At 47.8% G+C, this 72,089-nt stretch overlaps 1 protein-coding gene and 1 pseudogene across 2 annotated transcripts; one reads left to right on the plus strand and one right to left on the minus strand.

The window, feature by feature from the left end:
* Window positions 1-25,060: 25,060 nt before the first annotated feature.
* LOC119176661 (dnaJ homolog subfamily B member 1 pseudogene) lies at window positions 25,061-58,467 on the minus strand (annotated as a pseudogene).
* A 2,841-nt stretch (window positions 58,468-61,308) lies between these two features.
* LOC119161097 (uncharacterized) lies at window positions 61,309-65,622 on the plus strand. Of its 2 annotated transcripts, XM_037413433.2 has the most exons (3): window positions 61,310-62,788; window positions 63,854-64,069; window positions 64,997-65,622. In XM_037413433.2, the coding sequence occupies exons 1-3, from the start codon at window positions 61,468-61,470 to the stop codon at window positions 65,437-65,439; spliced, it is 1,980 nt and encodes a 659-aa protein (XP_037269330.2). In that variant the 5' UTR covers window positions 61,310-61,467; the 3' UTR covers window positions 65,440-65,622. The 2 variants fall into 2 exon arrangements, with proteins under 2 accessions (XP_075733186.1, XP_037269330.2); XM_075877071.1 differs by having other exon boundaries at window positions 61,309-62,788; window positions 63,854-65,622.
* The last annotated feature ends 6,467 nt before the right edge of the window (window positions 65,623-72,089 follow it).

Genomic DNA, 72,089 nt, shown 5'->3' on the forward strand with positions numbered 1-72,089 from the left:
GATATGGGTGTGATAATGAAATCTAGTTTCAATTTTGGTTGGAACGTGAGATGGCAGAGGTATAAGCAGGTTTATTGCTGGTGGTGTTACCGGGTGTCATGAAGCTTTTGCTTTCTCAAAAAATAATGTTTACAAAGGGCATTCATGGTGAAGTGTCAGAAACATGGGGTAAGAAGTGTTTTTCCTAAAGCACTCTTTCTACAGCTGGATCTTTAGCCTGAAGACACGACATTTCAGCATTAAATTTCAACCTCGCAGTGGCCTCTCAAAAACCACGAGGGATTCGGTAACAAGCTGTGCTGTCTGAAAGCTGATTCTTCAGGGTAAGCGAACATTTGCCTAATATTCTTGGGAATTGTCCAGGAGCATGTCGGTTTAATTAACACCAATATGAGATGCCCAAGGTTTCAGCGCAGTAGGAGCGGAAATGTTTGAAAAATCAACAGTGAACATTCGCACACGTCCGAAGTCGCGGCTACCAAACTGAAGACCCTGGGTCCCATATTGGCCCACCGCCACTCATATTCACGTTAACTGGTGACTTCCAAGTACTACAAGTTTCTTAAAGGGACTGTCTACCGTCCCTCGCTGCTTTCATGTTTTGTGTCGCAATAAAAATCGTATCATCTTAAGTACCCAACCTTGTAGCATGTTTCTCTGGAAAGTGCGTAGAGATTTTTTTAAAACAAAATTTTTATATCTGTGCTTGGTCTCCATCCATCGGCGGGATAAATGCCTACAACACTGGTTGGTGGAGGCGATGATGATTTCACTGCCGGTGAAAGTCGAAAAATAAAACTATACGCGCGCCTTTTTCAGACTCCATCAAGTTTTGTTTGATACTAAAATAAATGTGGTCAGTTAAAGTTGGCAGACACTTTTTGTTGTTGTTCTTATGGGCGGCGGCGGACGCATTGCTCGCGTTTATCCGCTGTTTCCAGGCAGGCGCGGAGGCAAGCGACCACATCAGCGGCAGCGCCACCGGTCGCCTCTTAAAATCCGCGAGATGAAAAGCAAAAATTACTCTCTGGTGCCGCATAAAGCTGCCTCAAGTGCGTCAAATAGAATTTCAAGTTATAGATGTTCATTTTCAAGCAAAATGAGTCTACCTGCGGGGGTTTCTTGTCTTGCCAATATACTGAACCACATTGCTGTTGAGTGACGCTAGTGGTCAGTCTTCGTCGACTTTTAACGTCAAATTAAAAATATCATTCTTTTTTTTTTTGTGAAAAAAAGCATGCTCGTTGCCGCCGATGGGGTGAACGATTTTCCCATTTTCGCCAGAATCAGGAGGAAAAAAAACATTTTTCGAGCAGTAGACAGTCTCTTTAACTTGAAAAAACAAACGCTTGAAGAGATATAATTCTGGCGACGTTTTCTTATGTCAAAAAACTTGTGATAGCTGTTTTGATGACCTAGATAATGTTACTTCTATAATGAGGTAGAAAAGATTAAAGAACAATGTAGTAAAAGCTAGATCTGTTCGTGGACGGGTTACTTAGAATAACTGTGTGCGCTCAACAGTCAGGAACTTTCCAGCATGTATATCTTAACATAGCGAAATTTAGTTAGAATGTTCGCACCACACTCTGCAGATTCGGACGTGTACTTCCTTCTATTGCGTGCTTATGTCACTACTGTTCACACGTTTATCGAACAATATTTTAAATTGGGTACATTTCATCTAGCGTTGTGCATAAAAGAAAAAAAATCGTAGCAGGTGCGGCGTTTCCTAATCCATCTCCTTCTGCGCTTAGGAGATTACAGCACATGTTTTCGATCTCTCAAACCGATCTAGTTACCCAACTCCAATCTCCCTGGCTTTCGAATTGAAATTTCTCCCCAAATACCTGTCATCTGCTCGCAAGAAGATATGCCAACTAGTCGAGGTAATTAACACATTCGTATACATGCATGGGCTGGCCACTGGGCGAAGACAGTAAATATTTGTGCGTTTGGCACTGGCTATAGCCGATTGCGCGAAGCTTTTCCGTGAACTCGTCTAGATTTTTTAGTTTTGTATTTTTGGCACTTATGTTCTCAAAAGCGAAAAGGTATACAAATTCGTCCGCTTAAGCGCAACCTCGAAAAGTGCTGTTAGTCAACTGCAAAGCTTTGCTTCCGAAGTGTCCTTTATAGCTTCCCGCGACAGTTCTCGGGTGACATGTCTGCCTTCTTATTGTATATATACCCTGTGATGGTCGCTACACACTTGCAATGCGACGCAATCTTCCTCGTCGAGCACCATCTGCGCGAGGCCCGAATGAGGCCGCTTCCGGTTTGTGACATTGCGCAGACCTTAATGAGACTTTTTAATCCCTCTGGTAAAATTTCGAGGGTGCCTGTGGACATGTGTGTCGTCATATATATGTGTGATCTCTATCACACCATTTCTAAATCGAACACATAAGAGGGGTGATCTGGGTTCTTAAGCAAACTTTAACATCTGAAGTTTTTCATTCAATGTAAGCATACATCTCTATTTATTTATTTAGCTCAAGTACCACCACACAAAAAGCATTGGCTTTCACCTCTTGAAATCAAAGTAGCTTGAGAATATTTTTTTTTATTTCTTAATTTCCAATCCGGCGCCGCGTTTCATCGTTCCTAGCGTCACGTGGCATTCCTCCTGCCACTGTATCAAGTCGACGCGTGCGTTTGTCTAATCTCTGCCATCGGCCTCAAGGCCACCTCAAGTGGCGATCCGCGGTAGTCTAGATCGATCCGAGGAGCTCCATCTTTGGGCTGCTGGGCCTTGCTTCTCCGCGTGTTTTGGTCGAAGTACTGATAGCAGACTAAAAAGAGGAACCCATATCTGTGCCTTTTCGGATAATCGCTCAGCGCATCGCCAAGACGCCTTCCGAGATGTCCTCGTCGCACGTTTTGTGGCCATGCTCTCAGTACACACGATACGCACTCGGCTTCGGGTCATCCAAATCGAATGCTATGATGGCGCGTGGTGGACGTTGATGGCAGACGTGCCGGCACTTCACGATCGCCAGGCAAACGTTTAAAAATAATTAGCAGGTACATTAAAGTATTGAACTCATTTTAATAAAAAAATGTCCCTTTATAATGAAAAGTCAGAATGCCAGTAACAAAACCTAAGCTAAAGTTTAGGACCCGACAAGCTCCTTACCCATCACCTACAACTATTCGCCAGTCTTGGCAGACTGGGTTCATGAACCTTTGTAATATATACACACGTGTTTCGTTACAACGCATGACTGTATTACACGTTGTCGAACAACCAGCTTTCCTCCAACAGGGGTCACATTCACATAGTGGCGAATTGCGAAAGGTGCGCAAACATTCATACCTTGCTTCTCGCTCAGGCTGACTGTGGCATGAATACGACGCGAGCAATTCAGAACTCCGTAAGCAGAGCGAGTGTCCAAGTAACTACGGCACCTATACAGTTTACGCCTTCAGGACAAAAAATTTGGATCAGCCACTGACTTGTATGGCGCATGTGTAAGGTTGCACGTGCACAGCAGCTTCTAGATAGCAGGTGAGCACGTGATGTGCCTTGGGGGAAAATGTGCCTCGCGGTAAGCAAACCGCCCTGTCCCACTTTTGCGACCAAAAAGCATCCCGCCAGGACGGTGACGGTATGACGTGTATTATATATGGCGGGGTGCCTTCTCAATATACGTCAGTGCGGGCACACATGCTTTGAACCGTTGGTCGCTTGGTTCGTCCAAAGTAACGTTGCACCAAGGTTTCACCTAAATGTAGAAAAAACTGGAAAACTCTGTTCACTGGCAAGTGAACTATCAAAACGGCAAATTGAAATAGCAGCAACTTCTTCTAAATAATAGTTTTGTTTTCTTATATGAAATACTTTCATAAACATAGTTGTAGCAGTTCATGCATCTGTCCAATTGTATCAAGCGGCAGCGATGCTGTTCTTCCTTCCAACCGCTTTTTCGTAACGTTAGGCGGGCCAAACTATAGTTATTGCGCCCCTACCTATTATACCGTTGTCGTCAGTAAAATAGTCGTTGATCTCGGTAAAATGACGTAAATGGGAAAATTATACCAGATAGAACTGCACGCCCCACGAAGAATCCCTCTATTTCTCAAAGTGTGAAATCGTACGAGCAACACTCAAAAGATTCTAGCTTAGCACACTCGTAATTCTAACAGGCACTACACAATCAAAACATTTCAATGCAGGATGGACGTATTCGCCGCATCTAATAACACCTGAAAAGGGCACTCAAAAAAAAGGGGGAAAAGATTGCCGTGGTTGAATGCGGTTAAACCAGATTTGTCGAGTGATAGATTGGTTCTGATTGGTTTGGACAAGGGCCCCGCCGCGGTGGTCTAGTGGCTAAGGTACTCGGCTGCTGACCCGCAGTTCGCGGGTTCAAGTTCCGGCTGCGGTGGTTGCATTTCCGATGGAGGCGGAAATGTTGTAGGCCCGTGCGCTCAGATTTGGGTGCACGTCAAAGAACCCCGAGTGGTCGAAATTTCCGGAGTCCTCCACTACGGCGTCTCTCATAATGGTAAGGTGGTCTTGGGACGTTAAACCCGACATATCAATCAATCAAATCAATTGGTTTGGATGAGGCGCTTGTTTTGCGACGAGGAATCGAGAAGCTTCGATTACTCTCCGCGATAAAGGAGCAAGCACAGCAACGCAACATACAGACACTGGTCGGCGGCGTCGATGCTCTCGGCGCGAACGCGGGGTTAGCGTGGTGAACTTGGATGGATGTATGCGGCTGTGCCCTTTAGATCGGGTGGTGGCTCACGCCACCTAGCCATAAAGTTGAGCACTATCACTGTGTGTTTAAGGATTGAATTTCACTCGCGCCTCGATTGTAGCCACCAATCAGTTAGCCTCCTCCTGGTTATTTTTACTCGCTTAAGGTCTATTTTCCCTTCACTGTCCCTAAACCCCAATGTTTTGAAACATTCGGCGCCATCATCTTGGACTATAGAGTGGAGCCCTTTACAGAACATTATCAAATGTTCAGCCATTTCTTCCTCCTCTCCACACGCACTACATACCATGTCTGTGCCTTCTTATTTTGCCCGGTACGTCTTGGTCCGCAATACTCCCGTTCTAGCATCGAAGAGCAGAAAACTACCCCGAGAATGATCGTAGATCTTTATACATTTGCATTGTGGTTGAGCCTTCTACAAGGTCAAGAGCAGCAAAAGACAGGGGGAGGGCTCTTCGGGCGACGAATGTTGGAGATGGTGTGAAGAAGACCATGCCGTCGGATATGGCGCTGCATGAAAGCGGTACGAACGCAAAAGAGGATGGAGGGATGTAGGCGTCGTCATAAACGACAAGTTTAGCGGCAGACTGGGTGTTGACGGACGCTCGGTCATCCAGTGAGCAATATTCAACCTCAGCCTGAGCACAGTCGATTACGGCGTTATGACGCGACAAAAAGTCCCATCCAAAGATGATAGTATGGGAGCACGATGAAAAAACTATGAACTGTAGCGTATACAGAACGTCCTGAATTGTTACGCGGGCTGTACATACTGCGGTCGGTTGAACAGGTTAAGCACTGGCTGTGTGAAGCGATAATCCGGAGAAAGGCGTCGTAACCTTACGGATTGAGCGGCAAAATTCAGCATCGATAACAGAAACAGCTGCACCGGTATCTACAAGAGTGACAGTAAGGATATTTTCGACGAACACATCAATAACATTGGCAGGTGACGAATGAGGACTTGGGCAAACCGATACTTGCGCAGTTCTTGCCTCAGGAACTGCGTCGTCTAGTTTTCCTCCTCGTTAGCGCGGGCCGTCGACGCATAAGAGAAGGCGAGCGGCAGCGTGGAGAGGGCGAGCGAAGACGTCCCGACCGAGGGCGTTGGTCGTCCTGGCAACGGGCTGACATTGGAGTGGAGGAACCGTATTGCACGTTGGAGTCAAGCGAAAAGAAGGGCTCAGAGCGGTTTTCATCGGTGATATGCGTCCGGCGGCGGTAATACCTTGCGACGTGTCCGGGGTATCGACATGGGTAACATATCGGGCGATTGTCGAGGGTGCGCCGCGGGTTGGCGGGGTTAGTGGTGGTCCAGTGAACTGGAGCTGGGGGATAGCTCGCGCGAGGCTGGAACGGAGGCGCAGGCGCTTTGCGAGTTGACATGGCTGCAGCCGCGGCGTAGGCGAGAAGAGCAGCCACAAGATTATGCTCGCGGGCAGCTGGTAGGGCATTGGCGACCTCTCTTTGAATGACGCCATGGAGGGACGACGGTAAAGTTGTGGTAGGTTCTGGTGTGAAGGGCACCAAGGAAAGCTGTCGTGCGACTTTTTCGCGGACAAATGCTTTTATTTCGGCTATTAGTGACGCTTGGTCATGACCCTCGGTCACACTAGACGGTGATGTCAAATCGTGCACTGGAGGACGTCTTGTCATAGCTCGCTGCTTCCGCAATTCATCGTAACTTTGGCGCAGGCTAATTATGGCGTTAACCATGGTCAGGCTTTTCGCCAAGAGCATTTGAAAAGCGTCGTCGTCAATCCCTTTGAGGATGTGCTTACATTTTTCAGCTTCCGTCATTGCGGCGTTCACGTGTCTGCACAAATAAACCACGCCTTCTATGTAACTAGTGAAGGTTTCAACCCTTTCTTGTGCGCGTGTGCGTAAACGCTGCTCGGCACGAAGTTTTCGGATGCAGGTCAATCGAAGACTGCCACAATCGACGTTTTGAATTGCGGTCACGTTCGGACGTCTGTCTCGTGGTTTCTAAGCCAAAGGCTGGCTACACCCGCGGGGTAGAACGACACGCGTGTCAACTGGTCCGCGTCCGTCAATCTGTTCACAGCGTTGACCCATTCGAAAGTCGAGAGTCAATCTTCAACGTCGCTGTCGTCTGTTCCGCTGAAGATTGGAGGCTCCCGCTGAGGAACACTGCCTGGACAGGTGGCCGGGGGGATGGAAGCGTTTGCAGATCGGCGTCCGGCATAGCAGAAAGTAGCCATCGAGAACGGAGTTCCAGGATGGTAGCGGGAAGGTATAGGGGACGGTACCCAGCACGCTAGAACCTTATCTAGTGAGGGAAGTCCAGCTGTATCATTCGAGGAGCTAGAGGGTGTTAAATGGGTTTTAATAGGGCTCAGTGAGGTTAGGAGGACAGATGAGGCCTATACGGTGCTACAGAATGGGCACGTCCTTTGCTATCGGGGCTTGGCTGACAGAAGACAACTGGGAGTGGGGTTCTTAATTCACAGAAACATAGCTGGCAACATAGAGGAATACTATAGCATTCATGAAAGGGAGGTAGGTATCGTAATTAAACTGAATAAGAGATACAAGTTGAAGGTGGTACAGGCTTACGTGCCTACATCCTTCCATGATGACGCTTCAGTTGAAAGCTTCTATGAAGACGTGGAATCGGCAATGAGTAAGGTAAAAACACAGTATACAATACTGATGGGAGACTTTAATGCAAAGGTAGGGAAGAAGCAGGCTGGAGACCAGGCAGTAGGAGATTATGGCATCGGTACTAGAAACGCTGGAGGAGAGCTACTAGTAGAATTCGCAAAACGCAATAATTTACGGAATTTGAATACCTTCTACCGAAAACGAGGAAACCGCAAATGGACATGGAGGAGCCCTAATGGCGAAAAAGAAGAACGAAATAGACTTTATAATGAGTGCACACCCAGGCATCGTGCAGGATGTGGAAGTGGTTGGCAAGGTATGATGCAGTGACCATAGAATGGTACGGTCTTGAATTCGCCTAGACTTGAAAAAGGAACGACAGAAACTGATACGCAAGAAGCCAATCAATGAGCAAGCACTGAGAGGGAAAGTACAGGATTTCAGAGTCTCGCTTCAGAACAGGTACTCGGCTCTTAGTGAGGAAACCAACCTTAGCATAGATACAATGAATGATAAACTGACGAGTATCATTACGGAGTGTGCAGTGGAAGTTGTAGGCAGGGTAGTTAGACAGGACACTGGCAAGCTTTCCCAGGAAACGAAGAATCTCATTAAGAAGCGTCAAATCATGAAAGTCTCAAGTACAAGAGACAAAATAGAACTGACAGAGCTTTCGAAGTTGATTAATAGGCGTAAGGTATCCGATGTTAGAAGGTATAACATGGAGAGAATTGAACACGCTCTGAAAAACGGAGGAAGCGTCAAAGCAGTGAAGAGGAAACTTGGGATAGGCAAAAATCGGATGTACGCACTAAGGGACAAAGAAGGCAAAATAACTACCAATATGTATAGGATAGTTAAAATAGCGGAGGAGTTTTACAGAGATCTGTACAGTAGCCGGGACAACCACGACTTTAATACTAGAAGAACTAGCAGTAACCCAGATGACTCCCCACCAGTAATGATAGAAGAAGTCAGAAAAGCTTTGGAGAGCATGCAAAAAGGTAAAGCTGCTGGTGAGGATCGGGTAACATCAGATCTGCTGAAAGATGGAGGACAGATTGTGTTAGAAAAACTAGCCACCCTGTTTACGAGGTGTCTCCTGAAGGGAAGAGTACCAGAGTCTTGGAAGAACGCTAAAATCATCTTAATACACAAAAAAGGAGATGACAAGGACTTGAAGAATTACAGGCCGATTAGCTTGCTCTCTGTAGTGTACAAGCTATTTACAAAGGTAATTGCTAACAGAGTAAAGAAAACATTAGAATTCAATCAACCAAAGGAACAAGCAGGATTTCGAACAGGCTACTCAACAATCGACCATATTCATACTATCAATCAGGTAATAGAGAAATGCTCAGAATATAACCAACCACTATACATAGCTTTCATAGATTACGAGAAGGCGTTTGATTCAGTAGGAATATCAGCCGTCATGCAGACACTGCGGAATCAGGGCGTCGATGAAGTATATATAAACATCCTGAAGGAAATCTACAGGGGATCAACTGCTACCATAGTGCTTCATAAAGAAAGCAATAGAATACAAATCAAGAAGGGTGTTAGGCAGGAGGACACAATCTCCCCAATGCTATTTACCACGTGCTTACAGGAGGTTTTCAGAAGCCTAGAATTGGAACAGTTAGGGATAAGAGTTAATGGAGAGTACCTTAGTAACCTGCGCTTCGCCGATGACATTGCATTGCTAAGTAACTCAGGGGACGAATTGCAACTCATGATTACGGAGTTAGACAAGGAGAGCAGAAAGGTGGGTCTTAAAATGAATCTGCAGAAAACGAAAGTAATGTACAACAACCTCGGAAAAGAGCAGCGCTTCGAGATAGGTAATAGTGCACTTGAAGTTGTAAAATACTATGTCTACTTAGGGCAGGTAATAACCGCAGAGCGTAATCACGAGATTGAAGTAACTAGAAGAATAAGAATGGGGTGGAGCACATTTGGCAAGCACTCTCAATTTATGACAGGTAGATTGCCACTATCCCTCAAGAGAAAGGTATATAACGGCTGTATCTTGCCGGTACTTAGCTACGGAGCAGAAACCTGGAGACTTACAAAGAGGGTTCAGCTTAAATTGAGGACGATGCAGCGAGCAATGGAAAGAAAAATGGTAGGTGTAACCTTAAGAGACAAGAAGAGAGCAGAGTGGATTAGGGAACAAACGGGGGTTAAGGATATCCTAGCTGAAATCAAGAAGAAGAAATGGACATGGGCCGGGCATGTAGCGTGTAGACAGGATAACCACTGGTCGTTAAGGGTAACTAACTGGATTCCCAGAGAAGGCAAGCGGGTTAGGGGGAGACAGAAGGTTAGGTGGGCAGATGAGATTACGAAGTTTGCGGGTATAAATTGGCAGCAGCAAGCACAAGACCGGGTTAACTGGCGGAATATGGGAGAGGCCTTTGTCCTGCAGTGGACGTAGTCAGGCTGATGATGATGATGATAATGATGACCCAGTACGGCTCCACCAAATGTAAATGAGATTTATTCAGCGGAAAGGTTTTTGCTAGTAAGGCGATGCCCCAGCCGATATTCACGAGCTCGAGTCTCTACTGCACGCTCGATGCTGCTGCCTCTGCGCCGGAGTACTCCCTCTTATATATATATATATATATATATATATATATATATATATATATATATATATATATATATATATATATATATATATATATATATTCTGCCCACGGAGTTTTCCGTGTTTTGACACAAAGCTGCCCACTCGTAATAAGTTCACGTGCTACGTGACGCCACACAGGCTCATAAAAGGGTGTTCAACATTCGCCGCTATGGTTACAGATGGCGCTGACTGACACTCCCACATTTCAAATCACATATAAAACCCAATAAAGTGGCTGAGCGGATAGCCGCCGTGATATCTTAGTGGTTAGAGCATAGAACGCGTTATTCGAAGGCTGTAGGTTCAATTCCTGCTCACGGCAAGTTACTTTTTCACCCACTTTTTTTCTTCTTATTTACATTACATTGGTTCTAATATTTCCCCTATACATTCCTTGGCTATATTGTCTGTTATATCTCGATAAATTTATATATATATATATATATATATATATATATATATATATATATATATATATATATATATATATATATATATATATATATATATATATATATATATATATATATATATTAACGCAGTCGTAGCCGCCGCACAGTTTAAAATGCAGCCGAGGCATCCTCTTCCAACCCTGAGCACCGCTGGTGTGGGGAATGCGCTGCCGAGCGCGGCCGAGGAGTGATGACGGTAGAGGTAAGTCCACTAATTGTTCTTGTTTTTTTTGTTTTTGTTTTTTTTTTTGCTTCGAGGACGCACGCTTCACTTTTTCCCATCTTGTTCGGGCATGCTCGTACCTTCACGACAAGTTTAACTTTCGCGAATTTTCGCACCGGGTAAAAAAGAATCGCCAATTAAGGTAACGCATGAAGATAAGGTTGAAATAGATTATAGAGGTAGCTTTTTATTTAGGCTGAAATACGTGGCGCAAGGTTGACCAAGAGAAAAAAAGACGAGACAGAAAGAGCGCCAACCTTTTCTTAAGCAATTAACAATAAATCTAGCACGGCAAGAAGCAGAAGCGCGATCAAGTGTACGTAATCCTGAGCCTGAGTATAAGGTAAAACAGACTGCAAAGGGCCCTTCTGCTTCTGCTTCTTGCCGTGCTAGGTTTATTGGTTATTGCTTAAGAAAAGGTTGGCGCTCTTTCTGTCTCGTCTTTTTTTCTCTTGGTCAAGCTTGCGCCACGTATTTCAGCCTAATATGTACCAACTAGCCTAACATAACGTACTATTAGGCTTTTTTTATTAGTTTTATGTGAACGTTGTGATAAAGTGCTACAGAACTCTACACTTAGTCCTGAGGCGCACATAACGTGACAAAATGTCAATTTTGGTATACCCTGGCTCAGAGATTTTAATGGCCACCGCTCTCTAGTTAATGAAGAACTCGAATTATATATATAGCTTTCATTATTCTGCAATCACAATGGTTCGACCACAAAATAGCTACACAAGACTACGTGCTGTTCTGCTTCATGTCTGTGTCGTAATAGCAATTTCTAAATGGTCTTATAGACTTTGAAATGGGGTGGGGATGGGTAGCTGGCTATCGATCATACTTGTTGTAATGAGGTGTCATATCCATTGTAATTCATCCATGGTATTATCTGCTTTCTGTATTTGTTTTCGTACAAGCAGTTGTTTCTAATATACCCTCCTACTTGTATCTGCGATAGGCATTGCAGGCAGCGAATTCCCTCGGGGGTGCAGCGGAAAGCCTAACTTATGTGAAGACTTTCTAACTACGGTACTTCTAAAAGTTAAAATACACCAGTGCCGAAACACTTCTTAAGCGTGGCGGTTGTCAAGATCAACAACGCAATCAACTTCTCTATGGTTAAAGGCCTGAGTGCAGTAAGTATTTTAGAAGTGTTGAAGTCTTGGGGTGAACAATAAACAGATGAATGAGAATATTCTTTAAAGGGGCCCCGAAACACTTTTTCAAGTAACCATGGATTGAATGCACTAGAAGAGCTTATTGCCTCACGAATTCAACACCACAAAATTTTCAGAATCCGTCCACAAAGTTTTGTCGCATGCTGCAATTGCATTCTCTGTTCTCTCGTCCCGACGAAAGCACTGGAAGCTAAGCAGGGAGGGATGGTAGGGCCACAGAAAAACGTCACACATGCTTCGCGACCTTGAGCACTTCTTTTTTCTTCGAATGCACGGTTTTTTCATTGTGATTGCGTGCGCCCGCGTGAACAAGAAGTGGCCTCCCATGGCGATCTCTGTAACGAGCGAGCGCGCCATGTTCAAATCAGCCAATGGCTGTTAGATCAGTCATTGACGTGTGATTTTTGGGCATATAACGTGATTTTTCGAGAGAAGAGAAAGCAATTTTTTGCTGACTTTGATAATTTATTGTGAATTCCAGGGCGCGAACTGCGCAGTAATATTTGGTTGGCGTATTGTCGGGAGCCTCTACTACCGATCGACAGCGTTTTCTGACCATGCTCAAAAAGTGTTGCCGAGCCCCTTTAAGTGCAAACGCGTATATCTTGACGGACTTTGGGGAAGTGGTGGACGCGCGATCAATGTGTTTGTTCTTTCGATATGATTGTGGTGCCTCCTAATAACCACGGTCAATATAGAGACTATATCTCTTTGTTAAGTTTCTTCTTTTGTTTCGCCGAGTTGGTTCTGCTCCATTCACGCAGCTCTTTCGTACAGCAACCATGTCACCCCGGTTCTGAAACTTAACGCCTGGCTTGATATAACTTGCAAAACGAGGCGTACCATGGATTTCCGGCAGGGCTGCTCGCCATGTCTTGAATTTTCCACAACCTTGCCACCGTAAACGCGAAACACCCTCTGACAAACCACTTTCGCTTTCTTGACGCGAAAGGTGGGAAACTGCAATATAGCCGCAGCCAGCTATATCAGCCCTGTTGCTTCGAGGTGAGTCGGAAATAAGGTTACTGGGACTTGTCTGCAGGCGGCTGCTCACGTTTACGCGGTGATCAACAGGGTAGCTCTTTAGTTTCGTCAGAGGTCGCACCGACAGCCACGATGACGACACGCCACCAATAAGGAATGATAAAAAGTTTTGAAGGACTATTCATCCGACATGGTTATTATATAGTACGGCATGACCAATGAAAAGTTAATAAAAATATATAGAAAGTATTGAATAAGTACGACAGCAACGGTACTCACTCACTGCCATGAAGGGCCTTCACGCACTCTCAAGCTGTTGGCAACAACTTTTCGCCTTAGGGATCCTCAATAAATTGTTAAGAAACTGTTGGAAATAAAGATTTCATTGATCGATTGACTTAAGATCGCTTATCGCTGCAGACGAAAGCTTTCAATACTTTCTAGCCACTGTTGCCACCTTTAGCAGAGTTCTTGAAATACACAGTCAACATTACGCTTGTTTAGTGGCATGCAGCACTCTTCTGGAACACGGTTTCGAAGCTTGTTTTAAACAAACTGGCAATCATGACTTTGCCGTTCTAGCAATCAGCTTCCTGTTCGCGTTGGCTCTTCATGTTGGCGAAGTTTCATGCCACGTATACTTGGTTGGGACATGCATTTGCGGAAGCACGACAGGCGAGTGGCGATGCGGGCTCGTCGGATGCGGGCGGGAGTACACATAAACGATGAGGCCATTTCTCGGCTCTACATCAGAACCGCCACCCCTGGCGTGGCCTCGACGTATGCGACCATTGTGAATGGCGGCAAGTGCACCATCATGCCGAAATGAGGAAGGGAGACGAAGCAATCGCAAGAGCCACGTGGTCACTCGCCACCGGCTGCGCGGATGCGAGTCTACGGATAATTGTGCGGCACTTGCGTACAGTGGTGAGGCCTGTTCCTTCTTCATAATTTTGTTTTTCATGTCGACCAGCGACAGGTCCTCATTAATGTCTCTCCCTCGACAAAGGGCGGCCAAAAACGTGAAGACGAAATGTTGATTGGAAATTTTCACTTACGGCATTTGTTTTCCCGCTGAAGTCGTTTCTTATGGACCACCAGCGATGAGATGGCTAATTTATCTGTGGTATTCAGCGGGCTTTCTTTGAACTTTTATTTTTGATGGCCATTTGACTGCCAGTGCCATGTTTTGTTTTGGTGGAAACCGATACATAATATCGCAGTGCCCTTGAAGACGGGACAAAGTTTAATAGTTACATTTAAGGAATTAGCTTCGCAAAGCTGCACAATAGTGCACTTAGTGGCGTGCTCTATAGTGGAGCGAAGCCGCACATAGCGAAGTGCTCCATATGAATTCTGACTACCAGTAATGCACGCCTAAATGTAAGCACATGAGAGTTTCTACATTCCATCCTCATCTGTATTCGGCCACCGAAGACAGGGGTCGAACCCGTGACATCGGCCTCTGCCTCAGGGACTGCACCACCGGGGAGTTTTGCAGCATGGAGAGCGTTCGTACCGATTAGCTATTAATTGTGGCATGATTTGCACAATGAGTGCCAATTCATTAGGCCATCTGGTTCCAGAAAAAGTCAGTGTCAGTCAGTGCCATGTCTTGCATTAGTACAAAAGCAGTGCGTCAGTACTGTGCGCAATGAAATAGGTAGCAAATACTGACGAGCCAGAATAGCATTCAGCTGAGCTAGTTCGGTCATAGTTAATGCAAATTTGACAACTTCAACTGAAAATGCTAATAAATGGGGAGAGAGATAGGACGTCACTGTTGTCAGTCGCTTTGTACCGTCTGTTCAAGTATCGCTGATCGAATCAGCATTTTCTAACGTCGCACCTCCTTTCAGAAAAATAGATGATGTGCCACCACGCCTGCATTAGTCGATGTAAATATCACCCAATTTGATTACGTCTTGGCGTTATAATGTTAGTGTGGGATGAAGTTGAACGCGGGTGAGGACAGGTCAACATGCATTTCTGTCGTCAAATATCTACCACCAGACATTGAGCACTGCCTCTACTGCAATTTGCAATTATTTCTTAAAGTTAAGGTTTGTTTGTAAAGAGATTTCTTATTAATCTTTCCGCATCGTCTTTCCAATGCGGCGTCTTCGTTATGCTTGTGACGTCACCTTTTATGTCTCTACAGATTTGTTTTAGTACCTAAACAAAACAAGGCATGAAAAAAATAACATAATTATAATATAATGGATCAAAGTTGTCTAAATAACGAATGAAGGCCGTGCACGATAAACCAGCATTTGTGTAGTAACCTACCCCAGAGGTGGTGTTAAAACTTCAACGTTGCTTATGAATGACGTTTTTCATGTTTGTACACAGGTGTCACGTCGGCAAATAAGCTTATTGGCAGACAAGCAAATTTTTGCTTTACTTTTTCTTTAACCGACTCCGTACACAGCCTTACGGTTTCGCTTCCGGTATGTGGCCGAAATTTCTAGACGTCATGAAGCGCAGGGCGTTTCCCGTCGGTCAGCGACCGTAATCTGCCCGTAAATGTCACAGTTCTGCGTAGGTGCTCTGGGTGGACGGCTACGCCACTGGACCTCCATTGCAGTTTGAATGAGATCGGCCGGCCAACACGCAGACTCGAAGGTCGTGCGCCACGCCTGATTTTTCAATCGTGCCTTTTGTCTGACGGCTCCAGAGGCGTATAGTACGCGCTGTACTGCTCCATCATGTCTGTTGCTGCGGCGTCGCCCTGAACCTCAGCTCTGGCGATCTTGTTTACGTAGGAATATTAGATTTCATTGAATGTGGGCTGGTTATTTTTGCTACAGAGAGCAACACACTTAATTGCACTGAACCCGCGAACTGCGCAGCCCGGACTGCTCGGTCCTCAGGTTCGATCCGTGTCCCCGGCAAGTTATTTTTTTCGTCCACTTTTCGTTCTTCACATTTACAATATATTTACTACTAACAACATCCGCTATACTTTGGTTGGCAGTGTTGACCATTAGCTATATATCAATAATAGTGTGTCTAGCGAAGAAAAACGAGCCCGTAAGATTTACACATCTTTCCTTCTGTTGGTAATAGCGAGGTGGCTGCATTTCGAAAAACGCCGTTTTAATTTTGTTATTTTTATTGTGATCCAACTCATTGGTGAGCATTCGTTTGCCTTCACTACATCCTGGCTATCGCAACTCCAAATAAAGCATGAGATGTTCATAACATGTAAAAATACAAATGTTTAATAGGTAAAAAACTACAAATATCTATGCGTGACAATAACTAATGACCTGTATTGGAACAATCACATAGACAACGTATGTTCTTCTGCGTTCCGTAAGTTCTGTTTTCTAATACATAAACTTAGAAATTTTCCTTCTAACATAAAACTACTTAGTTATTATACGTACTTGAGACCAAAACTTGAATACTCTTGTGGTAATTGTATGGGTCCCTTTTACTAAATCCAACGTTAAGAAACTCGAAGTAGTAAAAAGAAGGCTGTTAGCTTTGCTTATTTTAAGTTCGAACTTACGGACTCGCTGAATGAACTCATAGTTGCTAACAACATTGAAACACTTTCATTACGACGAAAAAGGAACTGCCTTAACTTCCTATATCTGCTAGTTAATCACAAGCTAGCCCTTGACCTGAGTGCATGTGTATCTGCTCTGTCCACAAGGCATACACGTCACTATCACGCCCATTCTTTAACCCCATATTTTGCCAGAATTAACGCATTTAAGTTTTCTTTCTTTCCGCGTACTGTGTGAGAGTGGAACTGCCTGACTAATCTCAGCCAACTTTCTGTTCTTTTGAGCTAAAATAGGCACTGTCATTTTGTGTTCTGTTTTTTATGTAATATTTTGCCATGATAACTTTTATGTGTTCTGTTAGTACGAGTTTTCGACTCTATTTCTCGTGATATATTCTTAAGTTATCACATGTGTTTTTGTATTTATATCCTGCCTCTTGTACCTGTCCTGCTTGGACCAGTTCTTGATCTGCAGTATTCAAAAATTAAAAAATAAATAAAATACAAGCCGCAAACCGCATACGTAGGCGCGCAAAGTACGCTTACCCCCCAAAATATCTGTCTTCTGGCACTGTGCCCCCTGACTCCTCCGTCCTCCTACTATAATTGTCACTCCACCCAGTCTGTTCGTCGCTTTGTGGCTTAACTCAATATCATGTTGAAAAGTGCATTCCGAGTTGCATGTAATTTTGAATAAGGGGACAATAAGAACGATACACAGAGCGCTACTGGTCTCGGAGTATCGTTTTCATTGTGCCCGTCTTCATGCGCTTACCAACTAGCTCGGACTCAGCCTCTCATCCAGGTTTGCATGGATGGCGTGGTGCAGTGTGTGCGAGGGTGATAATAATAACAATCGTTGGGGTTTTGCGTCCCACAACCACGACATATTTGTAGGAGACGACGCAGTGGAGAGCTCCGGAAATTTCGGCCACCTGGGGTCGAAATGTAAGTACACGGGCCTTTCCCATTTCGCCTTCAGCGAAATGCGGCCGCCACGGCTGGAATTCCATCTCGCGACGTTTGGGTCAGCAGTCAGGTGCTGGGAGCCCCCGGTGGGCATGGGCAAGGGTTGCCCTACTGACGCATTAACATCCCGGCAATGACGTATTGCCTGAGGAATGATGATTTTATTGTCACCATTAAATTACGCTCCTACCACAGACTGTGTCAGTCTGTGCTTTGCGCCATGGACCGTTGTTTTCTCACAATTGATCATAATCTCGACGCCATGCCACCGTCGTGCTAATTGCCTTCACTGACGGTAATCGTCGTCACTGAAGTCATGACATCAACCACTTCGCATTCATCACATCTAGTTGATTCGCCCCGCAGGTTCAATATTCTTACTGTCATTGTTCTCAGCAATCTCCATGCATCGCTGCAACGAGGAATACATGAAAGTTCACAGAAACTTGTGCATCATCATCATCATCATCATCATCATCATCATCATCACGATTCGAGCTACGCCCACTGCAGGACAAAAGCCTCGCCCATGATCCGCCAATCAGGGCGGTCTTGTGCTTTGTGCTTCCACTTTACACCTGCAAACTTTTGAATCCCATCGGCCCACCTAACTTTCTGTCTCCCCCTCACGTGTTTGCCTTTTCTGGGAATCCCGTCAATTAACCTTAAAGGGCCACTCACCAAGCCCCATAACATAGTTAGACCGTGGAAGTTGTTGTGTGTCCGATGAGGAGTATTATCCCACAAATATTTTTCAATCGGTTTATTACGAGCCGAGAAAACTGTTTTTTTTTTTTGAAGCAGCGCGAAACGAGGAGGAGAGCTCGAAAACTTTGCCGCCGCCGCTCCCCAGCGTAGCATTCGCAAGCAAAATCTCTTCCCTACCGGCATCCGACCAAGTAGTCACGTGCGCATGACATCCTGCACAAGCCCTACCCCAAAGCAGGCGAGCGGCGGCGTTTTGTTGACCAGTGTTATTTTGTGGTCTACTGTCTGTTTCTGCGTGATGGTTTGGAAACGCTGGTTTAGACGCGGTAGAATAGATGAGCACAATGAGTGCGCGAACACGTAGGAGCGTTCCACGGCGGTCGTCTGCTCGATGCGCTGACCGCGGGCACACGAATGCATGCGAAACACCGGAACATTAGCCCCACATCTCGTTGAAATTCATGGGAAAAAAATGTAAAAAAGACGCGCACATCCCCTCATTGTGTCTTGTTATTTATCTCAAGTTTTATTAATCTATACAACCAACACATTGCATAAACTACGCATGTCTTGTAAAACAATTTTCGCCAACTCACGTGCCAATGTTGGCAACGTCACATCACAGTCGTCTACGTAGAGGACCAACGTCACTGCACTGGCGTGTACGTAGGGCCGGCCATTCGTACGTGCACATCATGCTCTCATTCTCTGTGCACGTGCCCGGGAAAGGAAGGGGCATCCGCGTTCATCTTGTAATTTGACCCTTTTCCGCGGCGCGTAGCATCGCAAGTTTTGGCAGATGTGTGAACGCTCCAACTGTGCTTGTTAGCTAAAAATTGTCAAACCTGGTGAGTGGCTCTTTAATGACCAACGGTTATGTCCTGCCTACGCGCGAGGTGCCCGGCACATGTTCCTTTCTTCTTTTGTTGATTTCAACTATGATATTTATAACTCCCGCCCACTTGTTCCTCGACCCATTCTGCCCTCTTCCTGTCTCTACACCTATCATTTTCATTTCAATCGTTCGCTGCGTCGTCCTCACTTTAAGTTGAACCCGCCAGGTAAGCCTCCAGGTTCCTGTTCCATAGGTAGGTACACCGGTAAGATGCAGCTGTTATATAGGTTTCTTTTGAGATATTGTGGTACACTGTCATTAATGATTTGAGAATGCTTGCTGAATGAGCTCCATCCCATCCTTATTGTTCTAGTTATTGCACTCTCGTGGTTCGGCTCCACGGTTACTATACCTGTCCTAAGTAGATATATCCTTTATAAGGTCCAGTGTCTCGCCACCTATCGCAAAGCGCTGTTTTCTGCCGAGAATGTTGCCGCGACATTACTTTAGTTTTATACATGTTAATTTTCAGACATACTTTTCTGCTTCCTATGTCCAGTTCAGTAATAATGAGCTCTAATTCTCCCCCTTAGTTATAATGTTATCAGTGAATCACAGGTCACTATTATACTCTTAATTATCTATTATCCTTAACACTTCCCAATCTAGGACCCTGAAAACCTCGTATAGACACGCGTTTAACAGCATTGGAGAGATTTTGTCTCCCTTCCTTACAGCGCTCTTTATTGGTATTCTGTCGCTTTCTTTATGGAGGGACACGGTATATATAGCTGTGTATCTGCTGTACATTTCTCAAAGTATGTTTATAAAGGCCTTATCAACACCCTTATTTCACAGTGCCTGTATGACTGCTGATACCTCGACTGAATAAAATGCTTTCTCGTAATCTATAAAGGCTATATGTGTTGCTTGTATTACACGCATTTTTCTGTCACCTGCTTGATAATATGATATCATAGTATTGTGGAGTAGCCTGTACGAAATCCTGCTTTAGTGAGCATGTTAATGGATGATGATGCACGACTGTTTCTAGGTGTTAGTTTTGTAAGTTTGTGTGCCGTGTTTTTCATTTTCCGCTTCGGTGGAACAGTGGATCATCCACTGACCAATTAATCTCTGCCGCGTGTGTGATATTGTCTCATTTTGATGGAGGAGAAATGGTATAGAGGCCCGTGTATACTGTCAGTGCATACGTTAAAGAACAGCAGATGGTTAAAATTTTCACTACGGCGTCTCTAGCTCTTAATCATATGTTCGTTGCGGGACGTAGATATTATTGTGTGTGTTGTTCTTTTTGCTACTAGTAGAAGTAGTGCTTACATAGGTATAGATGAAGCTACATTCATAATAAGCGATAAGATTTAAACGAGCACCCCTTGCTGTGTTCATAACTTTCTAGCCGTTACTGTAGTCTTTTTATATTTGTCATGAAAGAAATGTGATATAAACTAACCAGCTGCATTTCCTTTTGTGCACAAGTTATCCCACGCATTGCCACGTTATCGGTGACGGTCGCTTCGTTTGTTTTCTGCAATGCACACAAGATAACGGAATATGCTTAGCTTTATAGTTGTTGTATGCAAGTGATGTTGAGTCAGCACCATTCTTCAGCCTCTTTAGCGTCATCTCTTAGTACCACAGTAAAACGAGTGAGCGAGCGCTTTTTGAAAGCTCAAAGCGAAAACAACAATGTCACGCGAGAAATACCTATGAGGAAGGCTATGTGCGACAAAACTCTGTACTTTTGTCACACGCGGGTTGTTCATCTTCGTCCTACTTTAATAGAGACAAGCGAGGGGCTTACTTGCATATCGAAACAGATTGAAGACGGTTACTAACCTCCATTTCAATCAGCGAAATCAACTGTTATGTGGCTCAGCAGGTAATCAGTCGGCGCATAATACAAATCGAAACACTAGGCATTGTTTTGTAATGATTAGATCTGCTCATATATAGCAAAATTGGTCTCCAGGGTAGCGTAGGTTGTAGCGGGGGATGTTCGAGATCCTGCCCACATCTTCGTATCAGTGAGCTGTTTGTCTGTATATATCGTCACTTGCTCAGCTTATGTGCGGTATGTTTGCGTGACCTCTCAAGATTGCATAAGCGAGCCGTCACCCTAGTGTTCGAGTATGCAAAACGAGTGCCAGCCTCGTCGAGACGGAAGGAATGCTCGGGCAGGTGTTGTGTTCTTGTCCACGCCCTTCGTTCTCCTTCACCGACGACATCCTTCTTATTCTATTGCTGCCGCGATTGAAGAACGCCAAGTGGCTGCGCATTTACGGGAAGCGATGTCTAAGCTTTGGGTGAGGCGTAATGATGCCTGGACACGAGTGCTCCTTGAATTGAACGTGACAGTTAGGTGGTTTCAAGAAAAAAAACAGTGATTCGAAAATAGTTTCGTATCACACAAACTGCTGCCGTGAGACGCTATGCTCTCCCGTAAAAGTGGACGATTGCTTTGCTTGTGGGTGGGCGCTCGCGAGTCAGTGACACCGTCAGGCGTGTGTTGATTTTTGAGAGATTTGCGAGTCTGATGAAATCTTCGTAGTATGTTTCTCCCTCGCTGTGTGCGCGTGTGCGCGTGTGTGCGTGCGCGCGTGCACGCCTGTGTGTGTGTGCGTGTGTGTGTGTGCGTGTGTGCGTGCGTGTGTGCGTGTGTGTGTGCGTGTGTGCGTGTGTGTGTGCGTGTGTGCGTGTGCGTGTGTGCGTGTGCGTGTGCGTGTGTGCGTGTGCGTGTGGTGTGCGCGTGTGCACGTGTGTGCGTGCACGCCTGTGTGTGTGTGCGTGTGTGTGTGCGTGCGTGCGTGTGTGCGTGCGTGCGTGTGTGTGCGTGTGTCCGTGTGTGTGTGCGTGTGTGCGTGTGTGTGTGCGTGTGTGTGTGCGTGTGTGCGTGTGTGTAACCCCTGATTGAGATTCCTTGCGCACGTCCACACTGAGTGTCTGGCTTTCTCTATGGCCACGCCTGATGGGGCCGTCTTTCCTATTCGTATGGTTTTCAGTCACCGGTCATCAACGAGACTCTTAGTAATGAAAATGTGAACCGGTTTATAAAAAAGTTCTGCCTGAGTTTTCATGGCTATATGCATTTAATTATGAATGAATGAATGAATGAATGAATGAATGAATCGGAATTTATTTTCCGCTTCAAAGACATTCAAAGGAGCTTGGTGGATACAGACCAAAAAGCTATAGATGACGCTTGACAGGGACTGTACCATCGGGCTTGGCAAACGTGGCATACAAAGTATACAGTAAGGCGAAAACGGGAGCATGCAATTTCTCTTCACTGGAACAACATAAATGAGCTAATGAAATTGAAAAATGTACACGATAAAAAGAAAAAAAAAACAAGGCATTGGTAGAACAGATTGGAATGCACTCCACCAAAAAAAAAACAAAAAAAAGGGGGGGGGGCGAGATACATTAGAACATACTTTTACCATACAGAAGCGAATTAAGTACGTGGAAGAGTGACATGTCACTCGAAATTATTGAGCAGTAGCAGTAACTGGTATTTCAACATCTGAGTTCCGTAGTTGGTTCTAGTTCTGGGTAATCTCCATACTTCACGAGCCCTCGAAGTCCGCACATGTTCAGCATGAGTTAGCCCTGACAATTTTGTGAAAAATGTGTCGCTATTTTTCGTAGCGATCTTGTAGCGTTTAGTTAAAATTGTGCGATTGAGCTATTTTACTGGAAATAAGTTCAGAGCCTTGAAAATCGGTTCCGTGTGGGCTTTGTACTAACAATGTTTCGAATGGCTTTCTTTTGGAGTTTGTCCAGAATCTAGATGGAAGGTGCCAGATGAAAACACGTAGCGGGATATTCAGGGTGACCTGTGAAAGTGCCCCAGGCAGGCTGGCCGACGTTTCGATAGGAGGACCTGTCTCTGTCGAAGGCACCGTGTCATCCTTGGCGTGTTAGTTTTAATGGGGCCTTGGCGTGTTAGTTTTAAGGGCCCCCTTAAAACTAACATGCCAAGGATGACACGGCACCTTTGACAAATATAGGTCCTCCTTTAGAAACGTCGGCCAGCCTGTCTGAGTCATTTCCACTGCTCATCCTGATTTTGGAGTTTGTGTAATTTATGAAGATTGGTTTTGGTGGCCGTGCCTCAGTATAAATGATAATAAGTGAGACAAAAATAATGGTTTGTAAATTGATTACTTCATGTTCTGTGGCAGGACGTAACGAAATTCGGATAATACCCATACGGTTTTTTTTTAGATCTGTCCACGTCATATGTTCTTCAAAAAAAAAATCACAGCATATCCATAGAGTGAATGATGATGAGGGGGGCGAAGCATCCGTCAGTCCGTCCGCGCTTCCGTGCGTCCGTTTGTTCTTGCTTCCGTCCATCCGTGCGTCCGTCCGTCTCTCCGTGCGTCCATCCGTGCATCCGTCTGTCCATCTGTGCATCCATCCGTCCGTCCCTGCGTTCTTCCGTGCATCCGCCCGTCCGTCCTAATGTCCATCCATCCGTCCGTCTGCTTGTTTGTCTGTCCATCCATGGGTTCGTCCATGCGTCCGCCCATCTAGTGAACACTCCAATACCGCCATCTCGTATCTTTTCATCGCGATCGTATCTCTCCTTCCCCTGTGACCCATACTCGTCTACCCTTGTGGCACATACCCACTCTATCGGGTATGTGCCACCGGCGGTTACGCACAATGGCAACGGGGGACGCACAAGCCACGCCATAAGGAGCTTCACCCCTAAAATGACTCCCAGGCTTCTAGCAACGCGTGATAATTTTATAATTGACGTACCTAACTTTATACTGTGTTGTTCAGTGATTTGTTCTGAGGCCGAAATATAACACATTTCGTTTTTGCCGCGTTTAGGTTCAAAGAGCTGGCGATACAAGTGTGAATTTTACTTAGGACAATGTTTACTTTTCGTTGGAGATTTGAAGGGTCACGTCCTGTAATAAAAATACTTGCATCGTCTGCGTAGATGATAAATTTGGTATTAGCACAAATATTTACTATACCATTCACACATATATTAAAAAGTAATGGGCCCAAAATGCTATCCTGAGGTACAGCAGTCTTGATTGGTTTGAATTCAGATACAAAACCATTAGCAGTGACTTGCTGGCGGTGATGATTGAAGTCACAAATTATAAGTTTTAAAAAAGTACCTCTTAAGCCATAATGCTACAGTTTCTCGAACAAGGAATCGTGGTTAATTGAATGAAATACTTAGAGCAGTCAATGAATATGCCAAGTGGACAGGGATGATCTTCTAAAGATTGTAAGGCTCTTCTTTTGGATCAGAAGAGCCGTCTCAGCTGAACATTCCTTTCGTAAACGAAACAACTGGAGAGGCGTAATATTGTTACGTTTCGTTGAAAAACTGGACATGCGTTGATATATAAGTTTCTTGATGCATTTAGAAAAGACGGGAATAATTGAAGTTTGCCTATAATTCGAAAAGTTATTCACGTCACCACCTTTGAATATAACAGTTACCTTGGACATCTGTAGTAGTTTAGAAAATTTGCCAACACGAAACATAAGTTTAATAACATGTTCCAGAATTGACGCGCTGCTGTACGATGCATCAATATGCCGTATAAGTCCGTTTTCATTTCTTTTCATCGAACACACAGGCGAATGCCGACTGTAATTGCATTAATAAGTTAAAATGTGCAACCCATTACACCCGCTAGGGTTTTCCTGCTTGCTAAGTGTTTTATGTTGTGCGCTTAGTATAGAGTCTCTGAATCGTATGTTGAAGTGCCGTAGTGCAGTGTAAATAAATAAATAAATAAATAAATAAATAAATAAATAAATAAATAAATTTTCTACTGCATTTCATTAGGGCAACATGGATAGGGGAAGAGCTGCTATTTCCTGAAAAAAATATAGTGTGACTATATTATTTATTTTATTTCATTTACACAATACCGCGGAGTTCGCACAGGAGCACCGCACCGCGGTGGTATAGTGGCTGAAGTACTCGGTTGCTGAGCCGCAGGCGGTGGGATCGAATCCCGGCTGCGGCGGCTGCATTTGCGATGGAGGCGAAAATGCTGTAGGCCCGTGCGCTCAGATTTGGGAGCACGTTAAAGAACTGCAAGTGGAGTCCACCCACGAGATGTCAGCGTCCTGGGCGGGCTTTCACATTTTCACAAAATAACGAAGTCCTCTTCCCTGTGAAAAGTTTCAGACATGAGGAGGCAATGTGTCCCAGAGTATTTGCCGTGCACTTGCGGACAAGTGTTCATGGAACTGGACGTCAAAAGCTACGACGAAGTCTCCCCGCTTCATTGGGTCTTTCGGGTACTGCAGGCCCTGTCCCGAGAACCACTTCACCCTAGTGAGCTTGATCATGTCCTTGACGGGTTGGGATATCTTGCCCTTAGTCAGTGTTGGCACTTCTATCGTAACTCCTCACAAAGCATGCTTGAGCGTGACCCTGGCAGTGTAGCGAATGTCGGTGCCTTCCCTCTTGAACTGCGGATGGGGCTTGTCGTGGATGATGAACACGATGTCGTCTGGTATGGTGCCCCGCAGCTGGTCGCCCTCCCTCTGAAAGGTGATCTTGGTGCCGGCCTTCCAGCCCGTCATCACAATAATGGTGAGCACCTTCTCTTCGCGCTTCGGAGTGCGTCCGTCCGGCCCCATAACTTTCTGGCTGATCTTTATCTTCTTCGTACAGCCGTGGAGAACCTCCTCGGGCGTGACGTGCAGGTCGTGCTCGATGGCAGGATCTTGTCTCCCCTGAGCCTCTCCACCGCTGCCCGGTCTCGCGCCCGTGGTGAAGCTCTGGGTGGTCGAAATTCTCGGTGCCCTTCACTACGGCGTCTCTCATAATCATATGGTGGTTTTGGGATGTTAAACCCCACACACCAATCAATTGCATAGGAGCAAGAATAGTTCATAAAACATTCAAGCACGATCATGCATTTAGCTGGGCTAGTTGCCATTGAATGAATAATTTTTCCTGTGAAGTGGCACCCTCGTGGGTGCAATAAAATTCTACATTTTCCGTCCTTCATGTCGATTAAAAATCAGTTGAAGTTTGGCGGTTGTCCTGTGTCCTCTGTAGTCCCTGTGTGTGTGGGCCAACGTTTTTAGATAGAGCATCTAAAAACGTTGGTGTGGGCTAGTAATTTGGAAGAAGCATTTAAGCACGAACATAAATGGCACATGCCAATCAGTAGGAACTTTGTGAAGCTAAAGCAAGAAGTTTCAGTTGGTTGTAGTTCCCGGGAAAAATTAATATTCTCATATTTCAGTACGTGCAAAATATGCGGACTAGTGTAGGGTTCGAGGTGTCGTGCTCGTCTTGTTGTTAAATGACGAGGGATAAATAATGAACGTATACCCATTAAAAAAAAGGAAAGTTGCATTTATAAGGTGGGAGACAAGCAGCAAGCGTATACCGTTTGTTAGCATGAGTTCTGCAGGGTGAAACAAACTGCGAAAAAATTTTAAAAACTGATCGGTTTCTCCACACACGTCTTCAAGACATTTTTTTGTAATTTGTACTTATGGATACTGTAATGACCTATACAGTTGTAATAATCAAATAAGACTATTTTACTACCAAGAGTAAATGAACGAAAAAGATGACACATACGGAAAAAGTTGCAGCAGCTTTCAGTCAGACAAAATTTGAAGCACGCCGGCAGAAACTATATGTGAAAATTGTGGACGGGGACACAAGTCTCTTCTTCCTGGTGCGGTCCACGGTTTTCTAAAATCTCTTTCGCAATTCATATTTCAGGTGTACATTGATGAAGCTGTGAAAAAAAAAGAAAGTTACAGGGATAACAGGGTGCTTTTATATATTTTTCTTCGCTACCTTATAGAATGATAATCGTCGCAATTGAATGTGACTAGTCTTCCTAGACCCCGATTCAACCGTACTCCTGTCATCAAAATAATCAGAATGGATGGCGGCAGACATGAGCCGGTGGCATTGTACATGCTTTTCTTTGCCACTTTTTGAGCGATTTTGGAGTGGCGCCACTCTGTTCTTGTAAAGCGATCGGTCGGGAACTTTTTGGCTTGCTGCAGACGCTATCACAGTGAAAGATTGAGATAGTTGCGATGGATTGACACCAATCGCCGACACAACGACGTGAACTCTTAGCCCTACTTTGAGAGTTTCGCTCTTCCTTCAATTGCGCTCAACCGTCTTTGGGTCACCCAACGAGCATTCCGTACTATATTGACACGTGCGGTTCTTTTGGTTTACGAAGGAAGACGCTATCACTTTCTGTTAAGCGCAACGCAGGCCGCGTTTATCTTGTATGCCACTCTGGAACGCGTTACGACGCGTGTATAAAAAACTGACACGTGCGGTTCTTTTCGTTTGCGAAGGAAGACGCTATCACTTTCTGTTAAGCGCAACGCAGGCCGCGTTTATCTTGTATGCCACTTTGGAACGCGTTACGACGCGTGTATAAAAAGCCGGCGCAGTGCGCCACTGGGGGTCTTTTCTTTTTTTTCCGTCAGCCGACGACTGTTCACGCCGCTGTTGCTATGAGTTGTGTTTGGCCCCGTTTTGCTGGGCACAAGTTCGCCCAATAAACAGTTCGCCTGACACCGCCCTGACTCCTGCGTGCTTCCTCTCAAGTGCTGCGTGTTTCACAACCTCGTGACATCTGGTGGAGGTGCTTCTCGGTCCATGTACCGTACGCCCCCGTCCAGCCGTGAGCCAAGCCCAAGCCGGCAAGAGGACGACGCCGACCCGGTCGTTCGAGTGAGCCGAAGACAACAAGGACTACCGCCCGAATACCTGCCGCTCCCCGACAAGGACAAGAAAACAAAGGCTGCTACGAAGCCGGCATCCACGATGACGGAAGCTAGTTCTTCGGCAACCGTGGTCGTCAACCAGCCCAAAGAGCCGCCTACCTTCCGCGGATCGACCTACGAAGACCCGGAAAGCTGGCTTGACATTTACGACCGCGTCGCAGCCCTCAATAAGTGGGACCCGGACGACAAGCTGCGTCATGTGTATTTTTACCTGGAAGACGCCGCAAGGACTTGGTTCGAGAACCGCGAGTCAACGCTTCGAACCTGGGACGACTTCCGCGTTGCTTTCCTGCGCACCTTTGCAAGCGTCGTGCGAAAGGAAAGAGCCGCAGCACTGCTTGAAACTCGGATGCAGCTCCCCAACGAAAACGTAACGATCTTTACGGAGGAGATGACGCGACTTTTCCGCCATGCCGACGCCGACATGTCTGAGGACAAGAAGGTTCGCCTGCTTATGCGAGGAGTGAAGCAGGAGCTCTTCGCCGGACTGATCAGAACCCCGCCAAAGACGGTACAAGAGTTCCTCTCCGAGGCTACCACCATCGAGAAGACTCTTGAAATGCGGACCAGCCAATACGATCGGCGCATGTCGCCAGACGTCGCAGAAGTCCGAGGACTCTGCCCCGACGACCTGCGCGAGACCATACGTGCTATTGTTCGTGAAGAACTGCGCCGCATGTTGCCATCGTCTCAGCCCCAAGTCGTCTCTCTCGAAGACGTAGTCCGCGAGGAACTACAGCGCTCACTGAGCGTTCCTGAACGGCCACAGCCCCAACCGGAGGCGATGACCTACGCCGCTACTGCACGACGACCTGTCGCCGCTCCTCGCCAACACCAGGACCCAACGTCTCCGCAGTTTCGTCGCCAGCCACCGCCGCCACCCCCGACGCCTTCCCGCTCGCCAGTAATCCAGCGCTCGCCGAGGAAAACTGACGTTGGGCGCACCCCGAACCACCGCCCACTATGCTACCACTGCGGCGAAGCCGGGCACACCTACCGCTACTGCCAGTACCGTGAGATGGGACTGCGTTGCTTCGACGTGAACGCGCCGCGTCCGCGCCCAGGTGAGCGACCTCGCGACATCGCCGACTACATCGCCGGATCGCAGTGGCAACAACGACGACCATCCCGTTCGCCTTCGCCTGGCCGCTACGTCTCCCCGGATCGCCGCCAGTACACCGGCCCTAACCGGGGCCGATCCCCAAACCCTTACCCGGGAAACTAAAGGCAGCAACCGATGGAGGTGCGGTTGCTGCACGACGCAATGCCGAAGATCCTCCTCCGCCGCCGCCGCCGCTGCCGATGACGACGACCACGACGCACGAACTTTCCCGACGTAGTCGCAGTACGCCGCCTGAGCAGAGTCTTTACGACAAAGCCTCGCCGCCTACGCGACATAGCAGCGCCGGACCAAGCCGACGCAGCCGTGATCCGACGCCCCGACCTAACCGGAACGCCAGACGACGAACCACCGACCTCGACGTGATCATCGACGGCCACAGCGTCACCGCCCTAGTTGATACCGGTGCCGACTACTCTATCATCAGTGGTCTCTTCGCCGCTAAGCTCAAGAAGGTAAAGACTGCATGGGAAGGACCGGATATCCGAACAGCAGGGGGCCACCTTATAACACCGACTGGAACCTGCACGGCAAGAGTCACGATTCACAGCCAGACGTATTCTGTGAATTTTGTGGTCCTGCAGCAATGCTCGCGAGACGTCATTTTAGGCATGGATTTCCTGGACCAGCAAGGCGCAGTAATTGACCTAAGATCCAGGTCAATCACGCTGTCCACGGATAATGCAACGGCGTCAGACTGCAACGTCGCTCACAATGCCTTGAATGTGACAGAAGAGCAGGTAACCATCCCGCCACTGTCGAGCGTCATCATTTCCGTCGGCACCAAAGCGTCTACCAACTTACAAGGTGTCATCGAAGGCGACCAGCACCTGCTCCTAAACCGTCAGATGTGCGTCGCAAGAGGCATAGCCAAGCTTCATAACGGCGAAGCCAAGGTAATGGTGACGAACTTCAGCAACGAATATAGGCACTTAAATAGGGGCACGACGGTAGCACATCTAAGCGAATTTGTGGAAGCGAGCAATGCCTTCGCCCTCACTGATTCTCAGGGAGCCGCAACGTCGACAGCAGTGTCTGCGCCCGCCTTCGACGTCAATCAAAGCCTTTCCAGGCAGCAACAAAAGGAGCTCCAGGCCTTACTCCACCAATACAAGGACTGCTTCTCGTCGTCGTCGAGGCTTCGTCAGACCCCTCTCGCGAAACATCGCGTCATAACCGACGAATATGCCCGTCCGCTCCGTCAGAGCCCCTACCGAGTTTCTGCACGGGAACGCGAGGCCATCAAGCAACAAGTCGACGAAATGCTGCGTGACGACATCATTCAGCCGTCTACGACTCCGTGGGCATCACCCGTGGTGTTGGTGAAGAAGAAGGACGGAACCCTACGTTTTTGCGTCGATTATCGTCGCCTGAACAACATAACGAAAAAAGACGTGTATCCCCTCCCACGGATAGACGATGCTCTGGACAGACTCTACAACGCCAAGTATTTTTCGTCGATGGATCTCAAAACCGGCTACTGGCAAATCGAAGTAGACGAGAGAGACCGAGAGAAGACTGCCTTCATAACACCAGACGGCCTATTCGAGTTTAAGGTCATGCCCTTTGGTCTTTGCTCGGCGCCTGCGACGTTCCAACGGGTTATGGACACAGTACTCGCAGGCTTGAAGTGGCAGACTTGCCTCGTCTACTTGGACGACGTAGTCGTATTTTCTTCCAACTTCGACGAGCACCTCCGGCGCCTTGAAGCTGTTCTTCGGGTAATCAAAGCCTCGGGACTTACCCTGAAGCCAGAAAAGTGCCGCTTCGCCTACGAGGAACTATTGTTCCTTGGCCACGTTATCAGCAAGTCGGGAGTGCTCCCTGATCCACATAAAACAGCTGCGATAGCCGACTTTCCTGCACCCACCGACAAGAAAGCAGTACGCCGATTTCTTGGCCTCTGCGCTTATTACAGGCGCTTCGTGAAGAACTTTTCGCGGATCGCCGAGCCACTGACGTACCTCACGAAGGCCGACGTCGACTTCAAATGGGAAACGCCGCAAGTCGAGGCATTTCAAGAATTAAAACGACGCCTGCAAACGCCGCCAATACTGGCGCACTTCGACGAAGAAGCTGACACCGAAATTCACACGGACGCAAGCAGCACAGGGCTCGCCGCCGTGATCGTGCAGAGGACCGACGGACTTGAAAGGGTCATCAGTTACGCTAGCCGGTCACTTTCGAAGGCAGAAGCCAATTATTCCACGACAGAAAAGGAATGCCTTGCCATCATCTGGGCTACATCAAAGTTCCGCCCCTACCTGTACGGCAGGCCTTTCAAAGTCGTGAGTGACCACCACGCCTTGTGTTGGCTAGCTAACTTGAAGGATCCATCAGGGCGCCTCGCACGGTGGAGTCTCAGACTACAAGAATTTGACATCACCGTCGTCTACAAGAGCGGACGAAAGCACTCCGACGCCGACTGCTTGTCTCGCGCCCCTGTCGATCCGCCGCCCCAGGATGACCAGGACGACGACTCTTTCCTGGGACCCATAAGTACCGACGACTACGCGGAACGCCAACGAGCTGACCCGGAGCTCAAGATCCTCATAGACTACCTGCAAGGCAAGACCGCTGACGTGCCGAAAGTATTCCGCCGAGGACTGGCTTCGTTTTTCCTGCGAAACAACGTCCTCCTGAAGAAAAACTTCTCGCCGCTCCGCGCCGACCACCTCCTCGTGGTACCTTCAGCGTTACGTTCAGAGGTTCTGGAAGCATTACACGACGACCCGACAGCCGGACATCTTGGTGTTTCCCGCACACTGTCACGAATACAAGAGAAGTACTATTGGCCTCGCCTCGCTGCCGACGTCGCCCACTACGTAAAAACATGCAGAGACTGTCAGCGACGCAAGACGCCGACAACTAGGCCAGCCGGACTTCTGCAACCCGTCGAACCACCTCAACGGCCATTCCAACAAATCGGCATGGACTTACTGGGTCCGTTCCCGACGTCAACTTCTGGCAACAAATGGATTGTCGTAGCGACTGACTACCTCACCCGCTATGCCGAAACAAGGGCCTTGCCCAAGGGCACTGCCGCCGAGGTCGCCATGTTCTTCATTGAGAACATCGTCCTTCGCCACGGAGCCCCCGAGGTCCTCATCACCGACAGAGGTACGGCCTTTACGGCTGACCTAACGCAAGCGATCTTGAGGTACTGTCAGACAAGCCACCGCCGAACCACCGCGTACCACCCACAGACGAATGGCCTCACCGAGCGTCTAAATAAGACCATCGCCGACATGCTGGCCATGTACGTGGACGTCGAGCACAAGACGTGGGACGCCATACTCCCGTATGTAACCTTCGCGTACAACACGGCCGTGCAGGAAACGACGCAGTTTGCTCCATACAAGCTCGTCTACGGACGGAGCCCAACAACGACGCTTGACGCCATGCTACCGGTCGGCACCGACGAAGAAGACCTCGACGTCGCCAGCTACCTGGATCGCGCTGAAGAAGCTCGACAGCTAGCCCGCCTGCGTATCAAGAGCCAACAGACGGTCGACAGGCGCCACTACAACCTTCGACGACACCACACCGAATACCAACCAGGTGACCTTGTCTGGGTCTGGACGCCGATACGACGACGGGGATTGTCTGAGAAGCTCCTGCGACGCTACTTTGGACCCTACAAGGTAGTCCGACGTCGTGGTGAACTGGACTATGAGGTCGTGCCCGATGGCTTAACGTCATCCCAACGACGCCGTGCACGACCCGAAGTCGTACACGTGGTGCGACTTAAACCTGATTACGCGCGCTGATTAGCTGTGACGCATTGTTAATGTAATTTATTGCATGTACTCTCTCTTATGTTCTGTCTTTAGCATCGGGACGATGCTTTTTCAGAGGGGGGTAGTGACACGTGCGGTTCTTTTGGTTTACGAAGGAAGACGCTATCACTTTCTGTTAAGCGCAACGCAGGCCGCGTTTATCTTGTATGCCACTCTGGAACGCGTTACGACGCGTGTATAAAAAACTGACACGTGCGGTTCTTTTCGTTTGCGAAGGAAGACGCTATCACTTTCTGTTAAGCGCAACGCAGGCCGCGTTTATCTTGTATGCCACTTTGGAACGCGTTACGACGCGTGTATAAAAAGCCGGCGCAGTGCGCCACTGGGGGTCTTTTCTTTTTTTTTCCGTCGGCCGACGACTGTTCACGCCGCTGTTGCCATGAGTTGTGTTTGGCCCCGTTTTGCTGGGCACAAGTTCGCCCAATAAACAGTTCGCCTGACACCGCCCTGACTCCTGCGTGCTTCCTCTCAAGTGCTGCGTGTTTCACAACCTCGTGACAATATTGACACCGGTTCTCATGGTCCTTTACGACAACGCCCATGTCGAGTTTCAGTGGAAGAGCAGCGCATCATCAATGAACAAGTCGATGATATGCTCAAGCGTGGTGTCATCCAGCCGTCGCAGAGCCTCTGGTCATCCCCTGTTGTGCTTGTGTGCAAAAAAAAAGTAGGTCTATCGGATTCTGTGTCTACTATTGCCGGCTCGATAGGATAACTTAGAAGGATGTATACCCATTGCCACGCATCGATGATGCCCTCGATTGCTTGCAAGGAGCCGAATATTTCTCATCTTTAGATTTACGCTCGGGTTATATGCAAGTTCCAATGGCTGACTCTGACCAATCGAAGACTGCATTCGTCCCACCTGATGGGCTGTACGAGTTTAACGCCATGCCATTCGAACTCTGCAACGCACCAGCTACTTTTGAACGGATGATGGGCACCATCTTTCGTGGCTACAAGTGGAACACCTGCCTATGCTATATCTTGACGACATCGTCGTTTTTTCTTGTGACTTTCCGACTAACCTTTTTCGTTTTCGTGCTATTCTCTCGTGTCTCAGTCCATCTGGCCTTCAACTTAGCATCAAGAAGTGTCGTTTTGCCAGACGCGAGCTCCCTACAAAGGGCCACGTCTTCTGCAAAGAGGATGTTCTCCCGGACCCTCGAAAACTCCGCGCCGGGGTAGAATATCCGAAAAAGTTCCATAAAAAAACGCTTTGAAGTTTGTCGCGCTATAAATTATTTATCGCGATACGGCGCTTATTAACATCGCCTCCAATACTACGTCATTTGAACTCTGATGCGCATACGGAGATTCGCCAGCGATGTTGGTCTTGGAGAAGTTCTGGCTCAACGAAAACCAGAATACGAGGAATTCGTGGTCGCTTACGCGAGTCAAACCGTAAAAAAAAAACGCGTGTATAATTATTCCGTTACCCAGAAAGAGTGCCTCGCAATTACCTGGTCTTTGGTGAAGTTCCGCTCATATATTTACGGCCGTCCTTTCGAAGTCCTCACAGACCACCACGCTTTATGTTGGCTATCACCACTCAAGATCCATCGGGACGCCTCGGTTGTTGGGCTCTTCGCCTACAGGAATACGACATTTGCGTTGTATACCGATCCGGCTGCTTGCACTCGGACGCTGATGCACTATCCCGCTCACCACTGCCGGCTGACCCAACTTCCTCGTTGCCATCTCCAGCTCTAATTACACCAATTGATTTCGCAGACATGACATCAGAGCAACGCAAAGATCCGTGGATTTCCCAACTCCTCGACTTTCCGACTGCTACGCTAGCTCATTCTGTCTCAAGAACTGTCCGCCGTCAGGCCACACATTCCGCTATTCAAGACGACCTCCTCTATGGGCAGAATTATACGTGTGAGGGTCGGAAATCTGTACTGCTTTGCAAGCGACCCACAAAGTGCTGACGCCGGCGTTCTCAAAACTTGCAACCGTCTGCGTCAGCGGTACTATATACTGACGCGGAATGTACACATTTGTTTGCAAGTACGTACGTGCTTGTAGACTGCATGTCAGCGACGTAAAGCTCCACCCCAATGCCCTGCCGGTACACTTCATCGTCTGCGTTGTCCGGCACGTCCAATTGACCACGTCGGTATCGGCTTATACGGACCACTCCCCTCGTCATCTTCTGGAAATAGGTGGATAATTGTCGGCATGGACCACCTCCCGCGCTACGCGGAGACGGCAGAACCGCAAAAGAAGTAGCGTTTTTCATCTTGCGCAACTTTTTTTTTTCGCCACGGTAGTTCCCGCGAACTTTTCAGCCACATATGGCATATTTTCCTGTCTGACGCCATTCCAGCCTTGCTCGTTCAGTGCAGCATCGCTCATCGTATGACGACAGCATATCATCCACAGATGAATGGCCTCACAGAACGATTTAATCGCACTCTCTGTGATATGTTGACAATGTACAACGCTTCAGACTAGACTGATTGGGACACCGTCCTTGCATTCGTCACGTATCCGCATAACACCGCTACGCATGCGACCACAGATTTATCCCATTCCTTTCTCTTCTACGGACGCGAACCATTATGCACGGTAGACACCATCCTCCCCTACATGCCTGACATATCTAACTACACTGCAATTTTAGGGGCGTAGCTCCTTATGGCGTGGCTTGTGCGTCCCGTTGTCGTATGTAACCACCGGTGGCACATACCCGAGAGAGCGGTCATTAGAATGTCCGCTGGATGGCGGTACTTGTATATGATGAATACATGAAGAAACGATGTGAGACAGCGGTACTGGGAGTGTTCACTAGATAGACGGATGGACGAATGGACATACAGATGGACGGACGGACTGACTGACGGACGCACGGATGGACAGACAGGCCGAGGGGCGGGCGGACAGACAAACAGATGAACGAATGGACGGACGGACGCACCGGCAGTCACACGGATGGACGGACACATGGACGGACGGAACCACGGACGGACTGACGAACGCTTCGCCCCATTAATCACCATTCACTCCGTCGTTATGCTGTTATTTTTTTCTGCTGCCAGGTACGCCAAAGATTGCAGACAATTGGACCCGTTCACTGACAACCGAGGCCCAAGGACACCAGAAGGTAAGGCATGACACTGATCGACTTCTCCCTACTTTCTCACATGGTGCCCTCGTTTGTCTCTCGATTCCATCGAGTACTCCTGGTTTTTCGTCGAAATTACTGGCCAGATAGCATCCATGGGCCCTACCGCATTCTCGCCCGCACGTCACCAGTCAGTTATGAGATTCAGCCTTTGACGCTGTCTGATGACTTACATCGTCAGAGTAGAGAAATTGTCATGTGAGTCGCGTCAAGCCCTATTACGACCCCGCTATACTGACTACGTCTTAAGTCGCCAGGATGGCTACGCTCTTCACCGGGGGCCAATGTAGTGAACAATGCGAGACGATGACAAAGCAGGCAGGAAGGCAAGCCACAGCGCGTCGATGTTATACACATGGGAGCCGAGCTCTCGCTTGCTTGGATTTGAAGCCTGCCGACGTTCTTCGGCCTTGCAGTATGTTTGTACGTGAATAAATCACGTGACTATATATATATATATATATATATATATATATATATATATATATATATATATATATTGTCGCGACGTCAAGAGAGAGGTCGTACTCGAAGACGCTGAGAGAACAGCAGCGGGTCGGTCTTTTTGTTAACCGCGTGAGGGAGAGTTCCTCATCTTTCTCGTTGTTGCGTTCTGCATAAAAGCGTGCAGATGCGCGTATGCGCTGTCGCCTTCGTCTTTTTCGCGGGACGCACGTGACATTTGCCTCCCTCCAAAAATGGCATCGTCCCGATGCGCAGCCAAGGCACTCTACTTATAAAAACGCACATATGCACCGGCACGCACAGGACAAACGAGAGTTAGCTGGACAAGTAGGGTTTCATCCGGATGACATGCACGATTTCGGGTGAGCAGTTTCGGCGACTGGAACTGCAATTGCCGTCGGGAATAACTTCGTAGTTGATGTCGTTCAATCGCCGGGTGACTCGATATGGGCCAAAGTATCGTCGTAATAGCTTTTCTGAAAGTCCGCGTCTACGTATTGCGATGCAGACCCATACCTTGTCGCCTGGTTTGTAGGTTACCAATTTATGTCGTAGGTCGTACCGTTTCGCATCTTTGTGTTGCTGGTGACAAATACGCACGCGGGTTAGCTGTCGGGCTTCTTCGGCACGCTGACCAAATTCTTCGGCGTCAGCGTGAGTGTCGTCACACTCGTGCGGCAGCATAGCGTCCAACGTTGTAGTGACTTCGCGCCCGTGTATTAAACTAAACGGCGTCATTCCGGTAGTTTCCTGTCGGGCAGTATTATAGGCGAAGGTCACATAAGGCAAGATTTCGTCCCAGTTATTGTGTTCTGTGTCGACATACATGCAGAGCATGTCTGCAAGGGTCTTATTAAGCCGCTCTGTTAGTCCGTTTGTTTGTGGGTGGTACGCCGTTGTTCTCCGGTGAGCTGTACCACTGAGCCTGAGAACCGACTCCAAAAGTTCTGCCACGAACACAGTTCCTCTATCCGTGATCAGAACTGTTGGAGCACCATGCCAAAGGATGACGTTTTCTATGAAGAAATGAGCCGCTTCTGCTGCTGTGGACCTCGGCATGGCTTTAGTTTCTGCGTAGCGAGACAAGTAATCAGTGGCGACAATGATCCATCTGTTCCCTGTGGTAGAAGTTGGGAATGGGCCCAGGAAATCCATTCCGATTTGGGCGAATGGCTTTGCTGGTACTTGAACGGAATGTAATAAGCCTGCTGGCTGCCGGCCTGCCGGGTGGTGCTTTGCGTCTTTGACAGTCGGCACATGTTTGGACGTGATGTTTCACAGCAGCAGGTAGGTTAGGCCAGTAGTAACTGTTTTGCAGACGGGACAATGTTCGAGTGTAACCGAGATGACCAGAGGTGACTTCATCATGGCAGGCTTCCAGGATTTCTTTTCGCAGTGATGCAGGGACGACGAGCAAGTATGGGCTGCCGGTGGGAGAAAAGTTTTTCTTGTATAGGACGTTGTTCCTTAAACAAAAAGATGGCACTCCTCTCGCAAAAATACGCGGCACGTCTTCCCGTCGTCCTTCTAAGAAATCGATAAGCGAAAGCAGGTCAGGGTCACGGCGCTGCTCTTGTGAGATAGTGGCCGCGTTGATGACTCCCAAGAATGCGGCGTCCATAGACTCGTCATTAATAGCGGCAGGCTCAACGGGTGACCGCGAGAGACAGTCTGCGTCGGTGTGCTTCTTCCCTGATTTATAAATAATGGTCATATCAAATTCCTGAAGCCGAAGGCTCCAGCGTGCTAAACGGCTGGATGGGTCTTTCAAGTTAGTGAGCCAGCAAAGCGAGTGGTGATCACTGACGACCTTGAATGAGCGGCCGTACAGATACGGTCGAAATTTGAGAACCGCCCCAACCACGGCGAGGCACTCTTTCTCGGTAGTCGAGTAGTTCTCTTCCGTGCGAGAGAGAGCTCTGCTGGCATAGGCTATCACTTTCTCGGAGTTATCTTGCCATTGTATCAGTACGGCGCCCAGGCCTACATTGCTTGCGTCGGTGTGAAGTGCTGTTGGCGCTTCCTGGTCAAAGTACGCCAGAACCGGAGGTGTTTGGAGGCGTTGGCGTAATTCATTGAACGCTGTTTGTTCCTTTTCGCTCCAAAGAAAGGGGACATCCTCTCGTGTCAGCCACGTCAGAGGCGCCGCAATAGACGAAAAGTTGGCGATGAATCTTCGGTAATAAGCGCAGAGGCCTAAGAAGCGTCTCACTGCTCTTTTGTCGTGCGGTGCGGGAAACTTTGCGACAGCGTCGATTTTGCCCGGGTCAGGTAGAACACCTTCGTGGCTGACCACGTGGCCTAAAAAGCAAAGTTCGTTGAAACCGAAATGGCACTTCTCTGGCTTTAAAGTCAGGCCAGCCGAACTTATAGCTTGTAGAACTGCGAATAATCGACTTAGGTGTTCCTCGAATGTAGCTGAGAAGACGACAACGTCGTCTAGATAAACCAAGCATGTCTGCCACTTAAGTCCTGACAGCACAGTGTCCATTAAACGCAGAAAAGTGGCTGGCGCTGAGCATAACCCGAATGGAAGCACTTTAAATTCATAAAGACCGTCGGGCGTCACGAAAGCAGTTTTCTCACGGTCTCTCTCGTCGACCTCTATTTGCCAATAGCCACTTCGCAGGTCCATCGATGAGAAATAGCGTGCATGCCGCAGCCGATCAAGAGAGTCATCTATACGTGGCAGTGGGTAGACGTCTTTCTTCGTTACTTGGTTTAACTTGCGGTAATCTATACAGAAACGCAAGCTGCCATCTTTCTTTTTAACCAATACCACGGGGGATGCCCAGGGACTCTTGGAAGGCTGTATTACGTCATCTTGGAGCATCTTCTGAACTTGCTTTTGGATCTCCTCACGTTCTTTCGGAGCAACACGGTATGGGTTTTGACGGATCGGTCTCGTATTTTCTTCAATGATGATTCGGTGCCGGGTCAGTGGTGTTTGCTTAACTTTCGACGTGCACGAAAAACAATTTTTGAACTGGTGTATCAGCTCTAGTAGGCGCTGTTTTTCCGAGGCTGACAAGGTTGAGCAAATGTTGACAGACAAAGGTGTCGAGGCTGGGATGGTCGCCTCGTCCGGTTGCAAAGCGAAGCAATCTCTGGCTTGGTCCACGTCGTCGTAGTAGGCAATCGCGGTGCCCTTCTGGATGTGACGACGCTCGTTGCTGAAGTTGGTGATGAGGACTTCTGCCCGCCCATCAATTAGTGCCAGAATGCCTCTCGCTATTGAAACACCTCGCGTAAGCAATAGCGTGTCAATTCGCTCCGCTATCACCTCATTACGGCACGGCCGTTCACACAACACCGACACAAGGCAGCAAGATCTCGGCAGGAGCATCACATCATCGGCTACACGTAAACGTTGCAGTTGTTCTTCAGTAGTGGCGTCGACGTAAGGATGGGCGGAAAAGGTGACGATACGTTCTGGGATGTTGATGATAGCACCGTACTCTCGCAGAAATTCCATACCCAAAATCAGCTCTTTACAACAGTCCGGTAAAATGACAGAAGTGGCGACGAAGTTCGAATCATCGATTACGAGCCGAGTGGTGCATTTACCAGTTGGCGTCATTAGCTGCCCACCAGCATTTCTTATACTCGGCCCACTCCACGGCGTCTTAACCTTCTTAAGGCGGTCGGCGAGCTCTTGTCGCATAATAGAGAAGTCAGCACCAGTGTCAACCAGTGCTGTTACGTGGTGTCCGTCTATAATAACGCTGAGGTCGGCAAGTACGAATTCATTGGCAGTAGTACTCGTGGTTGTTGTCGTCTTCGTCATCACCGTCGTCAAGTCGTCTTTGTGTAGAGGCAAGGGGGTCTTTTTGGCATCTCGGCAATTGGCAACCTTGCCCCCGGAGGTCGCGGCAGTTAGTTTCCCTGGCAAGGGCTTGGGGAGCGGTTTCTGATGGCGTCCGCGTATCTTTGGCGATTCGGGGAATTCTGACCTCGTGCAGGTGAGGGAGACCGCCAGCGACGACTTGGGGAAGACGCTTGGTTGGTCGGTAGGTGATCAGCACCATGGTCACGAGGGTCTTCGGAATAAAAAGAAGCGGGCCGAGAAAAGTTTCCAAACCGGGTTTCTCGATGACGGCAGTAGCGCGAGATGTGGCCTGGTTCGCCGCAGTAGAAACAAAGGGGTCGACGGTCGGCAGTGCGCCACAAGTCGGTCCGACGTACTGGTGGTCGCCGCACAGGTTCACGCTGCCACCACGGCAAGGTAACGGGCCGCGGCTGAGAGGGTGCTTCTTCTGGGGCAGGCGGATGACAGCGGACGGCACCAGCATAGGTCAGTGGACGTGGTTCGGGTGGTGGCGCCGGTGATGGAAAGGCTTGCCGTAGTTCCTGGCGCACGATTTCTGCAACAGAAGCAACTGGGGGATCGGTAGACGGAAGGCCGAGGGCCCGCAGCTCTTCCCGCAGGATTTGTCGAATCATTTGCCGTAAAGAGTTTTCAGAAACGGCAGCGTTTTGAGCGGCGGCACCAACAGGCGTTTGGTCGGGCAGGCGGTCAAAGTGGCGGCATCGTTGCCGGAGCGCCCACTCAATGACAGTCGCCTCTTTGATGAATTCATTCACTGTTGTTGGCGGATTTCGTACAAGGCCGGCGAAAAGCGGTTCCTCAACTCCCCGCATCAGATGACGAACTTTCCTTACCTCGGGCATGTCAGGGTCAGCGCGGCGAAATAGGCGGGCCATATCCTCAGCGAACATGGCCACGCTTTCGTTCGGCTTTTGCATGCGGGCTTCGATCATCTGTTGTGCGAGATCCCGTCGGTCCGCACTCAGGAACGTCTCGAGAAGCTTTTGGCGGAAATTGTCCCAGGTTTGGAAAGTAGGCTCCCTGTTCTCGTACCATGTGCGAGCGCTATTTTCCATTGCGAAGTAGGCACGGCCAAGTTTTTCTTGCACGCTCCAACGATTCACCACAGCGGTCCGCTCGAACTGGTCGAGCCAGTCCTCGACATCTTCATACGGTTCTCCACGGAAGACTTCGGGAACACGAGGAGTCTCAAAAGTTACCTGGTAAGGGTGAGTCGTCTGGGCCGGGGCCGGGGGAAGATTCGCAGACGCTGAAGGGGCCGCCATGTTGGTAACAGGAGATGCCGTCAAGAGTTCTGGGCTTAGGCCTAATAGGCGCCGGCTGAATCGGTGTACTGGAGTCGCAACAAGACGTTGAGGCTCCGGGCTGGGTGTACGGTCCCGAACAACGCTTTCTTGCTCCAGGTTGCAGGCCCCAGCACCTCCACCAGTGTCGCGACGTCGAGAGAGGTCGTACTCGAAGACGCTGAGAAAACAGCAGCGGGTCGCTCTTTTTGTTAACCGCGTGAGAGAGAGTTCCTCATCTTTCTCGTTGTTGCGTTCTGCGTAAAAGCGTGCAGATGCGCGTATGCGCTGTCGCCTTCGTCTTTTTCGCGGGACGCACGTGACAATATAAATGATATCTAACAGACAACAATGCCAAGGAATGTACAGGGGAAGATATTATAACCAATGGAATGTAAATAAAAAGAAAAGTGGGTGAAAAATTAACCAGCCGTGAGCATGAATCGAACCTACGACCTTCGGATAACGCGTTCGATGCTCTAACCACTGGGCTATCACAGCGGCCTTCCCTCAATCCACTTTTTGGGGTTTATATGTGAATATAGAAGTAGCAGTGTCAGTCAGCGCCATCGATAAGCCAAGCGACGAGTGTGAAACACTCTTTTATGCGCATGTATGGCGTCACGTAGCACGTAAACTTATTACGAGCTGGCAGCTGACCAATAGTTCCTCGTATACAACCCAATGACACCAAGTCTGCCAGTACGAGACCCTCGTCAATGAATAAGGGAAAGAAAAGTATACCTAAGGGCTCGCTTTTCCGTGTTTTGACACAATATTAATGAGATCTAACAGACAGCAATGCCAATGAATCTACAGGGGAAGATATTAGAACCAATGGAATGTAAATAAGAAGAAAGAAAAGTGGGTGAAAAAATAACCAGCCGTGAGCAGGAATCGAACCTACGACTTTCGAATAACGCGTTGGCATTGCTGTCTGTTAGATCTGATTATTATGTGTCAAAACACGGAAAAGCGAGCCCTTAGTTATACTCTTTTTACCCTTATATATATATATATATATATATATATATATATATATATATATATATATATATATATATATATATAGGCAGGCATGGTGGCGAAAATGGCCGTAGCGTTGCAATAAGTCAAGTAGATCCTCCAAGAGAACGGTAACAACGGAAGTGTTTAATTCGACAGTTTCGGCCAGAGTCTGGCCTTCATCAGGAGTCAGACTCCTGATGAAGGCCAGACTCTGGCCGAAACTGTCGAATTAAACACTTCCGTTGTTACCGTTCTCTTGGAGGATCTACTTGACTTATATATATATATATATATATATATATATTGCTCAGCGTTCAGTGTTTTGTTTTTGTTTGTTTGTTTCTTTAGTTTTGTGTCACTCTCGCAAACATCTTTAGAGGCGAGAGGGACGTGGCAGCAACGAACTTTGAATGTCTATATTAGTATAACTCATACCCTGACGAAGGGAGGACCCCTCCCGAAACTGTTGAGAAATAAATATATTTATCCTTGTTGACAACGTTCCCGTTGTGCCATAATCCCACACCTTCACGAAGACACTAACTGGCCCATCGAAGTATTACTCAATGTATATATATATATATATATATATATATATATATATATATATATATATATATATATATATATATATATATATATATATATATATATATATATATATATATATATATATATATATATATATATATATATATATATAATCAATCTGGATCAGGGAACAAACTGGGGTTAAGGATATTAAGCTTGAAAATCCAGAACAGGAAATGGACATGGGCAGGGCATGTAGCGCGTAGGCAGGATAACCGCTGGTCATGAAGAGTAACTGACTGGACTTGCAGAGAAGGCAAATGGGTTAGGTGGAGACAGAAAGTGATTGATAGATTGATATGTGGTATTTAACGTACCAAAACCATAAAATTATTATGAGAGACGCCGTAGTGGAGGGCTCCGGAAATTCGACCACCTGTGGTTCTTTAACGTGCACCCAAATCTGAGCACACGGGCCTACAACATTTCCGCCTCCATCGGAAATGCAGCCGCCGCATACAGAAAGTGAGGTGGGCATAGGAGGTCAAGAAGTTTGCTGGTATAAAGTGGCAGCAGCAAACACAGGACCGAGTTGACTCGGTCTGCGTGTGTTTGCTTGTAGAAGCATTGCCAAAAACATTGCAGAAGCCTTTTTCCTGCAGTGGACGTAGTCCGGCTGATCATCATGATGAGGATGATGATAATGATGATGACAACGACGACAGTATATATAGGGTGGCGTGTGGGGTGTTTTTCACGAAGCGAGAAAGCATGACGTACGTGGGAACACCTTTAATCATCACAAATGTATCGGCTGGCGAGCGAGCCTTCGTCAGTGTGACATGTGACACAACTTTCTTGGCCTCTATATACATATTCTCAAATGTTTTTATTTGCATTACCGATCGGCAGTGAAGCGATATGATTGTATATACAACGAGATTGAATACAACAGGCATGAAAATTGAATGCGTAAAGTAACAACGTGCTAGGCGTCCACCTTTTACGGCCATGGCAACATCCGTATGAGTGACAGGGGTTTTAGGTATAAATAGCGCATTGTATGAGAAACGCATTGTAGCAGCCATACGTGCCGATGCAAAGAAATAAACAATGAATACACACTAAAGATAATCAGGTGAACTGAGTTTTTTAAACAAGGAACAAGAATAGTTGTGAAAAAAAACAGAAAAAATCTCGGAATTAGTTGCAATGAAACATATGCTAACTTGATTATAATGTTATATAATCTTTAGTTATGTCTGTTGACCTTAAAAAGACCAGCGGCGTTTTCATGTTGCGTATCACACGTACAAGCGTGCCACGGGCCGTGGAGCGCCCCAGCTGCAAACACCTTCGTAAAATAGCTTTATACAGGATCTTAAACTAATCCAACTACGCGCGTGTCATTCTTCCATCAGACTTTATGTGCCTTTTGCAATTTGTTTCTCGTGTGTTGTGTCACATTGAGTTTGTACCCCATTAACATTTCTAAGAGATTGGTGTGGTGAGTGTAGCTCAACACTGCAGGTGAATTCTAGAAATGCGTCGTCTTTATTGATATACACATAACTCGCTACGGAAGAGTACATCGGTGGAGCCTTGTGACAAACACACAAACAAATAAACTCGTTAAAAATCGGGGAGCAGTGATTGGTTATGAGCACGAGAACGTACAATTTGGTCTAGAAAGGGAGCCGGAGCTTGGCTTGATTGAATATGCCTCTTTGTAACGTGCGAGTGAATGCTTTCCATCCCAGCCCACTTGTGGGGGGCCACTGCGGCACGCCTGCTGCGCCTCCCCAGCGATGACGGAAGGCTCGGACAACGCGGGGAGCGGCTGCCAGCCACGCTCGTGGAAAATATCCCACCCGCAACAGCGGCGTGCACAACCGCGCAGCTCTTTGCGCGGTGATGGATACAGCGTTCTCCATTTTTTTCCCTACTGGGCCTCTTCATTGCAACCAAAATGTATCATTCTGGTTGGCCGAGCCGTCCAGCGTGCCACAATTTATTATTTCGTCCCGAATGAAAACACAGCGGCAACCCGTGTAGAGCAGCGTCCTCCCTCCAGCGGGTTTCAATCATTTTCATCGTTAGTGGATATAGCTCTTGAGTCTGTTCTGTGCCTCGGAGGTGGCGGTCTTTGGCCACGTCTTCCAAGCCTAATAAAGGCGTGTAAAGGTCTACGTCGCGATATATATATATATATATATATATATATATATATATATATATATATATATATATATATATATATATATATATATATATATATATATATATATATATATATATATATATACACACGGAAAGAAGTGTGCGCCTAAGGTCTCGTTTTTTTCGTGTTTGACACAATAATATAGAGACCTAACAGAAAATAATGCCAAGGAAAGTATTAAGAGAGTTATTAGACCCAATTGTAGTGTAAATGTGGAGAAAGATAATGGGGTGAAAAGATAACTTGCCGTGGGCAGGAACCGAACATGCGACCTTCGAATAACGCGTTCGATGCTCTCCCACTGAGCTTCCACGGCGGCTATCCCCCTAGCCACTTAATTGGGTATATATGTGAATATAAACGTGGGAGTGTCAGTCAGCGCCACCAGTAGTCATGGCGGTGAGTGTGGCACACTGTTTATGAGCCCGTTTGGCGTCACGTGGCACGTGAACTTATTACAAGCTGGCAGCTGACCAATAGTTTCTTGTATACAACTTAAAGGCACCAAGTCTGCCAGTACGAGACCCTCGTTAATCAATAGGGAAAGAAGTGTATACTGGCTCGTTTTTTTTTTTTTCATGTTTGACACAATATTAATAAGACCTAACAGACAACAATGCCAAGGGAAGTATAGGCAAAGTTATTAGGCCAATTTGTAATGTAAATGAGAAGAACGAAAAGTGGGGGAAAAGGTAATTCGCCATGGGCAGGAATTGAACATGCGACCTTCGAATAACGCCCACGGCAAGTTATCGTTTCAGCCACTTTTCTTCACAATTACATTACAACTTGGTCCAACAACTTCCCCTTCCTTGATATTGTCTGTTCATATATATATATATATATATATATATATATATATATATATATATATATATATATATATATATATATATATATATATATATATATATATATATATATATATATATATATGGGGAGAGCAAGCCAGGCGGTTAAAGAAACAGTAGAAATATATACACAAATCAATAAATTATTTATCACAATACAATACATGTAAGCTTGATTAAATACTATGCATGTGCTTTGTTAATAAGGTTCAACATAATTTTTTCATTGTGCACCTACATCTCAATTTTTTAGTCATCCGTGAGTCAAATATTTTGTTAGAATGAAAAGCGCACCTGGCTTGAAGAAGCTTTTTGAAAGTTCTTGCTAGTTTAATGGCCCCGCCGCGGTGGTCTAGTGGCTAAGGTACTCGGCTGCTGACCCGTAGGGCGCGGGTTCGAATCCCGGCTGCGGTGGCTGCATTTCCGATGGAGGCGGAAATGTTGTAGGCCCGTGTGCTCAGATTTGGGTGCACGTTAAAGAACCCCAGGTGGTCTAAATTTCCGGAGCCCTCCACTACGGCGTCTCTCATAATCATATAGTGGTTTGGGGACGTTAAACCCCACATATCAATCAATCAATTGCTCGTTTAATGGTGCGCCACTTGTACACTTGCGTTTCTTGAAGTCATTTTCCACGAGCATCGCGATACCAAGTAACGCATAGGATATAAATTAGTTTTTCACGTACCAAGTGCCCGAATGCTCCCTTATCTTTCGGGCAGGCCTCGAATTCTTCGAGCCCTCTGCGCAGCCAAATACGAGTAAACAAGAAGATTGGCATGACGTACTACTGAGCCATAAACCGGCATATGTGGGTGCCTCATTTCGTCCAGTGCCTTCAGCTTTCGTAAGGGACCCCATAACGAAAAACTTACTCGAGCATTATTTTTCTTTTTCGTTCACGAAGATATCGCAACAGTTTAGATAACGATCACGTGTGGGCCCACTTTGTAAACCAGCCAAATGTCACCGCTCTCGCGCACACACTTTTATTTCGCTTTCATGATGCATATTTATGGCCCTTGTCTCAGAGCAACAACAAAAACAACGACGGCGTCTTAAGTACTTCCCTCTCTCTTATTTGTGTACGGGCATCCGAGTGTCGTGCTCGACGAACCAAGGCCGGATCATCAGGCCGGCCGTATCTTGCCACGTTTGTGACGAAACGCACACTTCCTCGGGGCAATCCCCCTCGAAGCTAAATGGGATCGTGATTATGTCAGCCCCCAGGTGAGCGATCTACATCGTTCCCCTTCTGGAACGCTGCCTGTCACCAAGGCAGACGCTGTCGTTAGCTCCGCCACCAGGCCTTGGACTTGAACAGGGCAGCCGACTTGTGAGAACAACGGAAGGGCTATTAGTTGGCTCCTCGCGATGATCTGTTTTCGCGCAGCTGTTTGTCACGCGTGCCAGTGTCGAGGCTTCTGAGGAGAGACGATGCGGAGTGTCAGATCAAAAGTTAAAGTTGTAATCTACTGTAACGGGTAACTGTGACAAGTGCGATAACAAACGTCGTTAAACACTCACAGAAAATGTCGAGAGCACGGGCAGCAGCTTCGCTAGTAATACGTAAGCAAGAAGCCTGTGAGAGGCATGTATGTAGTACATTGTGCAAACAGAAATATGAACGTCAGCACAAAAACAGGAAGAACGAGCTAAGGAAAGACGACTGCACATTTTCATAAGCCCAGCATGGCGTATTGAATTACCTGTATTCGGTTATTCGTATTCAGACGAGAACAGTCAATTTAGAACGTATATACCACTGCAATGTTTCATTTTGCTCGCACATTGTCCATGTTCATAGCGCTGCTTACGCTTCAAAATGGGATCATCATGAAATGTTGAACAAATTGTACATATACTAAGTGAAAAGGGTCTTTTTTGTGTGTCGTTCGGTAACCTGTGTTGTGAATTCGGTGCCGCTGGCCACATAATATAATTTCGTCTGTGCCCAATAATCTGATTTTGTCTGTTAATTCATTAAATGTATTGCTATATGGCGCATAATCTTATCACATATACACAGCAAAACAAGCGGATATTGAGATCTCAATAACAGCGCGGACGTTTGAAATGTGAAATTCGACCTGCATAGATGAAAGCACAGAAGTAAGACTGTACATACCTAAGCGTAATACAACACTCTTCAGTACTTCCTTAAGCATAACAAATCTATTCAAGCTGCGAAAACGAGGTGAGAGCATGTAAAATTACTGAGCCATGTTTCAATCTGCCCTCGTTCTGTTCACGTTCTTTGCGCTGCTCCCGGGCATATGCGAAATGAAAATAAAGTTTCTATCATCGCTAAAGCTAATAATTGAATAGAATACTTTTTTATATGCAAAGCATATATTAGGCTACTTCCTTGTGATTTTGGTCACGTAACGCACCCAGAAATGCATATAGAAGCCCGACGATCTCATCTGAAAGCATGAAAACTGCATCCGTGGCATATAGGTAATATTTAATCACATACACAACATATAGAATCTGTCGTCGTTCGACGCCTCGAGCATCTGAGCGTGTGGGCAACCAAACCCTTGCCCTTCAAAGCGTATGCTTCACAGACGTGCAGGGTATACGATCTTCACCCCTCTGAAGTATGAGTAGACTGGAACCATGGACCTTCGTGACATGTATGGATTGGAACTCTGGACGCTTTGTGTACGCAGGAAATCACAACTTGAGCTGTCAACACATGAAAATTATAGAAACCTTTATGAGGGTGCATATTCTGACAGCGTATAGTATGGCAGCCTCCTATGCGTGCAGAGTTTGTAAACCCCTTATACAACTGGTCATTTAAACACGTAAGCTTGTCATCGCGATGCTTCACGTAGCGTTTAAACTTCTAGAAGATTCTCGGCTGCACATCTTTTTTTTTTTCACTGACTGTGATCGAGCCAACCAATTAATACAATTCCAACCAAAACCACTTTTTTTCGCTATAAGGCGCATAAGGCAACCGTTGTACACATTTAAATAAGTCCATCTAGAGACCCTGAATAAATAGTATAGGTGCTTGAAATGTCAAGCCGGCAGGTGCGAATAAATTAATTATGACGGCACGTGCCACCCCATGAAATTATATTATAGCATGAGAACATCTCTCGTTGGTTATTCTTATTCAATCGCAAACGACAAAGTCATGTCATAGTCATGGCATAGTTCTGATGTTATAATCTGGCCGTTTCCGGATTCTTAGCACTGAGCCCACCTAAATATCAAATGATGATGAAATTCTGATCGGCCTTCACATCTAGTAAGCAGGAAAGATTGTTTGCATGTGTGTGTTTGTGTGTCATTCGGTCATATATACTGCCTGAGTATGATCCTTGATATGTGGGGTTTAACGTCTCCAAACCACCATATGATTATGAGAGACGCCGTAGTGGAAGGCTCTGGAAATTTCGACTACCTGGGGTTCTTGAACGTGCACCCAAATCTGAGCACACGGGCCTACAACATTTCCGCCTCCATCGGAAATGCAGCCGCCGCAGCCGGGTCTTGAACCCGCGACCTGTGGGTCAGCAGCCAAGTACCTCATATATATAGCCAGTAGACCACCGCGGCGGGGCAAAGAAGACTGCTCTGATTAACAACGCTGGTGCTTGAAATGCAAAATCGGCTGACACGAATGAAAACTACGAGAAAGTCCGCTACGGTGGAGCACAGGTTATGGTGCTCAGCTGCTGACTCGAAGGTGATGGGTTCGATACCGGCCCCGGCGGTCACATTTCCGTGGAGGCCAGACGCCCATGTACTTTGCGATGTCAGTGCCCATTAAAGAACACCAGATGGCCAAAACTTCCAGAGACGCCCACTGCAGCGTCTCTCATAATCGTATCATGACTTTAGGACGTGGAAGCCTAGATATCATTATTATTAAAAACTACTAGAGAGATGTATGCACGTGCGATGCACTGTGTCTCCTATACTCATGGTGTTGTCGGAGGCGACGCAGCCGCGGCGACATGTACTCTTTTCAATACAAGATACACGTGACTTGAAAGGAAGTAAATGGAAGCGGAAAATTATGAAGACACACGGGAAACGCCGTGTTATGACAGACAGAGCCGCTGTTCCGCTGTTGAATGGGTCGACTGCGTGTTAGGCAAGATGGCAGGAAGGGACGCGCTTTGTGTGGCCGTGCGCTCAGCTTGGCCCGAGTCCTTGTCCCCACTTTAGCACGTCAGTTTGATGCCGAGCCAACCATACGACTTACGCAGACCTCCCGGGTGTGATAATAACGTCCGCATCCTGCCGCACGAAACACAATTCAGAGGTGAGGAAGTCTACCACGGGCGAATTTTGAGGCGCTGAGGATTGCGCTGTGAACATGTGCCCGGTCAGCTTGAGTGGCTACTATCTGTCCTGAATAGCCTATAATTGCGGTAAGTTGGGCAGCCTGGTGGAGATGTACGACTTGAAAATGGGTGGGGTTTAAAGAAAAAGGTGGCAGAAGGAGGTGCAGACAAGTGCTAACTATAGGATGTTAGCGCTAGTTCCATATACAAGTTATAATTTTAGTGGCGAAGCTCCTTGGTTGTGGGCCGTTCCCTCTTAGTCGTAGAAGTATGTTGTAGTAGTAGCCATTTCTAGTTAGCTTTAAGAATTGCTCACTAGATGGCGCTGCGTGTATACGTTCTTGGATATAATATCACTAGATGATGTTAGTGGTTTTTGTAAAGAAATTCACAGCATATCCATGAACTGACTGATGACAAGTGGGGCGAAGCGTCCGTCCGTCCGTCCATCACACACACACACACACACACACACACACACACACACACACACACACACACACACACACACACACACACACACACACACACACGTACGCACGCACACACACACACACACACGCACACACACACACACACATAGAGAGAGAGAGAGAGAGAGAGAGAGAGAGACAGACAGACAGACAGACAGACAGACAGACAGACAGACAGACAGACAGACAGACGCTTCGACCCACTCCTCATCCTTTATTCCGTGATAAGCTTTCAACGTTTTCTTGCCTTGATCGTACCAATGAGATACTTTATAAAAAAACGATCCATTTCTTAACATATTTGGACTGTATAACAATTTTAGCTCTAAAATAAGATACTGCTAGTTTGAGGCCTGATCCCCCACAGTCGGTCACACCAGGTGACCAACCAACCGACCCATTTAACGAATGAAAGGTGGACATTTGGCACAGATCGGCCTGGTTAACATAAAAGCTGGAGAAATGAGAAAACTCCAACCAAAACACATTTTTAATGGAGAAACCCGACCTTTCAAAGCCGGGCCGGCTTCTTCTTAAAAGGGTGAGAAGGCCCGAGATGTGCGGCGCTTGTGCGGTTGCTCGCAGTGCTTATATACAATTGCGTGCCGTGCTATTTCCATTTTTTTCTTTCACCTCCATGTTTTACGCGCTACTCATTTTAATAATAAGTTGCAATTAGTTGAAAACTACAATTCATAACAATCCGTTATTCGCTAATTCACTGTTAATGCCACGGGATGACAGAGTGACATTAAACGGTTAAGTGTGCAACAGCAACCCTGCGCTATTTACGAGTTTCAGGTGGTGGCTCGTCGTCCTGTGTAGCATGCAAGAACACGCAAGGAAATGAGCCCGCCAGACGCACGGCCGTATCGCGTTCGATCGTAATTGGTTTTGAATTTTTTAACCCTCTTCATTTGAGCAAACTATGCCCGGCTAGTTTACCGCAGCATCGCTTGACCTCTCCCTATATTGACTCGCATGCCTTCTGTGAACAGCCCTTTCGCGAAGATGCATTTAGGGCATTCAAATAAAGACGCATACGGAACGCCTTCGCAACCCGGCCCGCCAGCGCCAGCGTATGCTCTGAACGGTGACGGCATGCACCAGGGCAGGTTATGAAGGGAAGGCTTCTTCTGAGGGTGCGCCCTGCGTGATTCAGCGTCAACCCGACACAAGGTACGTATTGAAGGAAACCATTACAAAGTCATTAGCGGCAAACTTAATCAGCGATGAACCTGTTCTAGAACACGCCCAACGAAGGTGTTGCAGCGGCCTCCGAATGGGAAACGGCCGCAACGAACTCGGTAGCAGTCGCACTCTCCCCGTTCGCTCTCCTGCCTTCCACAATGAGGGTGGCGATATGGGCTTGTTGGTATGGTAGGATGATAATATATGGTAGCGCAGACAAAGGACACGGACAAGGAAAGGCACATTCAAGACAACAAAGCGCTAACTTTCAATAGCGCTGTCTTGTCTTGAATGTGCCTTCTCTTGTCCGTGTCCTTTGTCTGCGCTACCATATATTACCGTGCCTCCCACAGCCGCTGCGAAGCTCACCGCAGTGCTCCGAAGTGCAGGCTTCACTAGTCTGGCATGTGCACTGCCACTACCACGTATGTAGTTGAGAGGTCACCTTGAGAGAACTAAATACGGCAAAGAGCTCCAAGAGCATCACTGCCGAAGAATAGGGACAGCTTATAAGGGCAAGACGCCGTGCACTGGTGTGCAATATCGTAATGCAAGATGTACGAGCTGTGCGTAGACATTCACGAAGGCTTTGCGAGATTCATAACGGCCACTGCCACGTTCCGCTGAGTTGTGCGTGCACGACCACTGTGCGTTCATGTCTAACCTCTTTGACGGAAGATGCGCATTATCTCAAAGCAGCAGCAGGATTTATTGGACAACCGAAAATCTGCTCGGCATGCACAATCGTCGGTATAAAGCACATGGCAATTTCTCGCACGAAGTTTGTTTAGTGAATCTCAACAATGTACGCTTCACCAACTCTATCAAGAATTTAATCGATGATCGAACTAAACACGGATGCCTTAAATTTAGGAAAGGTCTTACGAAAATGAAAAAGAAACGCGAGTTACGAAAGCCCCCGCTTCTCCTTGCTTCAATGTAGCGTAATTGTGGCGACACATCCAGTCCAGGAGTTCTGTCCAGCTTAGTCCCCTGTTACCTGCAGAAGCAGGCCTGGTGGCAGAAGCCATAGGAATCAAAATCTTAGACCTGCATTTATGCGTGCATAAATACTTTCGCGATTCTCGAGAACGAGCTAGGTCTGAGTAGGCTGGCTACGCTGCCGACTTGTGTCCGAGTTGTGCTTGGTGCCGGGAAATATTACGCACGTGCCAAGTTGTATATCTACATATTATTTCCTGTTTTTCTAGGATCCTGTAGTCAGACAAACCACTCGCAGGACAGTAAGATGCATTTCGGGAACCTTGATAATGAAACCTCTTTTGTTTCTCTCTCTCTCTCTAAAAGCTTCCAGAAACTCATTTTTTAGCGTTAAAATGCCCGACAGGGATGCTTGTCGAAGCGAGGTGACAATCGAACGCGCTTTTTTGTAGCACACCACCACTCACACCAGCATAGGACCACCTCGACTGTTGACAAGTTACAATCCTAGAGGAATAGTATAACGGTCTTTGGGGCGTTTGGATTTACTGAGGTCCTTACATTTTAGTGGCCAGAGAGGCTTCAGTACTTTCGGGCCTTGCGCACCTTCTCAATCTTTTTCTCGCGATTTATCTTTCTTCCCCGCTGCTGTTACAATCTTCCCTTCTACCCTTACCCCTTCTCTTGATTGGCACGTGCAGCCGTAACCATTGTTGACTGAATGAGCCTGATTTGCTCAACTTTGTATAATCCTAAAAAACGTATTCAATATCATTAACGAAATTGATATGCGGCGTAAAAATAGATCGCAAAATTAGTAATTATAGATACATCAGTACATACTTGATCGTTTAGAATTATACAGGCATCTTGTTGCATCGTTTATTAAAACTCGCTTAGGAGATTCCGGATATTATAAGCAAGCTGTCTTCACTTTCTACCTCTTCCCTTATTTTTTAATCTCTTAGGCGGTGCGGGGTCACCTTAACATGTCATCATCCTTGCGTGTGGTTTGTACTGCACGTAATGAGGATTAAGTCAATCATTTCTTGACCCTATGAAAGCAAGGTCAAATTAGTGCATTTTGAAGGCCTACTGTATACCTATGTACACTGGCCTCAAAAAACTTAGGGTAACGTTGCCTGCGTTTTAAAATACACAACAATATAAATGGCAAGCTGCAAAAAGCATCACCCACCATCGCACGAGGCTTTGCTTTAATTTTAAATAAATCAGACCTTTTTATAAAAAGCGCATTTACTTGGCCACCACGTTCCTTTCAGGTAAGTGAGCAAAAAGGATAGGTCATTTGCCAAAGCTATGGCTTCCATTTGAGACTGACGAATTAATGGCGAGTCCACGCGATTACACCTTGGCTATGAAGGACGGCGGGGTCATGACGGTGGGATGTACCGGGCTTAACTTAAACCTCAACCACATCAGCGTCCTTTCATCTTCAATTCTGTGTACATAGGTAATTTAATATTGTGCATTTATAACTTCTTGCCGGTTGGGTTTTATAAACAGTGGTATATGGACTAACTGTGAGCCCGAAATCTCACGTGCAGGAAAAAATATGACGGGAACACGTAAAGTTACTTGCACCTGTAAAAAGGATTCATAGCCCATGCAGAGCTGCTCATAAATCAGGTAGCCAAATTTATAAAAGACGCCACAAGTTTTGACAAATGGCATTACTACGTCGAACGCTAGCCAACTAGAGACTCGCTAACACAGATTTTTTTTCGTCCTTTCAGAAATGGCCTGAAAGACGGCTATGCCGTTCCTGCGTGGCTCTTATCGATGGGCAACTGCGTATGCGCCACTCTTCGAACGACGCATCGAACCTCAGTCATTCGCAGTTCTTCAACTGTCACTACAACAGTGAAGTCATCGTTGTACCAGCCTCTACGACAAGTCAACCGTGCCTGTACTTGCTATACCTAGGCGAAGTAACGCTAACCTGAACATGCTGTTTGTCGTGCAAAGCTTGGAACACGAAGACGGTAAAGTAAGAACGACGAATGGCACTCGTCTGTCTTTCTCCCTTTTCCGTCTTCATGTTCCAAGCTCTGTGCCCCAAATAACATGTTCAGCCAACTTACGCACCAACTCGCGCAGGAAAAAGTTCTAGATTGCGCTTACATGTACAGCACAAAATGTAGCCTCATATTTGGCATCCGCTGTCAGCCTTCTCAAAATTTGTTTCGCGATCTTCCATCTGCATCAGCGTTTCAATGCTACCTTGGGTAATCGAAGACGTGTTGATCAGAAGCAGTCAATGTGCGCCATCAAACTTCGCCTGTGTTTTCGGTGAGCAATATTGAGAATCGGTGCATGGGATGATATTTTTATATCCATCTCACAAAACTAAAAGAGTGAATAAAGATATAAAAAAACTGACACACTCCTACGCCACATCTCGATTACTGCAAGCTGCAATAATTGCATTTTTTTAAGTGTGAATACACTTTATAAGCGACCCCAAACCATCCACCGCCGTCGGCGGCGTCCGCAGTCTTCTCTCTATCTTTAAAAGAAAGAGGACTCGGCGGGCTGCAGCGCGAAGCTCTACCGAATAAGCCACGGACGCGACGCTGATAGTCCCCCTCCCCCTTCGCTCGCTCCTCCGCTCTCCTCGCTCGCTGCAGCTGCGCGCGCGCCCCTCTCTCTCGCGCGCCCGCCTTCTCTCTCAGTCTCCCGTCGAGAGCGGGTCGTGCGATGGATGTATCGGATGACATATTCAGAGTCGTGGAACACAAAAAGAATCGCTAAACTTACCACCACCCATTCGGTGTGTCACTTCGAATAGCAGCAAGTCACTTGAGGGCAACAGCGCCGTCAGTAATCAATGTAATTTCACTCGTGGCAGATGCGCTTTGAGATTTCTGTTCCTCCCCTTTGAGTTGGTCTACTGTGCAACCAATTATATTTCCGATACATGAGCCGCCTCGGCGCTGTCATCACACACCAGATCGATGCGTGCGCCCAATTACACAGGCATGTCGTCCGATCACATATGAGTGCTTCTTACCACACGGAACGTCGTTAGATCACTGTTTATGTGCAAAAAGGATAATGTTGATTACCGCACTACCAACGTCCAACAGTACGCTCGCTATATACGCTACGATAATAGAGAGTTTTAGAATACCGTTTGCAAGCGCTGCGGGCATTGCATGCGAAGCGGGCGCCATAAGAGGTTTAGAATACCGTTTGCCCTGCTGCGAACCGCAACGCACGATCGCAACGACACCGTAGCCTCGAAACCAGCGCTTGCGGTCAACGTGCATGCGGGCCGCCATCACCGCACGCAATTTCAGATTTCTGCGTGCGGTCCGCGAACGCGAACGCCGACTGCAAGGGCTCGCGGTGCGCTATTTTAAAACTCCCCAATTGCTTGAAAGTCTTGCGAGCGGATGCGCAGAAACCCGACCATTGCGGTTGTGTGCGGTATGAAGATAAAAGAGTTGATACACTTATCACGTGTCTTCCCGTCCTTCTTGTGCCCATCTGCTTTTTCACGCCCACACAACTTTTGTTGCACGGCGTTTGGCCCCGATAGGAATGCAGACACTGTGATTTGATATAGCGCTCGCAACAGTCCGTCCAGTCACGGTAGACGACTGCCCCATCACGCTTCTATAGAAGGACGATAGAAACGGCCAAAACTGGTGTCATTTTCGCGGTGATTTCCTCGATGCTGTAGAGACAGAAGAAGCTCGGTCAATTGCGCCTCAGGCTAACCTTACCGACTCGAACAATCACTGCGGATACACACCCAGACGACCCGACAAAGGCACTGCATGCACCAAAGGGGTCATGGGCGGCTCTGCACGGGGCGGGAAGGACGGTGGTGGTGCGATGCGGCGCGGACCGAGATTGGCTTCGCGGCGAGCGGGCATATTCCTACGGCGGCATTCCCGGGCGTAACGGTTCGCGCTCCCAAATAAAACTCATCGCTCTCTCAACGTATCTGGGCCTCTCATGCATGCACTATACACGCGCGACGATTAATGTGACCAGTGCGCGCCTGCATGCAAGCGCCGACATCGAGCACTGCCTTTGTGGCAAAGCCGCCTCGGTGTGCCTGCATCAGATACGATGCGCGGCAGCGATAACGAGCGTGCATAAACTTCACGAAAGGATGAAAATTAGAGCAGATGACTGGCGCGTGCATGTGTGCATAGCGCACTGTGCTGGCGTTCACCCTCACGAAAAGCCGCCGGTAAATGCTCGGACGGTTATGGTGGGGTGAGCTACGAAAGACGAGCGCCTTAAGGGTGCGCGAATATACCGAATTTTCCGTATACAGCCCACTCGGGACGTTCGGGCTGAAAGTACAGGGACGACGCTCGCGTGAAAAGTATTACATCGTGAACGCTCGAGCCATCGTGAGGCACAACCGATCGGCATGCATGAGGAAGTGCGAGCCAATGCACACGGCGCCGCTCGTCGAACATAAAGATGCAATCTCCCGGCACGCATCGCATGAATGCGTATATCATCCTTCATGCTGGCTCAAGACGGCAGCGCGCGCACTCGCGGGCCATCAACTTCAGTGCTGTGTAGGCTCCACTAAACTGTAATCCTGTCGGCAACGTCTCCCGTCTTCTGTGCCTCCTTTCGGGGTACGGTGGCGCGGTTGACTTAGGGCATCAATCTGCCAGTCACCGAACGGTTATTGAAGCTGACACAAGATGACACCTAATAACGACTGTCATATGTACGCTGGGTATGACACCAATAACCGCGGTGGTGACGGTGAAAAACGTTTATTATGAAAATGGAGGTGTAGGGCCTCTTCAGATGTTCTGTACAGACTATATACGTGGAGTCTCTATTCCGGGACTCCATTGGTTGAAGCCGCCGCCATGGTTCTCTGCAGCGAGCCCTGCTGGACCTCAAGGTCTGAGCAGCCGAGCAGTGCTGGCTCCTAGTCCCCTCGTGTATAGGGTTTGCTTGAGGAGTAAAGGCCTGACTGCATGTAGCCGTTGTAGCACGCCAGCAGGTGTCTTTTGGACGTGGCGTCAAGCGCTCTCCCATATACAGTCAGTGAGTGCACAGCTTCGCGTAGTCCCGTGCCTTCTTTCTTCATAGAAGGAGGGCACGGCACAGCGTCAAAAAGCCACGCGCTGTCGCGTTGCAACGGATACGTAAGATCAGGCCTTGAGGGTTGTGTTGTTTTCAAGGGCACGCGCCATGTGGTAGGCGTACGTGATTTTCCCACTGTCCAGTGACTGCGGGGTTGAAGTGTGGTGGTGATGTCAGTAATGATAAATAGGGCGTATTGGAATATTAGATGCGAAGCATGTCTTCGACTCACGTGTGTAACGCCGTACGTTCGTCCGTACGAACGCGCTGCAATGCGTACCCCTCATTGCAAGTGTTGGAGTGGTGCCAAGTAGGTCACCCTCCCCCTTCGCGTTGACGTCACGCTCCCCTCGCAAGTGCGCTCTAACATCACTCTCTCCCTGAGCTCACGCTTGTTGCAGCACCCGCAGCTGCCATCTCTTTTGCCTGCTCGCAACACACTTCTCTCTTGCTTCACCCTCTCCACCGCAACGCTCGACCGCACGCCGAATGGAAACACTCCTTCGGCTCGATCATCTGCGATAAAACTTACCTGAAGCCCAAGCCGCCACCCATGTCTTTGCATTTAAAACGAACGTTTGCTCGAGTAAACGCTACACTGAGTTTCGCTTCAAACCGTTCTTCCAGCACTCACGTTGACGCGCGTTTCAACCGGGTCAACGCCGTTCATACCGCCGCTGGTTCGCATCCTTTCAGGGTTTCTTTCGGGAAGATGGTCCATAAATTTTTTTCTGTTTCGAGAGTGCAAATGGAAGGGAACAAATGACAACGTGTTTGACGGCTGAGCCGAAAATCATAGGATCGAATCTATTGATCGCCGGCGAAAAGGTGGAGGCCCGTGTATTTAAATTTAGGTGCACGTTGAAAGAACCCCACATTAATCAACTTCAACACAAAATCCACGGTTATGGCATTTCCCAGAATCGTATCGTGGTTTTTGGACATAAAACACCAACAGTTTTTATTACTAACGACAACGATCGACACTTTGCGCGAGTTGTATTATTATTTATTTTTTCGTATGTCATAACATGTGCACAGAAACTATCATCAACAGGCAGTGATGATGTTCGACGTCTTGTGACTAAATCTTAGGCTTCCCAGAGCTGAGTGGTAGAGGTCGGACGTGTTTTTGGAGAGCTCCGGAATGACAGCTACAGATAAGTGTTTTTGCATGTTTCCAGCTTGCCTCTATATGTAGCGTTATGAGAACGTAAGGCGCTAGCGTAAGGCTTGATTAGGTCTAGTACGGTGTACGGTTTTTTTTTATTAGTATTTTGTACTGTGTCTTTTTTTTTTTCTCCAGCCACCACGTGGCTGAAGCCTGCGCGTAGACCGACCACGTGCATGCGCAGGTGCTGTGAAGTGTAGCGTATTTATTTATTATTGTGGTTCTTTTTGGCTTAGACCAGTGTATTTTAGTACAGTTTTCTAACACGTGGGCATCGGTAAACTGAGCTAGCCATGGTCAAAAAGACCGTAAAGTGTTCCGAGTGCGGGGTAGGGCGGAAGGTGGAAATTAGTGCGGAGGAGAAAGCAGAAGATGACGCCAAGTGTAGACAGTGCGAGTTCGAGGAGAAAATGAAAAATATGATGGCGGTCCAGAGTGGGCTCATGGAGAAAATCGCAGCGCTGGAGAATGCATTGGCGAAGGAGCGAGAGAAAACTTCAGCCATGGAAGAAAGGCTCCGGGCAGCCGAGAAGGGCCTATCGAAGGTCGTGAAAGGGAACGAAGACGCAGGTGACGGCGGAAGCATTATGGCGACGACCCCCCGTGCGGGAGAGATGAAGGAAACAGGCATGACAAAGGCAGATACATTGGCCACAGGGCCCAGCTACCGGGAAGTAGTTTTGAGGGAGGGAGGGAGCAAACCAGCAGCCGTGACTCACGCTAGTCACCTAGTCAGCAGCCAGGTGCAGGTTTCAGAAGGAATGGCTGAACAGGTCATCATCGCCGGTGACTCAAATTTGGTCCGATGCGCAGCGGCAATCAAAGAAAGGGTGAAAGGCGACAAGAGAGTTGCGATAGGGACGTTCCCAGGACAAACGCTGGGGACAGTAATGAGTCAAGCGGGTGAACAACTCGCAGCTAAGGCTGGCAATCGTAACCTCGTTGTAATTGCGGGAGGGTTAAATGACGTCCTGAAAAAAGAATCGTCAGGACTAGCAACGGCCTTGGCGAGAGGGGTGGATGACATGCGCACCGTGTCCCCCCAGGTGCAAATTGTAGTATGCACAGTACCGTAAGTACCGGTGCGCAACGTCAACCTGCGAAGAGCGGTTGTCGACGCAAACAAGGAGATATGGCGGATTAGTCGAGAGAAGGGTTTCGAGGTAGTGGATTTAAACAGGGAAGTGCACAGGTGGGGTGGATTCCAAAGAGACAGGACTCATTTCGATAAGAGGCTTGGACACGAGGTGGGCTGGCGACTGGCAGGACGCGCAGTAGCTTTTTTGGGGGACTCACGGGCCCTTCGGAGTCCGGGGTAGCTCGTAACAGGGAAAGCAACCAGGAGGACGCTTTGACAGGTAGAATTGCGAAAAACCAGAAAAAAGGTAAAAGAAAAAAGAAAAAGGCGCGTGTTGCAATTAGTTACATAAACATGCAGGGTGGCAGAAAGAAGGCAAAATGGTTAGAGATTGAGGAGCAGTTAAACAAAGAACAGATAGGCGTGTATGCGGTTACAGAAACACACCTTAGAGACTTGGAAGAGCCACCACATATTAAAAATTATGTTTGGGAAGGGTGTAACAGGACCATATCGGAAAGGAAAGGTGGGGGTGTAGGAATGCTAATTCACCGCGGAGCCAAATGGGTTAGAGTGAAACAGACGTGTTCAGAGCACCTCTGGGTTCGGGGCACAGTAGGTGGAAAGGAAACGTGGCTAGGGGTAGCCTACTTGTGGACGGGGAATAACTGCAGAGAAAAGAATCAGGAGATAGTGGATTGCATGAGTGCGGATATTAAGGAATTTGGTAATGGGGCCGAAATCATCCTTCTAGGGGACATGAATGCCCACATACATGACCTTGACGGATATTCAGACACCAATGGGAAGTTATTACTAGATCTTTGCGAGCAACATAGTCTGGAGATAGTTAACACGGGGCCTAAATGTGACGGCCAGATCACATGGGAAGTCGGAAACAAGCAATCAAGTATTGATTATTGTCTCATGACTGAAGGAATTTACCACAAACTGACAGAAATGAGGATAGACGAGGAAGGCATTAACAGCTTGGGTAGTTGTTGCGAACTGAACTCTCCTACTTCTACGTCCCCCCCTTTCCCCCCTTCGTGTTTCTGTCGATGGCTGAAGCGATAGCCATTCCCGCCCCCCTTTTCCCCCTCTCCCTGCTTCGTAGATGAAGCTACAAAAGAAGCTTGCGCGAAACAATAAACGTTCTCTCGTTGCCCTAGTCTGCGGTTGTCTGCGTATGCTTGCCGTGGCTGCCCGGCTAGCTATGTAACAGTGGCGACGAAGTCGGTTTTCGCTACCCACGGTACCTGACGGACTACGAGTCCTGGCGTCAGACGAACGAGGACCGACCACGATGGCCTCCCTGCAGTTGCCGGATTACGACGAAACGAAAGATAAGTGGAAGCCTTACCTCGTCAGAGCAGAAGCGTATTTCGAGGCGAACAGTGTAACGGACCCGGCTAAGAAGCGAGCACTACTAGTTTCGGCGTTGTCTAGTAAGACGGTCGAGGTGCTAGCCGGCAGAGTAGCCCCGCGTGCACCAAATGAACTGACATACAAGGAAGTCGTTCAGAGCTTGAATGAGTATTATGACCCTAAGAAGCACGAGATAACGGAAAGCTACAAGTTCTTCAATCGCTCACAACTTCCAGGCGAAAGCGTTAGCGCATTTCTCGTTGCTATTCGCCGAATAGCAGACAACTGCAATTTCGGCACGTCTCTTGACCGCATGCTTCGGGATCGCATTGTCTGCGGCGTACGCTCCGTGGCACTGAGGAAAGAGATGTTGGCAAAAAAGGATTTAACGCTAGAAGAAGCCGAAGCATTGGCACTGTCTGTCGAAGCAGCTGAAAATGGTGCCGAAAGCATGACCTCAGAAGCTACGCCCTTGCTTAAGCTACGCGCGTCCGAGGCCAACACTGTTAAAACATCTCCGACTCGGCACGCGGCACAGCATTGTGATAGATGCGGAAGCAGCAAACACGACGGCAACAGCTGTCGTTGGATTAGAGCAAGGTGTTATCGCTGCGGACGTCATGGGCATCTCGCAAAGATGTGCCGCACAACCGCCAGTAAGAGCCGCGTCGCAACGCATGCAGTGGAGGGAAGAGCTTTGACTCTCGAAGAAGCCGTAACTGAAGACGACGATAAGGACGAGACACATATATGGACCTTACTTTCTGCACGAAAAAGCCGCCTCGAGCCGCCGATAAGGCGCAGTTTTTCATGGAATGGCGTACAACTTACAATGGAAGTAGATACTGGCTCGCCTGTCTGCGTAATTTCCAAAAACGTGTTTGACAAGCATCGCGAACAGTGGCCAGCGCTTAAACCTTCTCAGGTGAAGTTGTCATGCTACGTTGGACCACTCCCAGTGATGGGGGAATTGCAACTTTGTGTGCAATACAGGGCCGTCTCAGTTTACTGCCGTCTTATTGTACTGAACTGCTCGGGACCTAACCTGTGTGGCCGGGATCTGATTTCCTTGCTCCACAGAGCGGGGGTTCCAGTTTTGCAGCCGTCGGCACAAGACTTGCTACACTCAACGCCAGAACCAGCTGGGGCAGTTCACAACATTGTCGACGACTACCACGACGTCTTCTCCAAGGATCTTGGCCTGATCAAGGGGCCTCCAGCCACATTGCAGCTGAAAGAGGGAGCGGTGCCGAAATTCTGTAAGGCAAGATCCATACCTTACGCTCTAAGGGACAGGGTGACGCAAGAACTGGACAGGCTGGTAGCCATCGGTGTACTTTCACCAGTCCAACATTCCGATTGGGCCACTCCCATCGTGCCGGTACTTAAGAAAGACGGAACTGTTAGAATTTGTGGTGACTTCAAAGCCACCCTAAATCCAGCCTGTACAGTTGAGCAATACCCTCTCCCAGTGATTGAAGACATGTTTGCATCTCTAAACGGCGGGGAGTATTTTAGCATTCTTGATTTGCGAGATGCCTATAATCAAGTTCCTTTGGATGAAGCCGCAAGGAAGCTCTGCGTCATTAACACGCACAGAGGCTTGTTTTCGTATAATAGGCTTCCCTTCGGAATATCCTCTGCTCCGGCTATTTTTCAAAGAAAAATGGATGCAATACTGTCAGGTTTGCCAGGGGTTCAGGCTTACCTTGATGATGTACTGGTTTCGGAGGCTCGTGGCGATGGGAGTGAACGCCTGAAGAGTGTGTTGCAACGGTTCCGTGAACACGGAGTTAAGCTAAGGTCTGATAAGTGCAGCTTTAGACAGCCTTCTGTCACATATCTCGGCCATCGGATAGACAGAGAGGGTCTTCATCCCACAGAGAAAAATTTGGAAGCGATCGCTCAGGCACCTCGCCCACAGAACGTGGCGGAGCTGCGTTCCTTTTTAGGAATGCTGACGTTTTATGCCAAATTTCTTCCAAATATGTCCACTCTACTTTCTCCGCTCAACAAACTTTTGGAGAAGGGCACAGTATGGCAGTGGGGGCGGCAACAAGAAGCTGCCTTTGAGAAAGCAAAAGACAGCCTAATGCAAGCTCAGGTTCTTGTTCAATTTGACCCGTTGAAAGAGTTGAAGCTCGAATGTGATGCTTCCCCTTACGGTGTGGGCGCGGCGCTTTTTCACACGAGTAACGGCATGCCAAAACCCATTGGGTTCCGGTCCCGTACACTGACGGCCGCCGAGAAAAATTACTCTCAGCTGGAAAGAGAGGCCCTGGCTTTAGTGTTTGGCGTCACTAAGTTTCGTGATTACCTTTTAGGTCGCCAATTCACTCTCGTGACGGACCACCAGCCCCTCTTGAGCTTGTTGCAATCCGACCGCCCGACGCCACCCCTGGCTGCAGCACGTATCCAGCGCTGGGCACTGTACTTGGGTGGCTACCGCTACAAGCTGCAATACACGCCGGGAAAACAGTTGCTCAACGCGGACGCCCTGAGCAGGCTGCCACTGCGGTCTACGGAGGCTGATGACGTGGGTGAGCCACCGGAATATGTCCTCGCTCTGGATAATTTTGACGATGGCGTTATCACAACACGGGAGCTACAGCAGCTATCGGCCACAGACCCCGCAGTAACGGCGGTAAAGAATTGTATATTACATGGCTGGCCCAAAAGTGCAAAACAGCTGGAGGAAACGATGCGGCCGTTTTTCGACCGCAAACTAGAACTGTCCGTAGCCCATGGTCTAGTGTATTGGGGGCATCGCGTAGTGATACCGGAAAAAGCGCGGGACCGTCTTTTGAAACTGTTGCACGAGACCCACCAAGGCTCGTCAGGAATGAAAGCAGTGGCAAGGTCAAAATTTTGGTGGCCCCGACTAGACCGCGATATTGAAGCGCTTTCAGCCGGCTGCACGAACTGTGCCCAAAACATGCCAATGCCGGCAGCGGCACCACCAGTAAACTGGCCGAAAACCAATGAAAAATGGTCGCGGCTACATGTCGATTTTGCCGGACCCATAGCAGGCAAGATGATTCTAGTTGCAGTAGATGCCCATACCAAGTGGATAGAAGCCGTGCCAGTAAAGCATGCCACCACAACAAGCACAATCACCTGTCTGCGCGCCATGTTCAGTCGATTCGGCGTCCCGCGAACCATTGTTTCGGATAATGGGACACAGTTTTCTAGCCAGGATTTTGCTACGTTCGTGGCAAAGAACAACATAATGCATCTGAAAACGGCGCCCTTTCATCCACAGTCTAATGGAGCGGCAGAACGAGCAGTGCGTACAATAAAGGATGGACTTCGGAAGATGAGGGAGGGTAATTTGGAGGACAACCTTGTGCGGCTCCTGTTCAACTACAGGAGAACACCACAGAAGACGGGAAAATCTCCGTCAGAATTGCTGCTAGGGTTCCAGTTACGTTCACGATTGGATGCGTGTTTTCCCTCAACTGTTGCAGACTCGCCGCCGGCATCAGATGACTGGGTGGTCCCCATAGAAAGCAACGTGTACGTGCGGAACTACGGTGTCGGAGAAAAGTGGACACCAGGGCGTGTGCAGTCCACTGCAGGATCCCGAATGGTGACCGTCCAAACTCCTCATTCTGTAGTCAGACGCCACGTTGACCAAGTGCGCCCTCGACAAGCATCGCAGTCCCCATCGCCGGGCTCTGCATCCTTATCAGAGTCTAATATGTCCATGCTGCCGAAACGATCGCCGGGGCCCTCAACTACAAGCTCCACCGTGCTGCCTCCAGAAGCGCTCACTACCGCAAGCCCCCACGACCATCCAGTGCCAACCATGCCACAGGCCGGTCCTACACAAGCGGCGACCCCAAGCGCGGAACCAGTGCTTCGGCGTTCTACCAGACAACGCAAGCCAGTACAACGGTTCCATTTTTAAGAAGAGAGAAGTGTTGCGAACTGAACTCTCCTACTTCTACGTCCCCCCCTTTCCCCCCTTCGTGTTTCTGTCGATGGCTGAAGCGATAGCCATTCCCGCCCCCCTTTTCCCCCTCTCCCTGCTTCGTAGATGAAGCTACAAAAGAAGCTTGCGCGAAACAATAAACGTTCTCTCGTTGCCCTAGTCTGCGGTTGTCTGCGTATGCTTGCCGTGGCTGCCCGGCTAGCTATGTAACAGTAGTGATCATAAACGAATAACATTACAAATGGGATACGAAACTGAAAATATGAGCATGGAATCAAAGTCTGGCAGCTCGTATTTAAATGACAAACAAATAATAAATATAGCCGCAAGAGTCGAGGAAGAAGTAGGTGAAATACCAGGCAAGGACTGGGAGTATAGTGAGCTGTTACATCTAATGACGAAGGAGATAGGGAAAGAGAAGAAAACTGTTTGCTGGAAAGGAAAAAGGAAGCCAAAAAGTTGGTGGAACAAGGAAATCCGACAGGCGATCGAGAAGCGACGCGAAGCCTCACGGGAGCATAGAAAGGCAAAAAAGGAGAAGCGGCCGCAGGACGAAGTCAAAAAAATATGGGAAATATATTTAGAGAAAAAATCCCTTGTACAGAAATTGGTAGAGGCAAAAATTAAAGGTGAAAGTGAACGCTGGATGACAGAGATACACGAAAAAAAGGAGGCCGCGCCTAGGATTTTTTGGAGCCACATAAAGGCGCTAGGTAGGAAGTCTGTCACAACGCAACAACATATTCTAGATGAAGGAGGAAATCAATTGGAAGGATACGAAGCGCTAGGTTACATCCAAAAGGTAACAGCCGATTCGTTTCAAAAGAGCGTCCAGGGGATCTCCCCGGTGAGTAAAAGTGCGGCGGAGAAAGCTACAGAGGAGGAGCTAGTACTTGATAATTTCAACTGGAAAAAGGCCGAAGGAAAAATTCCAAAGCGCACTGCCGCGGGTTTAGATGGGATTCCCGTTAGCCTCATTAACGAACTAGGACATAACACTAAAGAAGCATTGTTAAAAGCAGTAGAAAAAAGCTTAAAGGACGGACAAATACCGGACAGTTGGCGACAAAGTAGAATGAACTTAATCTATAAAGGCAAGGGAGAAAAGGACAAGATTCGCTCGTATAGACCACTAACCATTACATCGGTACTATACAGGATGGCGATGCAAGCAGTAAAAATGAAAATAGAAACATGGGCCGAACATAACGATATTTTGGGAGAACTTCAGAACGGATTTCGAGTCGACAGGCGGTTAGACGATAACCTGTTTGTTCTCACTCAGTGTATAGAAATATCCAAAATAGAGAATAGGCCCTTGTACGTGGCTTTTCTAGACATCACTGGGGCATACGACAACGTTAATCAGTCAGTCAGTCAGTCAAGAACTTTAATATATGGTCCTGAGGAGTTTAAGCCACCAGGGTGCCCACGTGGGACATCCTAGCAGCCGCTACCGTAGGCGACGCCCGAGTCGGGGCGGGAACGTGGTGGCGTTCCGCCAGTTCTTGGGCCCTCTGGACTGCCTTAAGTTGGTTTCGGAGATTGGGGCTCCTGAGTGCCTCCTCCCAGTCGGACTCACTGGTGAGAGGTCCCTGAGGTAACGCGGGACATTGCCAGAGCATGTGCGCGAGTGAACAGTACACTTCTGTGCAATCTGGGCACTGTGAATTTATGTCTGAGTTATAATGGCTGAGTCGGCCCCGTGATGGGTACGATCTCGTTTGTAACATTCTAAAGGCTACTTCTTGCGCGCGTTCTAGTTTTGAATGGGGTAAAGGGTATCGGCTTCTGTTGTGTCGGTAGTGGGAGGTAATTTCATGGAAGGTGAGTAGTGGGTCATTAAACTGCACGTCTGGGCCCAGCTCTTCGGTGGCTGATTGATCGTCACGGCGGGTCAGTTCTCGTGCTCGATCATGAGCCATTTCGTTGAGGTTGGGTTGTTGTGGGTGAACGTCTTTGCCCATGTGGGCAGGGAACCAAGAGAGGTAGTGCGAGCCCGTATATTTCCGTGTTTGTAAAATGCGGGCTGCTTCTGGAGCGATGTTGCCGGTTTCGTAAGCCCGAATGGCGGCGCGAGAGTCTGTGAAGACATTAGTGAGTGAGGGGTCGGTCATCGCTAAAGCTATAGCAACTTGTTCGGCTATGGCGCTTGTTGATAGCCTAACCGAGGCGGCTGAGCGTAGGGCTCCGTCGCCATCTACTACCGCGAGTGCGAAAGAGGAGGAGTTACCGTATTGCGCTGCGTCGACGAATGCGGTAGAGTTGCGATTCGCGGCGGTACGGTTTAGGATCGCGCGAGCGCGGGCCAGCCGTCTGCCTTCGTTGTGTTGTGGGTGGACATTTCGCGGAAATGGGGTTACCATGTAAGTAGCTCGGACAACTCTGGGGAGGGTTACTGCGCGTTCAAGGCAGGGGTGTGGGGACATGCCGGCCTCGCTTAGAAGTCGGCGGCCTGCCTTGGAGGAGGAGAGGCGGATCACTTGGGCCGTGGTCTGGGCCTCGATCACTTCATCGATGCCGTTGTGCATGCCTAGTTGGTCGAGACGGGAAGTGCTCGTGTTTTGAGGCAAACCAAGGACTTGTTTAATGCTTTTGCGCATGAGTGTGTTTAGTTTCGTCTTTTCTACCTTCGTCCAGTTGTGGGCAGAGGCGACGTAATTGATGTGACTCATTAGGAACGCGTGGTATATGCGCAGAAGGTTGGCCTCTCCAAGGCCTCGTCTACGACCCGAGACTCGCTGAATGAGTCGGAGCATGTTCTCTGTTTTTGCTGTGATATGTTTAATTGTTCTTGCATGACAGCCAGTGGCCTCGACGAGGAGGCCGAGAATGCGTATGGAGTCCACTCTGGGTATTCGCTGCCCATCTTTGGCGTGTAGCGCTATGGGTAGATCACCTAAGGGTGTTAAGTTACGAACGCCTTGGCGAGATTGCCGGTACAGTAGCAACTCTGATTTTGTGGGCGACAAACGAAGTCCAGTGTTTTTTAAGTAGGCTTCTGTGGTATCGAGAGCAGTTTGAAGGGCTTGCTCCAACTCCGCCAATGAGCCTCCTGGGCACCAGATGGTGATGTCATCTGCGTATATAGCATGGTTTATGTTTGGGATGTCGCGGAGTTTGTCAGATAGTCCCTTCATTACTATGTTAAAAAGGAGTGGAGAAATGACTGCCCCTTGTGGTGTCCCGTTGGAACCTAATGTGTAACAACGTTAATCAGGAAATTAACAACGTTAATCAGGAAATTTTGTGGGATATATTGAAAGGAATGGGCATGGGCGACGACTGTATACAGCTTTTGAGGGAGATATACCGAGAAAATACAGTTTGCATAGAGTGGGAAGGAATGCGTAGCAAAGAGAACGTTGAGGTTAGCAGGGGTCTGAGACAGGGATGTCCTTTGTCCCCGCTGTTATTCATGCTGTACATGGTGAGTATGGAAAAAGCGCTAGAAGGTAGCAACATTGGTTTTAATCTGTCACACAAACAGGGCGGCATGATGATTGAGCAGAAGCTTCCAGGTTTATTTTATGCGGACGATATCGTCTTATTTGCGGACAGTCGAGATGATATACAGCAGCTGGCGAATATATGCGGAAGGGAAGGTGAAGCTCTTGGACTAGGATTCAGTGTAACGAAGTGTGGATTGATGGTATTCAATGATCCCTGTGATCAGACGGTGTCCATACAAGGCCAAGAAATACCGAGGGTAAGTGAATACAAGTACCTTGGAGTATGGGTAAATGAGAGTGATAGATACATGGAGGTACAGGAAAAAGCCTCGGCAGCAAAAGGAAAGAGGAATGCGGCAATAATGAAGCACAGAGCGTTGTGGGGATACAATAGGTATGAGGTGCTTCGAGGTCTGTGGAAGGGTGTAATGGTTCCAGGGCTTACTTTTGGGAACTCAGTGGTGTGCATGAGGGCAGAGGTGCAAGCGGGAATGGATGTAAATCAAAGGACTGTGGGACGCCTCGCGTTGGGTGCTCACGGGAAGACGACAAACGAGGCTGTAAAGGGCGATATGGGGTGGGCAGGTTTTGAGGCGAGGGAAGCGCAGAGCAAAATAAGGTTCGAAGAAAGGCTAAGAAATATGAAGGAGAGTAGATGGGCAGAGAAGGTGTTCCGTTATTTGTATAGGAAGAGCGTGGACACACAGTGGAGAAAAAGAACTAGAAGACTCACTAGTAAGTATACGGCTGGTATTGTAAGCCATATGTCAACAAAGAGCGTTAAGGGAAAAGTCAGGGAGGCGGAGAGGATTTACTGGATGGCAGCTATGGAGAAAAAACCGGCTTTGAGTAACTACCGAAAGGGCAAAAATGAAATAAGGAGGGAGGCATTTTACGATAATTCAAGGGGAAGCGCTTTACTGTTTGAAGCGAGATCGGGTTGCCTTAGAACGCGTAGTTATAAAGCAAGATTCAGTAAAGAAGAAGAACAATGCACATGCTGCGGGAAAGATAAGGAAACGGCGGAGCATGTTCTGATTGAATGTGGAGATATCCACCCAGGTGTACGTTTGGGCACGAGCCTACAGGAAGCCTTGGGTTTTAGGGACAACAATGGAAAGCTGAACACACCCGCGATTGAAATAAGTAAGAGACGGTTAGAGTATTGGTGGCAGAAAATTAGAGAGAAAGGACAAAAATAAATATTGGAAAAATAAAATATGGACAGTGTGCCGTAAATGGCAGAGAACTTAAGCTGAAAATTTACCTTTTTTTCCATTAAGATAGAATTTATCGAAGTAGAGGCATTAGGCCAACATAAAAAGAAAAAAAGTTTTTTTTTGTTTTTTTTTTTTGTCGAGCCTGGTGGCATACTTGTCACCACCCCGTTATAAAGGGGACGCTCATAGCATCCATCCATCCATGGCGGATTCACGGAGGTCACCGCGTCCACTGTCGCTAACACAATTATTGAGTTTTCTGCAGTGTGATTGCAGTTCGCGCTGCTTTGTAGAAGAGGGGCGGGTTGTTGACGCGGAGCATCTTATTTTAGTCGGCACCAGTGGTTCCGCAAGCGCGAGCGGCTTTCTTGAAGTGGTCGCGTTGTGTGTGTAATGCACCTGGAGCACCGCGTCTCTGCGAAATTTGTTTACATGCTTCGTGTGCCGAAACGACATGTAGTCGTTGGATACAATGGTCATTTAATAGGTTCGAGTTAGGAAGTTAACACTGGCACCTCACCTGGAAAGAAAAAAAAATTGCTTGGCCATTCGTTTTTTCTTCACTGGAGGCACCATCCTACCATGCTCTATACCGCGTACGACTGGCGCTTGGACTGTTTGGACCTCATTACGCAGCTTCCCTATATGCCGCTAGGTGCCGCATGAATCGCTGGAGTCACAAATTGCTGCAGATGCTTAAAGGTGCATTTCTATAAGGAGAGTTTCACCAGAATTAGAGCACGTTTTACACATTGCTATGCCTCAGCAGTTACGCACACTCGACAGGTATAACAACCACCCTTGTCTTTATAGAAAGGATACCACGGCACAATTCTATCGGAGACTAACATTAAGGCGCGGGGCTTGATAAGCGTCGTTGTGCTTCTCGAGTATACAGGCGAACTTCATGTATACCTTTATTATCGATCTATCACGGTTGCAGGCCCCGCCGCAGTGGTCTAGTGGCTAAGGTACTCGGCTGCTGACCCGCAGGTCGCGGGACCAAATCCCGGCTGCGACGGCTGCAGTTTCGATGGAGGCGGAAATGTTGTAGGCCCCTGTGCTCAGATTTGGGTGCACGTTAAAGAACCCCTGTGCTCAGATTTGGGTGCACGTTAAAGAACCCCAGGTGGTTGAAATTTCCGGGGCCCTCCACTACATGCAGCGTCTCTCATAATCATATGGTGGTTTTGGAACGTTAAACCACACATATCATATCATCACGGCTGCTTAACGAAGAGCGCTGCATAGGTTTTAGGTTCGATTACCCCGACGGCAGCCGCTTTCCATAATAGATAGAATCCAGCCTGACTGCAATGAAGAGCACGTTAAGAAAGGTGCGGCTGGCAAAATAATTCGAGTCGTCCTTCAAAACTCACGTCCTTCAAAACTCACTTTGTAGAATCGGAACGTTAGACGATTTTAACAGCGATCAAACTTTACAGCTAACTTCGAGATAATAAGAATATCAAGTCAGATCATTTGATTAAAAGCCTAAAACACCGATGAAGAAGGTGTCCTGCGACCGGGCTCATTTTTTTCCTTTTGCACTTTTTTTTTAATGTACGTAGAAAGCAGACCATTGTAGTTTCGTTCTGTTTTTGAAACTTAATGGCAAACATGAAAACTTCCATTTTTTCTTCGTCTAAGTTTAGAAGCTTGCAGGTATCTCTGGTAAAAATAATATCTATAGAGTGGCGTTTATTTCAGAGACAAAATTTAACAGCTCACCTAGGGTGCGGGTTGAATTCGTGGCCATGGCGGCTGCATTTCGGTGGGAGCGGAAGGCAAAGAACAGTGTGCTTAAATTTAGGTGAACGTTAATAAATGCGGAGTGTTTGCACTCACTTGCGCAAACCTCGAAACAGCGAAACTGGTTGATCTGCAGCTCGTCGTGGCAAGGTCTATTCAAATAGGTCGCGAAGGCCCGGGCGAAAATCGGTTCAGAAGCTAT

The sequence above is a fragment of the Rhipicephalus microplus genome, chromosome X (assembly GCF_043290135.1).
Source record: "Rhipicephalus microplus isolate Deutch F79 chromosome X, USDA_Rmic, whole genome shotgun sequence".
NCBI classification, from domain to species: Eukaryota; Metazoa; Arthropoda; class Arachnida; order Ixodida; family Ixodidae; genus Rhipicephalus; species Rhipicephalus microplus.

Bases quoted from the DNA above. Each gene is read 5' to 3' on its own strand.
- LOC119161097 (XM_075877071.1), top strand. From the start codon at position 61,468: ATGGCCTCCCTGCAGTTGCCGGATTACGACGAAACGAAAGATAAGTGG. The intron at 62,789-63,853 runs GTAAGGCAAGAT...ATTACCTTTTAG, and splicing joins GGGAGCGGTGCCGAAATTCT to GTCGCCAATTCACTCTCGTG.